A 71114-nucleotide genomic window follows, 5' to 3' on the forward strand; every position below is an offset into this window, starting at 1 on the left:
CTTCGGGCGGCGCCGGCTCACCCTCGTCACCAGGTAGCAGCCACTCCTGGACGACGAACAGTGGATGGAGAAGGCCATGGCGGACGAGGCCCTCCAAACACCGAGAGGTGATGCTAGATCTGCCCCACAACTCCATTAAAGCGATCGGGGAGAAAGGTGGGCGTGAGCTCGACGGCGGCTACAAGGCAGGTGCAAGCTTGACGGCGGCTACAACATGGATGCAAGCCGGTCGATTGGCGGCGGATGTTTCAGATGCAAAGGCAAGGGAGCAAAATAAGGAACCCTGGGGGCGAACCCCGTGGTTTTATAGGGGCGACAGACGCGAGAAGGGCAACCATCCGCCTCGATCTCCGGGCCTGCCACGCGCACCGCCGCATCACGTCGCGGGACACACGCCCGTAGTCCCTATCCTGTCCCACCAAAAATCACGGTGGACGGTTCGCCTTCCCCAGGCGAATCCGGACTCTCTACCCACCTGGGAAACGCTGGTCATGAAGACTTTTTTCTCTTTGGCCCACCTAGGACCTAGAAGCTCGGCGGCCGCCCCAACTGAGGACGGGTCCGCAAATGATCCAAAATCAAGGGCTCAAGTATTACTGGGATCTCGGTCCACGGTCAAGCCCCAGTTAGGTTAGCCCTGAATGAGATCCCCGCGAACGGGATACCACGACCCCCTCAAAAAAATATCCAGTTGATGAAAAACTAAGTCCTTCAGCCTTACCCACGAAGGGTCCGATACAACCCCCCGGGCGACCCTACTCGAATCACCCGGGGGCTCGGGGGCTACACCCATCGGGTGCGCTCGCGCGCACCCTCTAGCAAAGTAACTCCGACGAAATCAAAAACACCCTCCAGGCGGTTCTATCTGAATCACCTAGAGGCTCGGGGGCTACTGTCGGGGACCTAATACTGGGGTACCCTAGGAGGTGGAACCAATAACCATCGAACGTTAAAAACTTCTGGACGGACAAGGGCACCGCTACGTTCCTTGCCCGAATGACGGAAGTTTGGTTCCGTCTTGCCCGACGCCTTTAGGCCAGCCCCGCCTCGCCCGAGGGCTAAGGGCTAGTCTCCGCCTCTCCCAACGTCTTTAGGCCAGCCTCGCCTCGCCCGAGGGCTAAGGGCTGGCCTCCGTTCCGCCCGACGCCTTCGGGACAGCTTCGCCTCGCCCGAGGGCTGAAGGCTAGTCTCTTCCTCACCCGATGCCTTCGGGACAGCTCCGCCTCGCCCGAGGGTTGAGGGATAGACTCCGCCTTGCCCAACCCCTGGGGGGTGGGCTCGGTCACGCCCAAGGGATAAGGACTGGACTCTGTCTCACCCGACGACCGAGGACGAACCTCGCCCCGTTCGATGTCCAAAGACTAGTTTCATCTTATCTGATAACTTCTCCCCCGTTCCCTCATGATGATGGACGTTCGGGTCAACCACGGCTTCAAGGACCATACCCTGCACCCCGGCAGGAAAGGTACTGCCAGGGAGCGACTGGACGGGTGCTTTAGACCCTTCTGGGCGCCACAGAGCCCAAAAGGTATTGTAGGCGCGTGCTTCTCGCCCTGTAGAGTTGTAGGCGCCGCCTTCAGCTCTGGGACACGAAACCTGACGAAGATATATGACAACCGCTATGCTCCAGAAAAGGATTTGCTATCTCCACGAATGACGGATATTCCGTCACCACGCTATGGACCCAAGGGAGCGGCGCCCGCTTCCTGACCCCTCAGGTCCACCAAATCAGAAGACCTTGCCCACAGCGCTACTCTGGACCCCGACCCCGCATCCCTCCGACAGAGACTCATAGGAGCCAGAAGGCGTGCGGAGCAAGGCTGGGCAAGGTTCATAAGTCAAAACACTGTACTGCAGCCCATACCCTGCGCAGGGCAGTATTCTGCAAACATCCTGACATTCTACAGGGGCATCGACAGTATTGTAGGCGCTTATCATCCTTTCACACCCATCAGAATGGGTAACCGAGCTGGGTAGACGTGAGCCACAAGGCTAGGTGGAGTACGCATCCTAAGTCCTCACCCTTGTAAAGCCGTCCCCTTCATCTATAAAAGGGGATGCGCTTCCTCTAACAAAGGGAGCTCGAACGACAACACACACACACAGTCAAGCTGCTACCAAGCTCTTGGCCTCCTTTCGACCCTTCCATCAGAGACTTGGGACCTGTCCCTCTCTCGATCGTTTGTATCCCCTACTACGAACCATTCACGGTGCTAATAACACGAGCAGCAACAAACTGGACGTAGGGATATTCAGCCCAAACTAGTATAAATCTTGTGTCCTTTAGCGCACCATCCGAGCCTAACGCGCATTACTATAAATTTACTTGCCAGTGCTTGTACGAAACACCGACATGAGTTCTGGATGGATTTTTATGAAGCTCCCTTGGAACTAAATTTGGTACGCCGAGCGAGTCGAGTATTTTCCATCAGGCATCCATTTCCAGATAATGAAGTCTTGCACTTCCAGCTGCAGCTGAACATTCTGTAATCTGATCCAAGAGGGATACGAATTCTTCCATATGGGTGGCCGTTGTGATCCTACCCCGAAGTGCCCGAGTCCAGGCATGGTTGTGGAGTTCTTGCTGCACAGATCTGTTCTTCCTTCTTGCCAACTCAAAGAGATGAGGCGCTAGGTTCCTAGGAGCTTCTCAATCTACCCAGCTATGATGCTAGAATTTTGTTTTTATGCCATCCCCGACCGTGACAATGGTTGATGCGTTGAAGAGTAGTCTGTCAACCAGTTTGCAAGGGAGTTCAGATCCAGCCCACGGCATGGAGGGGTCCGTCCACTCATGCTATAGCCATCGCAATCGCAGTGCTCTCCCGAATTTGTCCAACTTAGGCACCCCTAGGCCTCCAAGGGCTTTTGGCTTGGAAACTGATGGCCAGCTGACAAGGCAGTGACCTCCATTTGCATTCTCCTCTCGATCCCTTCCATAGATAGGACCTTTGAATTTTGTCAATTTGCTTCTTGGCCCAAGCGGCGAGCGGGAAGACAGTCAGGTGGTACGTAGGCATGGAAGAGAGTACTAAAGTGACCAACGTTAGCCATCCTGCTTTGTTTAGAAGTTTGCCCTTCCAACCTGGCAATCTTTGGCCAATGCGTACTATGAGAGGCTAGACGTGCATTTTTATAATCTGCACTTTTGGAATGAATAACTTCTAGAATAACAGATCAATACAAATTCGTGTCTCATCATAGTAAATTGTGCTATGTACTTTAGAATAGGTGTGCATAATTCTAGACTTCAGTTTTTTCATCCATCGTGCAAAAGTATGTGATGATTTGAATTCGTATTCAGGCTCTCCAGCTTTTGGACTCTCTCAAATAGGAGCAGTATCTTTGTTCTTCATGTTATCCTTACCATTGCTCTCCAAGATTACCATAAACTGAGGAATAGCGCAACCACATGCAGATACATTATAACGTGCCTTACATTGTGCAGCCATTGAGTCTGACACAATTTGTTTTTAGTTCATGTTTACCACTGTTATTAACGTGTTCTGTTCTCTTTGGAATTCATATCTGCAGCTCTATAAGAAAATCATGCAGGAACACCTGAAAGTGCAGTTGACCATGTAGCCCATCAGAGATTTGCTCAACTTTGTTGCCACCTACAACAGGAGTACAGGAGAAAGTTGAGCGTGGAACCGTGGAACCATCGACAGTGCAGAACTTAAAACAAAAAAATCTTGTTGGAGAAAACTCCTAAGTGATGAATTTTCATTGGGAAATATTGACCATCTAAGATATATCATATATGACATTATGGAGATTGCAAAAGAAAGAGTTCATTTAAATCAGCAACATTTTACTAAACCAATCAAATTACCTGATACCTCCCAAGGCCACTATGTGATAGTAGGTAACAAATTTGCCCAATGAAGACTGCCATTTCCAATCCATGCTGTGTGATAGTATTAGTTAGGAACTTTTGACACTGCCAGACTCCAGCTTCAGAATTGACAGAATACTAAGAAGCAGAACTCTTTTGGTACAAGGCAAGCAACAACTCATATATATCAATGTGGCCATGTGATATTTACTTTTCAGTTTTTTTGTAGGTTCTCCATTCTGACTGTAATTTTCAATGAATAAACAAAGATTCTACGCTACCTTCAACGCAGCACATGGCTCTCTGAAAGTCTGCTACGCCAGCGACATGATTACAGAGTAACACTCAAGTCTGATGTTTTCTAGCTAATCTACTGTGCTATTTTTCAGAGAACAATTTCCATCTACTTTTTGTTATATTTAAAAAGTTAATAATAGTCTATTACAAGAGAAGCTACAGACACTACCTCGACATGAAGCACCAACTACTAAAAGAACAAGGTGGTCTAGGAATTCAAAACCTAGATTGTAACACCCTAAAATTTGCAATAATTTTGAAATAGGAGAAAATGATTTATTGTGCATTCATGCTGTCGCATTGGGGTTTTTGTGATGCTTGGTGTGATTCAAATTCAAAAATCCATTTGAATTTTTCTTTGGAAAAAGTTTTGAAAATAAAAAGAAAAGACAAAGCCTTCCTTCCTCACTCTCCCTCTCCTTTTGGCCCAACCGGCCTTGCTTCTCCGCCGGCCCAGCTGTAGCACCTGGTTTTAAGAACAAAACCAGATACACACCATATGTGAACCCAGGGAATCAAATCTCATATATAACTATAAATAAGGGTAATATCAATAGACAATGCTTAATATATAACACACTTAGTATAAAGAATATAACCTTAGATAGCAAACAGCGGAAAGACAACTTCGATCTTCGGGTGAAGACTCCAATCCATAGGGACAACTGACCGGTTGATCACAAGCCTAATTCATCCAAACTCTAACAATCTGGTACCCATCTGGGATTTTATCCAAATATTTGAAAAATATAAAGCAAGCGTAAGTACATGTCGTACTCAACAAATATAACATGGGGTTCATGAGGCTCAAAAGGCTGACACTGGTTTAACTGCGATTAGCTTTTAATTGTCACAATTTTAGCAATTGAGTAGCAACAAGTTTACCCACAAGCCCATAAACATATGATCAGATAAACATGAATAATGAATAGCATAAATAGTAATCATTAGTGAGCATCTTTATTATCAGTATCATCAGTGCTCATCATCTATTCCGTAAGGGTTCCAAGGCCGCTCGTGACCGTGAGCACGGCTGATATACCAGTTTTATCCTCTGCAGAGGTTGTACACTTTCACTGTGAGTCGTGATTTATCCTTTCGCCTGAGGTAGCTAATCTCTTGACCCACTTCCAAGGAAGGTTGGCAGGGTTCACTATGAAGCCTTTCAAAGGTTCATCTAATAAGTTAGGGCCGCTAGGTTTCTGTGGCCTGCGAATGTAGAGCTCCCCTTTTGGCAGGCACAATGACGCGTAGCCTATACACTGAAGGACAGAGGCCGCACTATATCCAACCCGGAACACACCCCTCTTGCACCATAAAGGTAACCACTAACAAGCTAGAAAAGGTCCTCATACTGAGCTAAAGCCATAGCCATATAGCCCTCACAATTGTACTGTAAGTCCCGGATGATCACTTACAGATAAGTCCTTAGGGAGAGTAATCTAGAGCACCATAAAAACAGCCCAATGCTCTAGCCCCTTGTTCTATGTTGCTAAAAAGCATCTTTTAATGTTTATTGCATATACCATTAGTCAAGATACAAGATCATGGTTTTAGTTGAGCACTAGCATCATACTACCTAATGCAATACCCCATAGGTATCAAGGCACAAGGTACAAAGTACTAGGAAATCCTTAGTGGCAGTCAAGGTAGACACATGCAATATGAATTAAATGATTAAAGGTGAATAGATAACAAGGAAGATCCCATGCTATACTTGCCTTAAAACACCGATCCTTCGGTAAGCTTTAATCTTCAACATTCTTCTTCTTTTTCTTGATCACCACGTATATCTCACCAACTGGACATAATCATAAAGCCCACACAAGCATCCATACAATCATACATGAAGCAAACAATAGATCTAAATTAGAACAATACACCAATCATAGAAAAATAAGTGAAAGGGTTCGAAACACGATTCTACGCATCGCTACGAACACACAATTGCGAGAAGCACTCTAATTGGAGCTACGGTTGGAAAGAAACGGCTACTAAAAGATTTACTTTAAAAAGAAAACTATAGGATTCATTTGTTTTAATAATTAAACATGTATAAGATATTTCAAAGAAACATCTAAATCGAATTGAGACAAGTTTATATTTGAATTAGAAAACTAAAGTAAAATTAATCATATTTTATTTATAAACCAGATGCATAATCATTGTTCAAATTAGAGTTAAAACAATGAAATTCCAGAAATAGTGTCATGATAAACATTGTTACTAACGCGTAGATCTCATTGCAATGAATCTAGCACAACTTGAATGGACTAGAACGGAGCTAAAACGCAGAAGATATGAAATAAATAAGATTTCTTTTAATAAAATAATAGATTAAATCTAATCACGAATTTTAAAAGTTGAAAACATACTTAACAGTAGTATGAACATGTAGATTATGAAATTACGAACCTAACGCAAGTTAAACGGGTCAAATCGGAGTTAAAACGGAGAAGTTATGGCTAAAACAAAATCAGTGGCAAATCTGTAAATAGCTGAAAACGTATTTTCAATCTAACCGAAACAAAATACGCTTTCAAAAGAAGAAAACGGACTTAGGGAAAATGTTTTTGACTACGGGTTCAATTATTAGAATACACAGGGGCTCTTTAGTAAAACGGCCACGCGAAGGGGTATGAGGAGATCTGGACCGTTAGATCGGGAATGGACGGCTGAGATTAGAAGACGGGGAGGGAGAGGAGATGACGGCGCCGGAACAATGACTGAGCGGCGGCGATTTCGTCAGCATTGGGGATTTCTTGTCGGAGAATTTGGGGAGAAGCGCGACGGGGCTAAATTAGACTCGGGGTTGGCTCTAGGAGCTATATAGGGCTAAGGCGAACTCGGCTATGCGATTTGTTGTAACTATTGGCGAGCAGAGCTAGCTAGCAGCGTGCCATGGTGGCGGCGGAGCGACGATGTAGTGGTGCAGGGTGACACAGAGCAGGAGAGAGGGAGTTAAGGGGTCTGTGGGTTCATGAAGTCCACGCAAACTGGGAGATCATCTTACCGTGACGGATGAACTGTTAATCGGCTCGGCAGCGTCTTCTTCTTCTCAGCGGAATCGGAGGGGCGGCACTAGGTTGCAGCGCGGCTGCAGTGGCTCGGTGAGAGTGGCTACGGCGCTGGAGGGCAGAGTAGGGAGGCGGCGTGTCTCGGCCGGCTATTTATGAGCCATGCAGCCTTAGGGCGCAAGCTTCCAAGGGGCAGGCATAATGGAGCCAGACATGGACACCGGCAAAGGAGTCCGGTCCATTACGAGTATAGGAGACGAACCTGACAGGGTGGCCCCACCTGTCGGTGCAAGAGAGAGGGAGGGAACGTGTGGCGCGGGCAGCTGGGCCACAACGTGGGCCGCTCGGTTACAAACCAGAGAGAAGAACGCCTGGGCCGACTCGGGATCGGGCCACTGGGAACGGGAACGGGCGACGCGGTGCTGCATGCGCTGGGCTACGGCTTGATAGGGCGCTGGCCCAAGCGAGAGAAAGAGATGGGAAAGGCCAAGCGGCCAGCTGGGCCGGCGGAGAGGCAAGGCCGGTGCGTGCGGCTGCTAAGGAGAAGGAAGCTGGGCATGAGCGGGAGAAGAAAAAGAGAAAATGAGCCAATGGCCTGCTAGGCTGAAATAGAGACAGAAGGAGAGAGGAGTAAAGAAACTCTTTTGGTCATTTTCCTTTTTCAATCCAAATGCAAATATGATCCTCATCAAATTCAAATAAAGTTTTGAATATACTTTTCAATTCAAATAAAAGCGAGCAATTTTGGTAGGTTTCCAAAAAATAAATCTTCACAACTTTTTAAATCCTTTTATTTTCTAATTCCCTTTTTCCTTCTTTTCTTTTACTTCAAAGCCATTTTTAATTTCATTTGCAAAAGCAATTTAACCCATTTTAAATTTTCAATCAAAATCACTCAATCAAATACATCAAATGCAAAGGCATGTATGCTCAAACATGTTGCTAAACCTTATGATGAATTTTAATTTAATGAAAGAATTTATTTTCCTATATTTCATGAGCACCAAAATACAGAATCAAACCATTTTAAACCTATTTTCAAAAGAGGCAAATTTTAGGGTGTTACACCAGCTGGCCGCTTGGACTTTCCCCCTCTCTTCCTCGCTCAGGCCAAAGCCCAGCACGCCACCGAAGGCCTAGCTGGCCGTTTCCCCACCCCGGCCCGCTACCATCTTTCTTCCCCAGCTTGGGCCTGCGCTTGCGCGTCTTTCTTCTCCGCAGCGGCCCAGCAAAGCGGCCGGCCCAGCTCCGCATGCCACACCGCGCCTCCTACCCCACTAACGTGCTGGGCCCTCCCATCATGTGCCTCTTCTTCATTTCGTGACCAGCTCGGACACCATCGCCGCTCTGTGTTCGGCTCCGCTACGCCGCGTGTGCCATGCTGCCCAAGCCCCCGAGCCTCTTAAATACCAAAGCCGCGCCCGCTGCTCTCCCTATTATGTTTTGGAACCAAGCCGTAGCCGCCCATGCTCTACATCAGCGCCGCCGTGAGTTTGGAGAGTCGTCGCCGCCTCGTTGAGTCCCGCGCCCACTCTGTCCCCTCTCCCCCGCCGGGGAAACCCTATGTGAGCCCGCCATCGCCCCCTCTCTCTCCCAGTGTCTCCAGTTCGTCAAACCGTGCTCTATAGGCCAAAAGCCGTGAGTGCCGCCCACTCCGGCAATGGCGCCGCTGCGGCTGACTATTTCGGCCGGCGAGCTCCCTCCTGATCCAATCACCACCATCCAACTCTAATCCAACGGCCCAAGATCAAGGATACCTCTTCACTGCAAATTTTGCAAAAAGGCCCATACAAGTATTTGGGTCTTAACCCACAGTCCAGAACGTCTTTTTAGATTTTGTTTTCTTCTTTTGAAAGCGTATTTTGTTTCAGTTAAATCTAAAATATGTTTTCAGCTATTTACAATTTTGCCACTAGATTTGTTTTAGCCATAAAATCTCCGTTTTAACTCCAATTTGATCCGTTCAACTTGCGTTGGGTTCATAATTCCATAATCTACATGTTTATACTACTGTTATGAAGGTTTTCAACTTTTAAAATTCAAGGTTAGATTTAATATATTATTTTACTAAAGGAAATCTTGTTTAATTCATAACTTCTTCGTTTTAGCTCCGATTTTTGTGATCTTCGCGTCTGTGTGATCATAGCGAGACATAGATTTGTTTTACAAATTTTTCATCTTGATTTCATGTTGATTGGTATACTATTCTAATCTATAGCTTTTGTTTGCTATGCATGATTGTATGGATGCCTGTGTGGTGCTGTTTGACCTCGAGTAGACTGTGAGTTTTGTGTTGGTGATCTGGAGCAACTCTTTGAAGATCAAGACCAGCAATGATACTTTGAATTAAGGCAAGTATAATATGAGGCTCCTTGTTACCTATTCACTTTAATGCAATCTTAATTCATATGCATATGTTAATGAATAGCTTGGAGTCAACCTACCTTGATATTGATTATCTTGTCCTTGATTTATTGATGGGTTTTTGCATGTGGGTAGTATGCTCAGTTTGCTCCAACTAATATTGATTAAGAAATACAATTAAAGATATATGCAACATGGTATTAAAAGATGCTTTTTAGCAACATGGAACCAAGGGGGCTAGAGCATTGGGCCTTTTCTTATGGTGCTCTAGTTTCTCTCCATAAGGACTCATCTTTAAGTGACAACCCAGGACTTATAGTACAGCCATGAGAACCACATGGCTCTGGTCTTAGTCCAGTACCTTGCTCTTTCTAGTTTGTAGCAGTTTACCGAAAGGGCAAGAGGGGCATACCAGGCTGGGTATGGGTCTCATCCCCAGGGTGTGTACTATACTGCGTGTATCAGTGCCACTTTTGGAGATGACTCCATAACACTTAGGAGATGGAATCCTTAGCGGTTGCTCCTTATTAGAACGACTGGAAAAAAGCTTCGTAGTGTACCCTGCCTGCTCACCTTGGAAGTGTTTTGGGAGTAATTAACCTAGGCATATGGGTAACACGACTCGTGGTGAAAGTGTACAACCTCTGTAGAGTGTAAAACTGATATATCAGCCGTGCTCATGAACACGAGCGGCCTGGACCCTTACTGAATAGTTGGTTACTCTGATGGTTTGGATTATGATTAAAATTGCTAATATCTCTAACTATTCATATTTGGGAGCCTAAGCATAACTTAGCAACTTAATATTAATAATAAAATATGACCAACTAAAAGTGCTTACCACAGTTCAGCCATGTCAAGCCTTTTGAGCCTGCATCCCCTCATGTTATGCTTGCTAAGCGGTAGTAGCTTACGCTTGTTTCAGTTTAATACTTTGGAAAAATCCCGGATGGGTACCAGATGGAGGTTCTTCAGTGGAGTTATCCAAGAGGTGTTAGGCTTGTGATCAACCAGTTGAGGATTCCTGTGGTGTTGGAGGCTTCGCCAGAAGATTAGAGTTATAGTATATACTGTAATGTGAGACTATGTCTTTTGTATCAAATATTTATGCGCTATGTAATAAAGGCATTGTCTTTGATATTACCCCTTCATTTGTAACTATATGTGTTAGTTAAATTCATGGGCACACATATGGTGTGTATCTGGTTTTATCCTTAAAACCAGGTGCTACATAGATCTACAAAATAAATGTCTTTTGAGTAAATGACTTTTTAAGCTTTGCAATGAAGAGGGGGTTTGCCAACAGTTATTGAGAAATAAATATGTCAAAGATAAAATGTTTTTCTGTGTGTGCCCAGTGGGGCTAGCCGGACTTCCGGACTTTCATGTACATATAAATTCTTTCCTTCCTTAATTGAGAGGTAGAGCTCCTGCCAGGTTTTTGGAAAAAAAATGTGCAGATTATATGAAATGCTGCCTGAAAACACCAATATGCTCCTTCATTGCCGTATAACTTCATATTTCCAACCATTTTAGAAGAGTTCCTATCTAAATGCAGCTCCTAGCAAAGCAAAGGTATTGAGCTGGTTAACTTCTTATAAAAATATTTTTTTTGAATTTGACTATGGCCCTGTTCGGCTGGCAGAATTTTGGCTGAAACTGGCTGGTTGTGTGAGAGAGAAATACTGTTTGGCTGGATGGATAAATAGTGCCGTGTGAGGGGAAACCAGCCGGCTGGCTGGTTTCTTAAGACCAGCGAACAGCCCCTATGTGTCATCCTGCTTTCGGCCTAGATCAACAGGAAGGAGAGAAACAATTGCATTTTCCAGCACACGACTTCGTCCCCAACCTGTCTGGTCAATTAAATCACTCAAGAAGCAGAGCAATGGATCTTGGCTGGCTACAAACACTTGGATTCCATACCTGCAATAGCTAGGTCTCGGGGGTTAAGGAGTCTTTCTTGAGTTTGGGTTTTTCCAGATTGAAGGATGGTAATCAAATTTGGTTCTGGGAAGATACCTGGTTGGGTAATTATCCATTAAAAACTCAATACCCAACACTGTATAATATTGCACATAGGAAACAAGCAAAGGTTGCAGTGGTTCTAAGTACAGCACCTCTTAATGTTTCTTTTAGGAGAGCATTAGTGGGTAACAAGCTGACAGAGTGGAACAGTTTAGTTACTAGAGTAGCTAATATTAATCGGCAACAAGGTCATGATGTGTTTGTTTGGCGCCTTCACAAGAATGGTATTTTCTCAGTAAGCTCTATGTATAAATTTCTAGTTAGTAACGGGATCAAAGTTTCACAGTTAATTTGGTGACTAAAGATTCCTTTGAAGATAAAAATCTTTCTTTGGTTCTTTAAAAGGGGGGTCATTCTCACAAAAGATAACTTGTCAAAGAGGAACTGGAATGGAGATATGACTTGCTGCTTCTATAGCAGTCAAGAAACCATCCAACATATCTTCTTTGAATGCACTTATGCTAGATTTTTGTGGAGGGCCGTTCATATGGTACTAGGAATTAAACCTCCTTTAAATGTCCACAACTTATTTGATGATTGGTATCCTGGGAAAGATAAAACTTTCAGGTCTCTTTTACTGACAGGTGCAGAAGCGATTTGTTGGTCTATCTGGCTAACAAGAAACGAAGTTGTTTTTGACAGAAGTCGACCAAAAACTATTTTGCAGGTTTTATTCAGGGGAACACATTGGCTCCGGTTCTGGACACACTTGCAACGATCCGAGATACAGAAGGAGCTTATTTTGGAGGCTTGCCACAAGGTGGAGAATGCGGCTATGCGTTTTTTCGCTTCCTATGGATGGTCTTTTACTTCTAGGATTGAGTTTTGAGTCTTTTCTGTTCTGTAAACTTAGGTGGTCATTTAGTGCCTTTTTGTAACACCTTGGTCTGATTCCTCTTTTTAGATGAAGCCAGAATTTCTTTCCATTATCTAAAAAAAACTAAACTCAATCAAAACACCTCTGACATCCTAACAGTTAAGTGTCTTACAGATAAAGCATCCAAAATGGAACTTCTGGGTATAAATAGCCACCACACAAGAACTACATGCGACTATTCAGGACCTTGTCTCTCCGGTTCAGTACGTAATTTTAAAACCACATCCTTTTATCTACTAGAGTGGCAAAAGGACAGAATTTAGGATCATATTTCAAAACTGAATACTGATATCTTGGTTAAAGATTCTTTGTTCTTTTTTTGTCACAATTATACAGTGCCAAATGTCCAAGTATAATGAAGATTTTCATTCGAAGAACTTCACAAGTGTTACTCATGACGACGATCACTATTGGTCTAACCGGGGACGTCCATGCTTGTGAAGCCACTCCCGTTAGCTGGCGTGCGTGAGAAGACTTGGCACCACCATTGCAGGTCCACCAAAGCGCCTCTTACCCGCATTGTTAGTCAGTGCATGGGCTCATTCATTGTGCTACATGAAAGCCCAATTAAAAATTCAGAAGGCCCATGTCCTGGCATCGATCTGGGAAATAATAGGAAGAAGACTTGCTCAAAAACGGAAGAAGAGGGGACAAGTTGTCTACTTGGCTTGGGTGAGCACTACAATTGACGACAGAGGGAGAGGCAGCTGCTCCTTTTTTTTCGAGTATCTCCTTTTTTGACAAGGAGAAAAAACACAATCTAAGGTTTTGAGATCTATGAAGAAACTCATACGGTTGCATGTAAACCCGGTAAAGTGTGTGTAATGTTATTCATCTTCTGTGGTTTTGCATGCCCAGTTATAGGTTTAAACTGATTTATTGTTGAATGTATTAGACTTTACTTTCTTCTAAAACCTTGCTAGGGCATCAACTTGGCACGAACAAGTTTCATCAACTTTTGTCACTGCTTGTTTTATTAGTATCTCAAGTTAACGACCTCGGATTGACATGATTCATTGTTGGCTAGGTTTGGGAGTTTCCAGTTTGTTTTAATGTTTTGTGATTAAGATAAAGTGTTAAATTTATTTTTAAATCCTCGCAAAAAATGTATAATTTACCTTTCACAATCATTCAACCCCTAATTGCCTAACTTTACTATGAAAGTAAAGAGGCCCCATCCAACTCAACCACACTAAGATTTGGTGTCATGGCTCAACATTGGTTTCATCCCTTTCATAAAAAGAACATTGGTTTCATCACGTGCTTCCAATACCAATCCGAAGGCCCTTACCCATTCAAAGGAAAACATCATGTGATGGAGGCAGGTAGGAGCAGTGACACCATGTGGAGGCTTCATCGGATTTATGGATTGGGATTTTGATTATTGGATTTATTAATTCAGTGCTTCCAGTTGGTTCATGCCTACAAGCTGAATGAATGTGTGCATCATAATGTATGGATTGAGGGGTTTTTATTATGCATGGGGGCTCCGAGAGTACGTGCATCGTTATCTTTCGAACAACATTCACTTGCTGTTGTGTGCATTTGCAGAGTGCATAAATTTCGCTGGCTCATTGTAGTGTTGTATGAGGCATGTTTCATTGATTCTTTTTTTGCTTTAGGAGTTGCTTCGATTTTATATTTGGGATAATGAAACTTGTGTTTTACTCTGCTACCTGCTCAAAAAGCCAAGATCTGGGAGCTTTGCTTGAAAACGCATACAGCCCTTGGAGGGTGGATGTCAAGGGAGAAGTCACGGTGTGACTCTTTCGACCAAAATTGCTGAATCTGTATCCCACTAGGCCCACAGAACTGTGTCTATTCTTCCACTCCTGCATGCCAAGCATTCAGCGAAAGGTGCAATCCTAATTAATGATTTAACCTCCAACACTTCAAAACTTCAAAAGTACTAGCAAGGAAAATGTTTTGATGATAGGCATGTAACAATTACCTGCCAGTTATCCTTGTTCTTCCCAAGCCTGAGGCATGAATGTCTGAGGCCTTAGACCTGTATCCACAAAATGTATGCCTGCTCTGTGCCACTGGTTCTGTAATCCGCCCTCTGTGTAGGCTGCTACAGATTGCACAGGGTTCCGCTCTCCGAAAATAGAACCTTCTGCAACTGAAAACATCGACAAGTTTGTTTAGAAATATTTTAAACTATCTAAAACATTAGAATGGTGGGAATTTTTGAAGGGCATCTATAATGCTAGCCAGTCAAATTTCTTGATACCTCCCAAGCGCACTACTCTGTGTAGATAGTACATCCTAAAAACTATGGAGTGCCAGGGATTTTTGAACATTATTGTAAGGTCGTCGGTTTTGACACTACTAACAAGTCCAGTGGCAGAATGAAAGCAACTAGCAATCTCTCTCTATTTATAGGTATGAAATGTCCATCCTGGCTAATGTTGTGTTACGAAACAGAGTCCTTCTGCACCACGTGGCTCCATTATTCAACTTTGCTACACTAGCAGAAATGATAAATGTGAACTTGTACAAGATCCATTTACATCTTCCAACTGCTCTTTTGTACTCAACTCCAGAAAGACAAAACATTTTGTGTGGCCCTGCGAAGCACGTTAATAATAGTATTTTCAAGCATGGTCAGCTTAGACTAACCATTTATAAAACAAGGACAGAGCACCAGAACTATATATTGATTACAGACTCTGCAGCAGGATAGTTTGCAAACACGACCGAAGCACGAGTTACGCTTGAAGTGTTTGTGCCGGCCAAGATCCATGGATCTGCCTCTTGAGTGATTTGATTGACCAGAGAGGTCGGCGACAAAGTGGTGTGCTGGGTCATGCATTGTGTTTTCCTAGAGCAGAGAAGGACGACACATCTTAGCCAAATTCAAACCTTCTATTTTTATAGGAAGTCAACAAGATCAATACCTTTGCTCCGCTTAGAGCTGCATTCAGATAAACACAAATTTATCTGGCAATACAAGGAGCATATTGTTGTTTTCAGGTGTGATTTCAAACAATTGTCTGTACGAATTATGGAATGCACTGAAAAACACTATATAATCTACACATTAGAATGAATAACTTCTAGGATAACAGATCAATGTGAATCCATGTCTCGTCACAGTAAATTATGCTATGTGCAAAACTATTCATTCTTTAGAATAGATGTGCATATTTCTAGACTTCATTTTTACCATCCATTATGCAATAGTATGTGATGAATTGAATTCGTGTTATGGCTCTCCAGCTTTTGGACTTTCTCAAATAGGAGTATCTTGGTTCTTCATGTTAGAGTTTAGAATATAATTAATTTAGTTATACATACCATTGCTCTCCAGGATGACCATAAATTGGGGAATAGTAGTAAAACACACGCAGATACATTATTACGTGCCTCACAGTCTTTATAACATAGCCAAGCCTAAACATGTCACTATAGTTGAAGTCCTTTGCGTTTCTCCACTAAATCTCTCTTGGCACAGGGATCTTACATGTCCTATAAGTTAGTAGCTTGGAACAATCTTTTACCATGCATTACTAACATACAATTGTCCCAAGAGCCAGAAGCATTCCAATGGAATTTACATCCAATGGATAATTCTTAGTGAAATCACACTACCAAACATTAATAAATGTTCATGTTCCAAATTTTAACAAAAGTTTATGGAAACTGAAGTCCCATTAGAAATCAAAATCTTTTTATGTTACTTATGAAGAAGATTTGTATTGACCAAGGATAATCTTGCTAGGCACAACTAGCAAGGTAGTAAAACGTGTTGCTTTTATCATAAAGATGAGATAATTAGGCACTTGTTTTTGGAATGGCCACATCGCTTGTTCTATTTGGTCGAGTATTCAAGTGGCTACTGGACTAACTAAACCCTGCAGTGTTTCTCACTTGTATGGTGGTTGGTTATGAGGATTTAGTAAAGAATTGAAACCACTACTTCTGCTTGGAGCGGCGGCTACTTGTTGGTCACTCTGGCTTAGTAGAAATGATATTGTCTATGAAAAGAAAAAACCATGTTCTTTGAGTGCAAGTATCTACCACTACTTCTGCATGGAGCTGCGGCTACTTGTTGGTCACTCTGGCTTAGTAGAAATGATATTGTCTTTGAAAAGAAAAAAACATGTTCTTTGAGGGCAAGTATCTATTCGGTCATCCACTAGCTATGTACTTGAGCTATTCTACGGAAGGTGGCTTCACCAGACTTGGTTATAGTGGTCTTGCAACAGTTTGCGAGGTGGCCAAGGATATTTTCTCCCAAGCACATGGGTGGCGATCTAGTCTACAAATTAATAGTCAAATGTGTCCGTCTCTTTTTAGTCTTAGTGGCTATGTGCCTCTTGTTAGGCAGAGGCCAGAAGTACGTTTTTAAGGCTTTGTATCATCTTTATGTAATGCTTTGAGAATTTAATAAAAGCTTCCTTTATTAAAAATACATTGTAACACCCAAAAATTTGCTCTTTCTAAAATAGGGTTAAAATGATTTGGTTTTGTATTTTTGTGCAAATGAAAAATATAGGAAAATAATATTTTCATTAAAATTAAAATTAAACATAAGAGGTAGAAACATTTTTGTGCATACACGCTGGTGCATTTGTATTTCTGTACTGAGTGGTTTTGACCAAAAATTGAACTGGGTTTAAAATCCATTTGGAAAATAGTTTTGAAAGCTCTGACAATAAAAATAAAAATGGAAAACTCCACTCTTCCGACTCCCCACCATAGGCCGACGGCCCAGATCGCCCGTGTGGCCCAGCTCCCAACGCCTCTCCCTCTCTGGCTATCTCTGTCTTCTGGGCCCGTGTCCCAGTCTCCATGACGACTGGACCCCAAGAGGCAGTGACTACCTCCCTTCTTCCACCTTGTGAACGTCTTGGACTCTCTTCTCTCTCGTTGCAAACAGCCGAGCCGCCTCCGATTTGCGCGAGATTTGGCGTGGAGCGCACGCCTAGTCGCCCCTACAAGAGCCGAAGCCCTGGCCGCATCCGTATTTTACATCTACGCTGCCTTCTGCGTGACTTTGGATCTTGCCGAGAAAGCAAGCACGCCGTCGTCGCCGTTGACGCCGCCTGCCGTTTCACCGCCATTCGTGACCTGCTGCCGAGCCCTGCTTCAAGGTGATGAAGCCTCAATACTCTCTTTCGGTCTCTGCGCTGTTTTCACCGAGGTCCGGCGAGCTCTGGTCGCCGCTGTACATGGTGCCACCGCCGTGAGCCATGCATGCGTCGTCGTGATTCAATTTGCTTGGATGACATCATCTCCAACGTCATGCTCTATTTGTGGCCGTTTTTCTTTAAAAAACAAATCCTGAAATACAATAGAAATACACAATCATGGTGAGCCGTCCAATCTATGATCTATGGCCCAGATTAAAACGTACCCCTTCGTTGTTCTTTTTGCTAAAGAGCCCTGTATTTTTGGCAAATTAACCCATGGTTCAAGGCGTAATCAGAGATTACATTTTCTTCTTTGAAAAGCGTAGTTTCGTCGGTTTAGATCCAAAATATGTTTTCACCTATTTACAATTTTGCCAATAATTTTGTTTTAGTCGTAACTTCTCCGTTTTAACTCCGATTTGACCCGTTCAATTTGCGTTAAGTTCGTAATTTCATAACCTACATGTTCATACTACTTTTAGATATGTTTTCAACTTTTAAAATTTGAGGTTAGATTTAATCTATTATTTTAATAAAGTAAATCTTGTTTATTTCATATTTTCTGCGTTTTAGCTCCGTTTTGACCCATTCAAGTTGCGTTAGATTCATAGCAATGAGATCTACGTGTTACTAACAGTGGTTACCATATTACTATTTCTAAAATTTTATGGTTTAAATCATATCTTGATTAATAATTATGCAACTAGGTTTTGTAAATAAAATATGATTTGTTTTACTTTAGTTTTATAATTCAAATCTAAAATTGACTTAATTCAATCTATATTATTTTAAAATATCTTATATATATGAATTTATATAGTTAAAATAAATGAAGCCGATAGTTTTCTTTTCCACGTATAAAGCAAATCTCTCGGTAGTTGTATCTTTTCAACTGTAGCTCCGATTAGAGTGCTTCTCGCGACTGTGTTCATAGCAATGCGTAGAATCGTGTTTCAAACTCTTTTACTTATTTTTCTATGATTGGTGTACTGTTTTGATTTAGTTCTATTGTTTGCTTCATGTATGATTGTATGGATACTTGTGTGGTGCTTTATGATTACGTCCAGTCGGTGAGATATACGTGGTGATCAAGAAGAAGAATGTTGAAGATTAAAGCTTACCGAAGGATCGGTGTTTTAAGACAAGTATAGCATGGGATCATCCTTGTTGTCCTACACACCTTTAATCATTTAATTCATGATGTATGTATCTACCTTGACTACCACTAGGGATTTTCTAGTACTTTGTTACCCTGTACCTTGATACCTTTGGGTTATTGCATTAGGTAGTTTGATGCTAGTGCTCAACCAAAACCATGATCTTGTAACTTGACTAATGGTATATGCAATAAATACTAAAAGATGTTTTTTAGCAACATGGAACAAGGGGGCTAGAGCATTGGGCTGTTTTTATGGTGCTCTAGATTCCTATCCCTAAGGACTTATCTGTAAGTGATCATCCAGCACTTACAGTATAACTATGAGGGCTATATGGCTCTGGCTTTAGCTCAGTATAAGGACTTTTTCTAGCTTGTTAGTGGTTACCTTTATGGCACAAGAGGGGCTCCGATTTGTATTATCTCGGCCTGCCAAGAGGGTGCACTTTGGTTTCTTAGTATTTTGTTAGTCACTCCTTAGAGGGGGGCTCATGCTGATTGATGGGGAAACCTTAGCGGCCCTAACTTGTTAGGCGAACCTTTGAAATGTTTCATAGTGAACCTTGTCGATCTTCCTTGGTAGTGGGTCAAGAGGCTCGTGACCTCGGGCGAAAGGGTAAATCACGACTCACAGTGAAAGTGTACAACCTCTACAAAGTGTAAAACTGGTATATCAGTCGTGCTCACGGTCACGAGCGGCCTTGGAACATTTACGGAATAGATGATGAACACTGATGAACATTGATGATAAAGATGCTCTCTAATGATTATTTGTTTATGCTATTCATTATTCATGTTTACGTGATCATGTGTTTATACGGGCTTGTGATAAACTTGTTGCTACTCAATTGCTAAAAGATGACTCATTAAAAGCTAATCGCAGTTGAACCAGTGTCATCCTTTTGAGCCTCATGAACCCCATGTTATATTTGTTGAGTACGACATGTACTTACGCTTGCTTTACTTTTCAAATATTTGGATAAAAATCCTAGATGGGTACCAGATTGCTAGAGTTTGGAGGAATTCGGCTTGCGATCAACCAGTCAGTTGTCCCTGTGGAAGTGGAGTCTTCACTTGAAGATCGGAGTTGTCTTTCCGCTGTCTATACTCTGAGGTTATAATCTTTATACTAATACGCTATGTATTGAAGCATTGTCTTTTGATATTACCCTTATTTATAGCTATATGTGAGATTTGACTTCCTGGGCTCACATATGGTGTGTATCTGGTTTTGTTCTTAAAACCGGGTGCTACATACATCTTGCATCCATTGAGTATGACACGATTTGTTTTTAGTTCATGTTTACCACTATTAAGAAGGTTTTCCGTTCTTTTGAATCATACCTTAGAAGAAATTCAAGCAGGAACACCTCAAAGTGGAGTTCACCATGTAGCACATCAAGGATTTGCTGAATAGTGTTGCAACCTACAATAGGACTACATGAGAAAGTTGAGCGTGGAACCATCGATAGATCGAGCGGAGCTTATAACAGAATCTTGTTGGAGAGAACTCATGAGTTTGTTGACGCCGAGTTGGGTCACCACACTGGTAAGGAGCTAGATCGCTCGATGTAGGGCCTAGCACAATACGCAAGACATGTCGCCGGAGGAGCCTCGTTAGGAGCATGATATGCAAGACACGCCGACGAGGTCTCTTAAAATCCAAAACCCCACAAGCCCGGGAAGGACCTTGTCTAGGCATGTGGTGGCTATGGGCTGCCCTAGCTGGCCTGGCCAATTTAGAGCTTCACCGTCATCAATCCACCGTCGATGTAGCGCCGATGAAGAGCGAGGAGAAGAAGATGGGAAGAGAGGTTGCAGATTGATTTTTATGATGATTGTGTGTGTTGGGCACCTCAATCTGTCATGGCCCTTATATTTATAAGGTGGGGGTGGCCTTATCCCTCAAGGAGTTGAAACCCCTTCCAAATCGTGTCAAAACGCATTTCAGATCCGTTCTGCACCTGCCAAAGTCGGCTAAGCCAACTTGGGTATTAATTAATCCGGATTCCAAACGAGACCATCCATATATATTTTTTGATCAGCTCGGCGACAGGAACGTAATGGTGCAGTCCATTCTTGCATTTGAGAAAGTTGGGAGTCAGCTAAGACGATTTCGGCTGGGTCAGCCCTCCGAAAGCTGTTTTCTTCACCTGGGCTCCAAATGCGATGATCTAAGTATGTTTTCTGGTCTTCTTGATGATAGAAGCATGACGGAGGAGTCCATTATACACACCAGACACTTTTGAGTTTCAACAGAGTTCATTTACATCAGCACCTTATTACTAAAACAGATCAAATTACCTGATACCTCCCAAGGCCACTATTACAGTGCAGATAGGTAACAAATTCGCTGGATGAATCAGTTATTAGGAACTATAGACATTCTAAGGTTGCATCTTCAGAATACAAAGTAGAACTCTATTGGTCCAAGGCAAGCAACAACTCATTTTTTTTTGGATAAAGGAAGAAAAGCAACAACTCCTATATATCAATGTGTCCGTCTAATATTTACTTTCCAGTTTTGTTGTAGGTTCTCCATTCTGAGTCTAATTTTCAATGAATAAACAATGATTGTAGACTACCTAAAATGCAGCACATGGCTCTCTGAAACTCTGCTACGCCAGCGAAGTGATTACAAAGTAACACAAAAGTTTCAAGCTACTCTACTGTGTACTATTTTTGGGAGAACAGTTTTCATCTGCTTTTTTATATGTATAAAAAGCTAATATTAGTCCATATACAAGAGAAGCTGCAGAGACCACCTCGACATGAATGTAACACCCCAAAATTTGATTCTTTGGAAATAGAGCTAAAATGATTTAATTTAGAATTTTTGTGCTCATGAAAATATAGAAAAATAAAAAATTTCATTAAATTAAATTCATCATAGGATGTAGCAACATTGTTGCGCATTCATGCTAGTGCATTTCATTTATTTCAATGAGTGGTTTGGATCCAAAATTCAAAATGATTTCAAATGCGTTTGAAATGATTTAAAAAGGCCTTGGAATAAAAGAAAAAGGAATTAAAAAGAAAAAAATCTCCCCTTCTCGGTTTTGGCCCGTAGGCCCAACTCCCACACCATCGCCTCACGCGGCCCAAGCACCAGGCCGAGCCTAGCTACACCTCCATCCCGTTGGCCCGCTTCCTCCCCTCCCTTTCTCCCTCTTTGGCCGCCCCGTCTTCACCCGCTACCCAGCAGCAGTGTCAGCCCAGCTCTCCACGCGCTGCCCCGGCCAAGACCGAAGGCCCGCGCATGATCCCTCCCTTTCTCTCCCTCTCTCGGTCTAACGTCCGGGACCCGTGCCTTCTCTCGCTGACAAGTTGGGCCCACCTGTCGGCACCGTCTTCCTCGCGTCGTGCTCGAGCAGGACTCGACCGAGGGAAGGAAATCTCCGCTGCCGCGCCCATATCTTCTAGGATTTTGGGCGTGCGCGCAACGCCAGGCCCCTATATAAGCCGCCGCCGTCCCAGCCATAGCTCGTCGCGCCGCACCCGAGCTCGAAACCCTAAAGCTGCTGCCACCGTTTGATTCGTCACTTCGCCGTCGACGAGGAGCCCCTGTCGCGCTTCGAAATACGGTAGGGAGGTCCCCAGTACCCACCCTCGTCCTGTCTCATTTTCTATCACCGCTACGCTACCGCCGTTGCTTCACCGGAGCCCCGAGCCGCTCGAGAGAGCTCCGCGCCGCCTTGGTGCCGTCGCGGCCCTCTCAGACCTCCTAGTCACGCTCACCGTCGCCCGCTCTCCCTTTCTATGCTAGCCCCGTGACCGATGAAGGCCAGAGTCGCCGATTCGATGAACTCCGATGAGGTCTAAACCCTGCCGGCCATGGCAGCTGTCGCAGCAGTCACTGTTGCGGCCGGCTGTCACTCTCTCTCCCTCTTCCATCTAATCTGAGTCGTTCATGTCAAATCCAGCGGCTGAGAACGGCCAATACCCCTTTGGCTGGAATTTTTGTTAAAGAGTCCCTCCCTTTTTCTGAATTCAAACCTGCAGTCCCTGCCCGAGTTTAAAATCTGATTTTGGATTTGTTTTAATTCAAATTAAGTTCCAACTATTTACAGTTTTGCCACTACCTTCTTTAGGCCATAACTTCTATGTTTAGCTCCGTTTTGACCCGTTCAAGTTGCGTTAGATTCGTAATGATGCAATCTACATGATAGTAACCATGCTTAACATGTTTTGTGCTTTAAAATTAAATATTAATCTGATCAATTTATATGCAATTAGTTTTCCAATTAAAAGCAACTTACATTTTCTACTTCGACCTTTTCAAGTAAAAATAAGATTAGATCTATTTTAGTTTTCCAAATCAAATATAATTTGAATTAATTAAATTTAGATATTTCTCTGAAATATCTTATACATGCTTTTATATAATGAAGTTCATAGCTTTCTTTTTTCTCTTAAGAAGTAAATCTTACGGTAGATGTTTCTTGTTCACCGCAACTCCGATTAGCATGCTTTTCACATCTATGTGTTCATAGCGATACGTAGTTTAGTTTTCAAGCAATTTCATCGATTGGTGTATTGTTCTAATCTAGTCATATTTGTATGTTATGCATGTTTGTGCTTGGATGCTTGTGGTGCATTATGATCTTGTCTAGTTGGTGAGCTATACGTGGTGAACCAGAAGCAATCCTTTGAAGCTTTGGACTAGAAGAAGGATATGAGTTTAAGGCAAGTATAGCATAGGATCATCCTTGTTGTCGTATTCACATTAATCACTTAATTTCATACTGCATGTGTTTCCTTGTTACCATTAAGGATTACCTAGCCTTGAACTTATACCTTGACACCTTTGAGTTAATGTATTGGGTAGTATGAAGCTAGTGCTCCACTTAAACCATGATCTTGTAACTTGACTAATGGTATATGTAATAAACATTAAAATATGTTTTTTAGCAACTTGGCTTAAGAGGGCTGGAGCATTGGGTTTTATGGTGCTCTAGATTCCTCTCCCTAAGGACTTATCTATAAGTGATCATTCGGGGCTTACAGTACAGCTGTGAGGGCCACATGGCTCTGGCTTTAGTCAAGTATGAGGACCTTTTCTAGCTTATTAGTGGTTACCCGAAAGGGCGCAAGAGGGGCTTGATGAATCGGGTATAGTGCGGCCTCTGTCCTCATGTGTATAGCCTACGCGGAATGTGCCATTTGAAAGGGGAGCTCTACATCTATTTGCCAATTGAAAACCTAGCGGCCCTACCTTGTTAGACGAACCTTTGAAAGACATCATAGTGAACCCTACCTGCTCACCTTGAAAGTGTTTTGGGAGTTATAAACCCGGGCATATGGGTAATCACGACTCAGTAAAAGTGTACAACCTGCAGAGTGTAAAACTGGTATATCAGTCATGCTCATGGTCACGAGCGGCCTTGAAACCCTTATGGAATAGATTATCACTATTAATTATTTGTTTATGCTATTCATTATTCATGTTTACCCGATCATGTGTTTATATGGGCTTGTGATAAACTTGTTGCTACTCTACTACTAAAATTTTGACTCAATAAAAGCTAATCGCAGTTAAACCTGTGTTAACCTTTTGAGTCTCATGAACCCCATGTTATATTTTTTGAGTACGACATGTACTTACGCTTTCCTTTACATTTTACTTGGATAAAAATCCCAGATGGGTACTAGATTGCTAGAGTTTGGAGGAGTTAGGCTTGTGATCAACCAGTCAGAGTGGAGTCTTTACCCAAAGATCAGAGTTGTCTTGCAGTTGTTTATTGTCTAAGGTTATATCATTTATACTAAGTACCTTATGTATTAAGCATTGTTTATTGATATTATCTCAATTTGTAGCCATATGTGTAATTTGACTTCCTGGACTCACATATGGTATGTATCTGATTTTGTTCATAAAACCAGGTACTACAATGAATCACCAACTAAACTAAAACATTGTCGCACCTGGTTTTAAGAACAAAACCAGATACACACCATATGTGAGCCCAGGAAGTCAAATCTCACATATAGCTACAAATAAGGATAATATCAAAAGACAATGCTTAAATACATAACGTATTTGTATAAAGAATATAACCTCAGAGTATAGACAGCAGAAAGACAACTCCGATCTTCAGGCGAAGACTCTAAATCCATAGGGACAACTGACTGGTTGATCACAAGCCTAATTCCTCCAAACTCTAACAATCTGGTACCCATCCAGGATTTTTATCCAAATAATTAAAAAAATAAAGCAAGCATAAGTACATGTCGTACTCAACAAATATAACGCGGGGTTCATGAGGCTCAAAAGGCTGACACTGGTTTAACTACGATTAGCTTTTAATGGTCACAATTTTAGCATAGGAGTAGCAACAAGTTTATTACAAGCCCATAAACACATGATCAGGTAAACATGAATAATGAATAACATAAACACTAATCATTAGTGGGCATCTTTATTATTAGTATCATCAGTGTTCATCATCTATTCCGTAAATGTTCCAAGGCCGCTCGTGACCATGAGCACGGCTGATATACCAGTTTTACACTCTGCAGAGGTTATACACTTTCACTGTAAGTCGTAATTTATCCTTTTGCCCGAGGCAGCTAATCTCTTGACCCACTTCGAAGGAAGGTCGGCAGGGTTCACTATGAAGTCTCTCAAAGGTTCGTCTAACAAGTTAGGGCCATTAGATTCACTCGGCAAACAGATATAGGAACCCCCCTACCGAATGGCACAATTCCATCACGGCTATACACATAAGAGTAGAGGTTGTCCTATACCTAATTCGTCAAGTCATTCTTACACCAATAAAGGTAACCACTAACAAGCTAGAAAAGGTCCTCATACTGAGCTAAAGCCAGAGCCATGTAGCCCTCACAGTTGTACTATAAGTCCTGGATAAATCACTTACAGATAAGTCCTTAGGGAGAGGAATATAGAGCACCATAAAAACAACCCAATGCTCTAGCCCCCTAATTCCATATTGCTAAAAAGCATCTTTTAGTGTTTATTGCATATTCCATTAGTCAAGTTACAAGATCATGGCTTTAGTTGAGCACTAGCATCATACTACACAATGCAATACCCCATAGGTAACAAGGTACAGGGTAACAAAGTGCTAGGAAATCCTTAGTGGCAGTCAAGGTAGACACATACAGTATGAATTAAATGATTAAAGGTGTATAGGACAACAAGAAAGATCCTATGCTATAGTTGCCTTAAAACACCGATCCTTCGGTAAGCTTTAATCTTCAACGTTCTTCTTCTTCTTCTTCTTGATCACCACGTATATCTCACCGACTGGACATAATCATAAAGCACCACACAAGCATCCATACAATCATACACGGAGCAAACAATAGATCTAAATTAGAACAATACACCAATCATAGAAAAATAAGTGAAAGAGTTTCAAATACGATTCTACGCATCGCTACGAACACACAGACGCAAGAGGCACACTAATCGGAGCTACGGTGAAAAAGATACATCTACTAAAAGATCTACTCATAAAACTATTAGCTTCATGTGTTTTAATTATATAAAAACATATATAAGATATTTTATAGATACTATAAATTGAATTAAGTCAAGTTTAGATTTGAATTATAAAACTAGAGTGAAACAAATCATATTTTATTTGTAAAATCCAGTTGCATAATTGTTATTCAAGATATGATTTAAACCATGAAATTCTAGTATTAGTGACATGGAAACCACTGTTACTAACGCGTAGATCTCGTCGCTATGAATCTAACGCAACTTGAATGAGCTAAAACGGAGTTAAATCATAGAAGATATGATTTAAACAATATTTCCTTTAATAAAATAATAGATTAAATCTAATCACGAATTTTAAAAGTTGAAAACACATCTAACAGTAGTATAAACATGTATATTATGAAATTATGAACCTAACGCAAGTTGAACGGGTCAAATCGGAGTTCAAACAGAGAAGTTATGGCTAAAACAAAATCAGTGGCAAATATGTAAATAACTGAAAACGTATTGTTGAAGTCAACCGAGAAAATACGCTTTTTAAAAGAGCAAGGCATAATCTATGGATTACGCAATGGACCGCGTGTTTAAAAACAGAAAACCAGAAGGACTCTTTTGCAATACAGCCACGCGAAGGGGTATCTTTGCTTTTGGGCCGTTGGATTTGATTTGGACAGCCGAGATGGAATCGGACGGTGGAAAAAAAACGTGGCCGTCGAAATAGTAGCCGGCGTAGTGGCGCGCCATGGCCGGCGACAGAGCATGGCGGCGAAGCAAAGAAACAGCCTTAGAGGCCATGGTTTTCGACGAGGAAGCCACGAGAGAGGAGAGGGGGTCGAGGCGAGCTCACCTAGGAATACCTCGGCGGCAGGGAAGGTGCAAGGTGGGCGCTTTGCTTGACTCGCGACAGCGAACGGCGGCGCTATATGGCGGCGCGGCTGCAGGTCGGCGAGCGAAGCTAGGCTAGAACGGCGGCGCAGATGGACGTGGAGGGGGACGTGGAGCTTTATAGGGGCGGAAGCAGCGTGGCGTGCACGGCAAGGAACGAGGCGTGGACGGCGCGGACATGAGCGGCAACGGCGGTGGTCTCCGGCTAGGTTACGTGACGGAGGTAGAAGAACGCCTGACGGATGGACCCGGCGCGTCAGTGGGCGGAGAGAGGTCACGCGGCGAGGGCGTCTGGCTAGGCCGGCCCTCGACTGGGCCGCTGCGGAGTGGACACGGACACACAGTGCGGTGCTTCGGGCTGAGCTGCGCGCTGGCCTGGGCCAAAGCCAAGGCGAGGAAAGGAGGGATGGGCCGCTGGCCTTTGGCTGGGCCGCGCGATGGAGAAAGTGGGAGAGGAGAACAGGCTTGCGGGGAAAAAATAAACTGGGCCAACAGGCCAAAAGGGAGAGAAAGGAGGAGAGGGGGTTTCTTTTTTTTTACCAAATCTTTTTCTAATTTGTTTTAAAAAGCAAATTCAAATGTAAACCAAATCAAATTTGAATAGGGTTTCAAATACACTTTTCAATTCAAACATAAATGAGAAATTTTGATAAGTTTTCAAAAATAAATTTTATAACTTTTTAAATTCTTTTATTTTCTAATTTTCTTTTCTTTTACTTCAAAGCCATTTTTAATTTCATTTACAAAAGAAATTTAAACCATTTTAAGTTTTAAATCAAAACCACTCAACCAAATAAACCAAATGCAAGGGCATGTATGCTCAAACATATTGCTAAGCCTTATAATAAATTTTAAATTAATGAAAATTTTTATTTTCCTATGTTTTCGTGATCCCAAAATTCCAAATTAAATCATTTTAGCTCTATTTCCAGAAGTTCAAAATTTAGGGTGTTACAAATATTACACCTCTGACATCCTAACAATTAAGTATCTTATATGTGTATTTCGTCAAACGATGTAGAGGCTGGAACCTCATTCCATTATCTAAAAAAATATAGATAAAGCATTCAAATTAAATGGAACTTTTGGAGTATATAAAACTATAAATAGCCACCATCCAAAAGAACTACATGTGACTATTCAGAACCTTGCCGATCTGGTTCTACCTAATTTTAAAACCACATCTGTTTACTTTTATCTACTGGAGTGCCAAAAGGACAAATTTTAGGATCATACTCCAACACCTGAATACTGATATCTTGGTTCAACATTTTCTGTTCTACTGTGCCAATGTTGTCTTTTTTGTTACCATCACGGCATTATATAGTGCCAAATGTCTGAGTATAATGAAGTCAATCGTAACTAATCTTAACACGGTACATATGATTGAAAAAAAAATTCTTCCTTGAGCAGCATACAGAACTGCTTAATCAGGATTCAAGAGAGAAGTATCTTTTTCTTGTACTGTTCAAGACCAAAATCTCAGCATCCTGTTATCATCAATCTCTTTTCTGCTCGAACATGGGAAAGCAAACACACACAAAAAAAAAATTAGTTTAGCAAATGCCAGACTCCAAAACCTTGGTAAACTCTGCAACATCTATTTTCCCGTCCTTGTTCGTGTCATACTTGGCGATCATCTGCTCGCACTCATCCATCCCTACACCTTCCCCTAGTCCTAGACTCTTGAGCACTCGCTGCAAATCCAACGCGTCGAAGTACCCATTGTTGTTGTGATCAAACACCAAGAATGCCTGCCGTACCTCCTGCAAGCTCGGCTCGTCGTCATCGAAAATCCGAGCTATAGAATCATTGCCAATGGCCATGTTGTTCTCTTGATCCAAATTAAAACCTATGTTTCTCATTACCGTCTTGATATCTTCTTGTATCAGCGCCTTCTCATCGTCTTGATCTTTATTCCTTCTCTCTATTTCTTCTTTGTCTGTGGTAATAACCGGTGTCTGTGTCACCTTCTCAGCAGATCTATGGTTGCAGTTGCAGTTGCAGTTGCAGTTGCAGTTGCAGTTGCAGGATTTGCATGAGCAGGGGAGGAGATTCTGCAACACTGAGACGGACCAAGCGAGGAATTTGAGGAAGAGGTTGATACCACATGCCTCTTGGAGAACCAAAAAATGGCATGCTGCAGCGCACGATGAATTCTCCATTGCTGTTGCCTCGTAAGCTTCTGGGCTCGATCTGAAAGTTCTTGTTCCTTTGGTGAGAATAGGCTGTTGTCAGAAAATGGAAGTAAAGGTCAGAAAATTGAATGGGAGAAGGGAAACGTAGCACGGGAGGTTATATAGGAAGCAAGGTCATCTTTTTTTTTCTTTAGAATCAAGTAAAGGTCATCTTGAGCTTTTGCTGGTTGTTGTCTCAGCAGAATTAATCTGAAACATCGAAGCAGATGACAAGATGTTTCCTCTTTGAAAATACGTGTGGACAGCAAGATGATGGTGATTGACAGATTCAAAGTCTTGGTCTTCGTATTTATTCTTTCTTGTAACCTTCGTCACGCTGATCATGGAAGCTTCCGGGAAAGTGAGGAGTGAACAACTCTCTGCTCTCTCTCTCTCTCTCTCTCTCTCTCATTCACTCACTTAAGTCTGATACATTTTTTTTTTCATTTTGAGAGTCCTTTAGAATAAGCACTGATGTTATGTTTGTTGTTCTAGTTTGAAGAGAAGGTTATTAGACGTGGGCTGTGCGTAGATGTTGCGGAAGACGCATGCAGTATGAACTGTTTTTTTCTTAGACAGCGATGGACCACAACGTTGTAGAAAAAATGCACAAATTTGCATTCTTCGGCTGCAAATAAATGTTGTTTCAGTTTCTTTTCATTTAGACGCAAACATTTTTTATTGGGCAAAAAAGTCAATTATATTTACCTTTGAACCCTTACCTCAGTCCTATGTACTCCTAGCTTTTGCTATGCACTTAGGTCCCGTTTTGCACAGCTCCCCTTCACCAGTGAAACTGTTAGTTTTTCTTTTCAGCTCTCGACGAGCATCTCTACCGATAGAATTGAAACTATTTTGATAAATCATTTGGCAAAACAGCTCTACATATATTGTTTATTAAAATATGATCTCACATAATACCACACAGGGGCCCGCAGAGCGAGTTGAAGCTAGGAGAAGTAGCTATTATCAGATTCACCCCACACCAACCTCTTGTGAGAGCACGTTTTAAGGAGCTCCACATGTAAAGCTATTTCAAAAATACCCGTTTGGCACAAATCAATTTCAGACAGCTCGTAAAGCTACTAGAGAAGTTGTGTCAAACGGGACCTTAGATATATACATATTAAGGTAAAGTGTTTAAAAAAACAAAAACATCTTATAACTTGGAACAAGGGAGTAGGAATTTCAACCATTACAGTTGTTTGCAACACATGCAGTCCAACCATTACAGTTGTTTGCAACACATGCAGTCCAATGAAACTACTGGAGAGGTCCCCCATTCATAGCAAGCTTACGTGAGCTGCCATCTTAATTACAATCAGGACAACAAACTTAGTATCATTGGTGATGTTCAAATAATTAGATTTTTATGTCTTTTCTTTTATATAGGTCAAGAAAAAAAAAACAAAATCCAAGCGTGGGCTGGTATGGAAATAAAAAAATTTGACCCAATAAGATCACCAGGCCAGGTTGGAACCGGTCCAAACCAGCAGGCAAGCCTGGGCTGGCAGTCCAATAGTTTATTTCAGGCCCTTGGTGATGTTCTTAATTAATGTATATATATTTTCCTTCCTCTGTCTATACTTTCCCAGATATCCTAATTGCAAATACGTGTATGAATATTCTTTTACATTTTTCACAGCAGAATCCATGTGGTGTTTGTCATCATGAAAAAAATAAAGAAAAAATCAAAACCGGCAAGCAGGTCTGTCCGTGTTTGAACTGCAATTAAAGAAAAGGAAGTACACTGAGTCTGAGGACCAACGATTGTCGAGAAATTTCAGGGAAACCGGTATTGGTTTATTAAGATGGACCTAGTCTGAGGACCTGAGAAACTGATCGAGATGGTATTTTGTCCCAAGAAGACTTCGTGACCTGAGAACAAGTGTAGAAAGGGCAAAAATTGACCTGATCTTTGCATTATTGAAACTTCTTTACGTCTGGGTGCATGCTTGTCGTCTTGGGTAGAGTAACAAATTGTAGGGCCGGGTCACCTTCTCATTCATTTTTTTCCCCTCGTGAGAGTGAGAGAGTCTGCCGAGTGCCGACTGCATGCCTTGTTACAACTTCAACGAAGAAAGCGCGTGTCAACTTGGCCAAGTCTGTCAACTCACCCTTTCTTTTTCAGAGAAATGACAACCTCATAGCACGGCAGGGAGACTGTCTCACTCTCACGTCTGAACGAAGTCTAAAACAATCCATGCATTGCTGGTTTTAGATGTACCATAAACAAGATGCTAGCTGGTGCCTTTAAGGCTGTGTGTGACTCATCAAACATGCAATTCAGTGGTAACCTCTACCACTGACATATACAGCACTTGTTTAAGCCTTAGTTCTTTCAGAACTTTCCACAAAAGTTCTACCAAAATGTCGCTGCAGATTTCACTGAAGACAACACTTACGTAGTTAGGTGCTAGGAATATGGAGAAGGCGCCTATGGAGAATGTCTTTTTGCTGAAGACAACACTTACGCTGTCAAGCTCCAATTGGGCAGAACAGAACTGGCTTGAGAGCTGCTAATATAAGGACTGTTTTTACTTGTTCAGAGATAAGGTAAAATAGGTTCAGTGGAGGGTCACAAGCTACCTATTTGAGTGCTGAATCCACTATGTGATTAAAGGAAATGGACCCTCTTTAGTTTGTTATTGCAGCCCACGCTAGCTGCTCTTGAAGATATAAATGAAAAGCCGGTACGTACTGGATTGGTGGATAGCTGAGCTGAGGCACAGTCCTCAAGTAGGTCGCAGCAGGAAATTCCCCCCCCAGCATCATCGATCTGCACCACGTCAGCATCCAATACGCAAGCAGCAACAGCATGCACTGCACTTGCACGCCAATAAGATCTCCTCTTGATCACAATGTACCTGTACTTTTTTTTTGGTTCTTTTGAGTCACGTACTGTAAAAAAAAAAGATGTCATTCTGAGTCACCTTTTACATGACATGAACCTTCTCATTCTGAATCACCTTTTGCCTGCATGCATGCCCATCGAGGAAATTCAGTCTGCTTGCGTTTGGAGGTTCAGTCATCAGAGGGCCCCCTGCCAATGCAAATGGAAATGCACAGGAAAGAAACAACGCAGCGCATGCGGATCAATTGGTCATTACTCCGTACATGTATTTTATTATGCTTTTCTAGTCTAGGTATAAAAAAGCTCATCCTTTGTGCTACTAATATATAACGAAGCACTTTTGGTGTGTGGAAAAAGCCGGATATATAGCGAAGATGGGCTACAGCTACTCACCACCACTGTGCCTGACGCCTGTGCGTGGATGGATGCTGCTTCAGAAGCCTCAATCGCGACCCACCTTGTTCATTCGTCCACAGCAAAGTCCCTATAAAAATAGCCGCCGAGCACGATCCAGTCATCCAGAGCTCCATGTGAACCCCATGATGCAGCCGAACAGTGATTGCCAGCAGGCTAGCGCAACGACCACACTAGTTTGAGTATTTCAAGAAAGCCTGTGCCTGGAGAGGATCGGAGAGAGCTCAGGTAGCTAGATGGCGAGGCTACGCTTGACTGTGGTCGCCCTGGCCTTGTGCTGCTGCTGCCTCATCCACGCGCCGACGACGACAGGTGCTGCCGTCGACGCCTCATTTCCTCGTCCTGGTAAGTGGTGACCCGCCGGCCCTTCTGAATGAATCCTCCTCCGTCCGTGTGCTCTGCTCGATCGTTGTGCTAAAGCAGTTCTCTGAAGATTTCTGTTTCTCCTCATGCATGCACCTTTCACTTCAATTTGAGCAGGACTGGAGGTGGTGCAGGAGGATACTAGAGTGGCAGTGGCTCCGCCATCGTCGTCGTGCGGCGCGGACGACGATCAGGTGGTCGGCTGGCTTCGCTTACCAATTGTCTCTCTCAATCTTCTGTTAGATCAATTGACCACAGCTGTTGTTTTGGGACTATCCGTGCTTGTAATCTGATGGCTTCAATTAGCTATAGGTTCCAGTACGTGTAGTTTCAGACTGAGTGACGCATGCAGATGCAGTGAGTGACATGATTCGTCTTGTCTTGTATCATTTCAGGCCGTCGTAGCCGGAGAGGCGGTGGCGGCCGGCGGGAGGACGAGGATGGATCTGGAGCTGGAGGACTACCCGGGGTCCGGCGCCAACGACCGCCACTCGCCCTGGGCCCAGCAGCGAAGGAACTGATGCATCCATGATAGACGACCTCTCTCTCTCTCTCTCTGATGATACGTCCACAGCCGCAGTTTTCTTCAGAGTTCCACTACTGTACGATCGATGACTATACTGTATTTGTATTTTGTACACGCTGTCGTTACATACATACCAATACCAGAGTCCAGGGGTACTTGTGTTGTGTGTGTCTCACTGTCACGTAGCATGCATGGCCGGCCGAGAGTCATCAACAGCAAGCGACGCGTCTGCTTGCTCAGCTACTTTATTTTGACTGCAATTTTCTTTTCTTTTCTTTTCTTTTTCTTTCATATAAAAATACAGATTTGTCAGGACGCGTCCTTGAAGCAGATGAGGCTGGCCGTATACTCGTACTGAAAATAGTTCTACCATGACTGACGTGAGAGGTCGCCTAAGCGCGCGTGTTGAATTATTAGCTGCCGGACTATCCGTGGAGCGAATACGGAAATTCGGATGGTCAAGAAAGCAGCCGGAATTCACTGTGCTGGGCTGAAAACCATTATTTATTCTCTTCTAAATTCCTTCAGATTCATCCAGATTCATCCAAATTCCTACAAGCGAACAGGGGATGCATGATTTCCGGTCCCTTTCGTTGATCGTTGTCTGTGTGATGGAGACGTTAGTTGTGGGTGCCCTTCGGAATGGGTTGTGAAAGCTGGATTACTGTGAAGGTTGGGGTTGGATTCAAACGGTCGTCTGGACTAGGGATACAAATCAGCTTGAAACCTAAGTATAATAAGGGCATGTTTGGATCCATGGGGCTCATAAATCCAAATAGAAGGGCTAAAAGTGGAGGGTTAAACTTTAGCCCACCCTTTTCCATTAGCCCCTCCAAGGTGGACTAAAGAGGGCTAAAAGTGGTCCCTTCATGGCAAAAGACGCATATTACCCCATCCATCCCCTTTTAGTCATGTACATGAGTATTAATTAGGGGCAAATGGGTCATAGTAAGGTACATAGCTAATCTTTAGCCTCTGGATCCAAACAGCCCCAGGGCTAGCCCCTTTATTCTATGGGCTAATCTTTAGCCCTAGACTAAAGTTTAGCCTCATGGATCCAAACAGGACTTAACCAGGCCTAAGGTGTCATACGCGTGGCATGCACCATCTTCTCGCTTTCCTCAAAACCCCTTGGAGGAGACTACAGTGGACTTGCTTCAAGACAATTTTCTTTGTGTGTGTGTGGAACTAGACAAATTAATTAATAGAAAAGTGCTTGTGAAGAAAACAATGCAAGATACCTAGACCTAAAGAACTTACAGCATCTCCACTAGATCGTTCATATTGTATCTCCTATGAGCTCTCTCCTTTATTTAGGAGAGATGATGCTTCTCCTAGGAGATCCCTTAAAAATTATAGGTATAGGGGATGAGATTGGAGATTTGTTGCACCTCCTCTATCGTCTAAAACAACAACAGTTACCAACTAAGCTTACAACCATAACCAACTAACGATAGTAGCCTCCTGGATCTCAACACGCGCCACGCAACACCATCTTGCCATAGCTCTACACCACTACTCCACTCAACAACGGATAAAACCTTGATTTTGCATGCCAGATTGCATACTCTTGACAACTTAAAATCAAAGAAGAGAAAGAAAAGAAAAAGAGAAAAATCCCTGAGTTTGCTTGGATAATATAATTTTAGGCTATGTTTGATTGGGGTGGGACTCTCGATGTTTGGTTCGAGGGCATAAGGGATGGAACAATCCCGAAAAGAGAACATACCTTTCAGATGTCTTGTCTTCTCATACCTAAAATCGGGTGGACCGCGTCGTCCTCTTGCAACGTTGTTGGTGTCCGTTTGCATGTATGAGTGGATGGCTTGCTCGTCTAGCCCCTCGATCACTCCTTACCCACGCGCGAGCACCTAGGCTGCTGCCGACTAGGGCCAACTCCGCCCCAACAGGCAAGGGCCCCTGCTCCGACCTTGTATTCTCCGAATGTGGTAGGCGCGGCACGGGGGCAAGCATGGTGTAGACTTGTAGTGCATGGCGGCCGATCCCCTAGCATGCTCGAGGTCGCACTCTTCGAACGAACGATGGCGGAACCCCTATAGCATGGGCAAGGTTGAACTCCTCAGGCGAGCGAGAGGATGAGGAGAAACAGATCGATACGTATAGAAGATGACATGTGGGCCCAAGTTAATTGTGATTTGTGACTAATAGTGTGGAAGGAGTGTCCCTCGTCCCATCTCACCAGGCGTTCGCTTCAAATTAAAGCCAAGTCATAGCGGTTGCTGCTGCGGTTTGATTATATCACTGTAAAACACTGTATATTATTGAACTAAAAAACCGCATCAGTTGCGGCTTTAATATGAAGTGAACACTCCTAAAAGGAAGTGGACACTCTAAAAAGGACCGTTCTATTAAAAAAACCAAGAATAGAACCGCCCCATCTATCCTGAAACCAAACACAACTTGTGCATGAATAATCAGATATATCACCGGCCTTTGCCGACAAAGGGGTAGGGAAACCATCTGTTATGCAGTTTTTTAGCCGTTTTTTACTGACCTGTTCATGCTAGTGATAATTGCACTGTTACAATACAGAATTCCAATTTGGTACACAGCTATTTTTCATGTTTTTTCCCCCTAGGCTGATCGATGCTGATGACTGGCAGCTAATAATTTCTGTCCTATAGAATCGCACACGTAGCAGTGCCCGATCGAAACATTGGTCTGAATGTCTGATGATCGGTTCTACGCCGAGACGGTTGTACATGTTTGTTAACTACGCACCGTCCGCCATTTGGTAGGCCAGCTTGTGTGCCTTTGCGTGCAAGAATTGGTTAAGCTAATACACCACAGCAGCTAGAAACAATAGTATTTCCGAATTCTTAGCTAGCTAGTCATGTGGTGCAGCTTGCACACGGGAAACCCAACACGAAAAATATATGTGACGATGTACAGCGTGGCCCACAGGACTTGTCGCCCTTATTTGTCTAGCCTACTAAACCCAACCACACACGGTTGGTATCATTTTTATGAGGTTATTATTAATATTATATGATTTCTTCGTTATAATAAATTGCAACATGATCGAACCTCATAAGGTTTACCTATATATGTACTAATAATTAACCTGCGACCACTCATACAAAATTTATCCCCAAACGCCAATCGATCCTACCGGCCGTGTCGAGCATTATAAGCATACAAAATACGGCACGATGGTATATGCGGCCATGTCGAGCTTTAGTGAAAATTTTCAATTATTATTATAAAATGGCGCCTCAGTCATGGCCTCAACGGACGCATAGATAGATAGAAGAAATGAAAAGAAAAGAGAAAAACAAAAGATTAGAAAAAAGCAGTGCCTAGCGTCCGGACGTCCGGATATGCCCCCGTCCCGTGCCTGCTCGCCCACCTCTAGTCTGTTGCGTCCGTCCGCAAGCACGTGAGGCCCGCCCGCGCTAGTGGGGACTGCCTCCGCATTCCTGCGTCTGACACAGAGCCGAGACAGTAGAAAGGAGAGGAGGGAGATATGCAACACTCGATCTAGTTTTGAAACATCCAGATGCAACAAATGGAACATACGTCTAGAGAAAAATGAAACATTTGAAACATGTGTCTGAGACACTTAAAAAGCACCTAAAACACTTGAAACCATTATAAACGTACTGCAATATCCAGATAAAACACTTGCATCATATGTGTGAAAACATATGCAATATTCAGATAAACGCACTTGCAATATAGGTCAGAAAAAAACAGATGAATCATTGAGAACATGAGCTTGCAACATACGTGTACAATCATTGCAACATGTGCAATATCCAGATCTACTTTTACAACATCCGTATGATACACTTGCAACATACATCTGAAACATTTAAAACGCTTGAAACAGACGCATGCAGCATATAGTTTCATCACAAACATTTAGTTGCTGCTAGGAGAATGGAGGCTTATCGACATGTGGAGTTCGCCGGCAGCAGCGGGCAGGCGGTGCTTGTCGGCAGTAGCTCGGTGGTGGCTATGTGACAGGGCAGGGCGGCAGCGGTTGCGCGCCGCCCCTGGCAGGGGCGGTAGCCGAGCGCCGCGACTCGCAAGCGGCTGTGCTCCTGGCAGGGCTGGCAACCGCGCCGCCGCGACTCGTAGGCAGCCGCACGCTGAAACCAGAAAGGGCAGCTGTGCGTAGCATCTGGTAGGGCTGCGCAGCTAGCAGTTGAGCGCCACATCCGGGAGGGGAGACGAGCGCCGCGTGCGGAAGAGAAGCGGAGCAGAGCGAGGCATGCGGGAGTTGTTTTTGTTTTTTAGATGAATGACGCATGCGGCAGTTAGTGGGGCGAGGCGTGCAACATACGTATGATACACTTGCAACATACCTCTGAAACATTTGAAACAATTGAAACAGATGCTTACAACATGCAGTTTCGTCACAAACATCTCCTTGCTGTTTGGGAGAATGGAGACTCATTGGCATGTGGAGTTCGCCGACGGCAGTGGGCTGGCGGTGCTTATATGTAGCAGCTCGGCAGTGGCTGCGCGACAGGGTAGCGAGGTAGCGGCCGCGCGCCGCGCCTGGCAGGGGCGGTAGCCGAGCGCCATGACTCGTAAGCGGCTACGCGCCTAGCAGGGTCGGCAACCGCTTCGCCGCGACTCGCAGGCAGACATCCCTGAAAGTAGGAGAGGGCAGTCGCGCCCCGCATCTGGTAGGGCTGGGTAGCTGGCAGCCGAGCGTCGCATTCGGGAGCGGAGCCGAGCGCCACGTGCGGGAGAGAAGAGCGAAGCGAAGCGACGCATGTGGGAGTTGATTTTGTTTTCTTAGACGAGCGACGCATACGGCAGTGAGTAAAGCAAGACGTCTAGCATTGTAGACATGGTAGCATTACGGTTAGAAAAAGAACTGCAGCGAGCTCCGAAAAGACTTGTTTGGTTGCACATAAATCCACCCAATACATTGAGGTGGATTTAAGCCGAAGCGGGTGCACGGCCGGCTGGAGGCTGGGACCCGGGCCCGGGAGCGCGCGTGCGTACGTGTGTGCTGACGGGATCACGGGGCGTGCACGGCCCGGCCACGGACTCGGAGGTCGTATCCTGACGCGCCGTCAACAGCAGGTAGCCTAGAAGCCGTGAGTCTGGCTGGCTGACGGCGAGGGGAGACCGGGCCGGGCGGGATCCGACCCGCGCCGGACGGAGGCTCCAGGCATCCGGGCCCACAGGGCCTGCAATCCAGACGCGCGACGCGTTTGACCGTTGCGCGAAGACGCTTTCTCCTCTCTATTTTTTTTCCAACCCTCCTCCAACTACTACAAGAAGAGGGTGAAGAAAAATAGAAATCGGTTGGGAGAAAGAAGGAACCGAAGAAGGAAAAAAAAGAGAGCTCAGAATTTCCAGTCTCCAAGCCGTGCCCGTGCGACGACGACCCGGCCGGAAGGAAGGGGGGAGAGAGAGAGGGAGGGAGGACCGCCGCTGCCGCCGCCGAGGTACGTCCCCCGTTCCCCTCCCCCGCTTTCCCGCCGCTAGATCCGCCGCCGCCGCCGCCTGGGTGGAGGCGGTGGTTCCCCGCGCCCGCGCCCGGCGGCGCTGCGCGGGGGGGCCGTCGTCCCCTTCATGTCCTCTCTCGCTGCCGCCTGTTCTCGCGTGGGGGATGGGCGGGGGTTCGCCTCGTTCTCGCCGCCCGCCGGCTCGGGCCGGGCGCGCCGCATCGTGGGATTCGCCTGTAGAGGTCCAGTTTCCGCTTGGGCTTGGGGAAGCTACGGACTTGGAGGCGGGGATGTTGCTAGGGTTCGGAGAGTCGGCTCTCGACTCCAGTAGTAGTCCAGTTTCAGTAAACGGGGGAGGGATAAGGGGGTTCTGCTGCTACCGTGCTCTTCGAAATGGAGGCTCTCCATTTTTAGGCACGGGTCACCAGCACTGCCCTGTATTGCATCTTTACATATGTCGATGCTATTCTCAACCACACTACCATCACGTTTATTATTGAGAAATACTAACATCTGAATTTCATTATTCTTACCGTTGCTAAACATATTTTCCTTTTAGGAGACCGATTTCTGAGAGCAGAGGCGATAACAAGGGCTGCAGAGGAGGGGATTTGGGATGGCCGGCGACGACCATGTGGTCGTTGATGTGGACGGCTTAGCGAAATCCAAGGAGAACGAGGTTTCCAAGAAGCCGTCTGAGGATGCGAACGGCCCGGCTGCGGCTGCTGCATCTCCGTCAGCTGTTGTTGACTTGGTCCAGGACGACGAGGAGGAGGGCGGTGGGGAGGAGGAGCCGCTCATCCAGGCTGCAGAGTGCCGCATATGCCAGGAGGAAGATAGCGTCAAGAATCTCGAGAAACCCTGTGCTTGCAGCGGCAGCCTCAAGGTTTACATCCTGTTAATTAAATTATTGCATGCTATTCTTATCTCCGCACAGCTTTAAGCTTTGCAGTTGTTTGTGAGGTGCACATACAACTAAGTTTTCGCTTTCTGGTTCTCATTCTGCATTAACATGTGTCTGTCATTGCCATTGACATGTTTTCTTGCTTAAAAAGCACAAAATAATCATATTGTGCCTTTCATAATGTCAGACACTCTTGTGGGAATATACAAGGTTAATCAAATCATCTATCCCCAATCGCTACTGCACCATATACTGTAATATTGCCTGTTTATGTCCTCTCTGTTGGGAGAGCTCTAAAGCATTTATTCACTTTAGCAAGTTTTCTATGTAGTATAAACTTGCACGACATTTCTACCACATTGCTAACAGGAATGAACCAGTTGATTCAGCTACTGTGGATCCATGTTATGCAATTAGGCATGTTATCACTACACAATTGCAACACAATGATTCCAGTTCAGTCTTGTAGCAGTAGCTGGCTGAATTTTATGGTCTATCAGTTTAAGTTTATCATAATCAATATGAATTTGCGATCTGGAGTCTGGACGGTTCTTTGGATAGAGCATAGTAATTAACGACTTCTGGACTGACTATCCTCGCTGCAATTTTTCATGTTCTTTGTATTTAGTCACTTTGCTCATTTTTTATTAATGATTTATTAATGGACATTTTTCAACTTCTACGACAAATATAGAAAGCGTTCAAATATTGTCAATGTAGAACTTTGTATTCTTATATATAATTTTACCTAGAAAAAAAGATCTTGGGATTTATTTTATACCTTTTTGTGATCTAAAAGTTTTTTTCTTTCTATTCATGCTGAGTGATATAGTTAAATATTTTCTTTTGCGTGAAACTCTGATGCAATCAAGAACTTATAGCTTTACTTTTCTTGTGCAGTATGCTCACAGAGCTTGCGTGCAACGCTGGTGCAATGAGAAAGGAGACACTACTTGTGAAATTTGCCATGAGGTCGGTTAAGTTGTTTTCAGGTTCATTCCACTGATACATGTTTCATTTTGGTTATAGTTTTTTTAGTGCTGATACAAAATTGGCTTAGTACATATGTTGATATATATATATATCTCTGTAATCTTTTTGCCCATGTTTCTTTACTTGAAGGGTTGTTCTCATGATCACCTCACTAGTATCATGCACTACAAACAACTAGAACTAAAATGGTCCAGGACCCGTGACCATGTGCTGTCACACCATGTGCAGTTGGTTTGCTTATCTACCTGGGTTTGTACTAGAAGGGTTGGTACCATGTGTGATTAGGCTTTAGTGGTTTAGACTAATGATTTAATTTGGATGGTGTTTTAAGAATCTGACTAATCATATGATAAGTCTGTGTGTGTTTGAAATGCTATTTATCTAGTTCACCAATTTTGGTTAAACGGATTTGTATGTTCAATATTCTTATTCTAGTATGAATCGCTTCTATTGATTCTAGCTATTTTTCAGCACCGCCCCCCCCCCCCCCCCCCCCCCCCCCCCCCACCCCCAACACACGCACACTTTTGTGGTTAACAACCTCTGAGATAATAAAAATATTCAAGGATTTTTTTTCTATTTACTGTTATTGAAAAATGTAAAATTTCCAGTGTGTTAGACTTGTGGAACATGCTTTGGCCCTTCCCTATGTGCATTTTAAATTTTAAAGTTTCCTTTCTTGTATACTGATTCCTTCCAGGCTTGATGATAACCTGTAGGAATACAAGCCTGGTTACACTGCGCCCCCTCGTGTTCAGCCAGATGAGACAACCATAGACATTGAGTAAGTTATTTTGGACATTTTGTGCCATTTTAATTTTAGTGAACAGAATTAGAACATATCTAAGCAGAAGTCATCACTTTGCAGCGGTGATTTGATTATGGATTTGCGTGACCCAAGAATTCTCGCTGTAGCAGCTGCCCAACGTCGTCTTCTTGAGGCAGAGTATGATGGTTATGCTAATACAGATGCTAGTGGTGCTGCATTCTGCCGTTCAGCTGCACTTATTGTAAGCACTGTCCATCAATTCATGTTCTTATTGCCCTTTATTAGCTGAACCGATGTGTGAATATTACTCCCCCCCCCCCCCCCCCCCCCCCCCCCCCCCCCCCCCACATTGTAAGTAGTTTTGGCTTTTCTGGGTACATGGCTCTTGCTATGCATCTAGATATACATGGTAAAAATTGTGTTATCTAAAAAAGCTAAAACCATTTGCAATTTGGAATGGAGGGAGTAGCTATTTCAGGACAGTTTTGTTTTTGGATTGAAGGACAATGCTTTTATATATTTTACGGTTGCCTCACAAGTCACAACTTGTTTGTGGATGGAAAAACAGTGCTTTTAGTTTGGTTAATTGCTTAGAGAATACGAAAATTGTTGTTGATTTTCACAGCAAGTCCTCTTCCGCTCTGCTCCTAGTCTGATCACCTTAGCTCTCCTCGAGTATTTACCGAATGTCAAGTAACAGATTTCGAGTATATCAAGGTAGACTACCTTAAAATGCTACTTGGTCTTGCAGTTAATGGCACTGTTGCTTCTAAGGCATGCATTGTCTATCTCAGACAACGAAGGAAATGATGATGATGCTTCTACCATGTTCTCGGTGAGTGTTGTAGTCTTTCATTTTTACTTGGAATGTTGGCGGTCCAGATAGTGCTTTGTGCTGACTCAATCCTTTGCAGCTTTTTCTGCTCCGAGCTGCTGGGTTTCTGCTGCCGTGCTACATCATGGCATGGATATTCAGTATTTTGCATCGCCGGCGGCAAAGACAGGTACCTGATTTGATGCAATTTTGAAGAGATCTGTTGGTCATGAAAAAGTTTGTTCCAAATCATCATTATAATAATATATTATATATGCATCCTTTTCAACCAATTGCAAACAAATATTTCTTTGGCATAGGAAGCTCAACATAGCATTGAACTGTTGGTGGTTAGATAAACCATTCTATAGCTACTGGTCCTAAACTTTTGTCGCTGATATGGCACACCATCTAAGTTATCCATGCTTCTTGTTCCTTTGTCTGCAGGAAGAGGCTGCACTGGCAGCAGCAGAGGTGGCCTTCATCCTACAGTCGGCCAGGGGCCGCGCCCTCCAGTTCACCATCGCTCCAGACTCCCCCGCCACCCCACAGCACGAGCCAGTGCCGCAGCAACAGCAATAGGGGGGCTAACAACACAACCCCAGTAGTTGCTCACAACTACTGACCGTACTTGTCTGGTTCGTTTGTTGATGATCTTGCATCATACTGACTCGCAAAGGTTAAGCCTGGGCTTCTGCCTCCCGTGGCCAATTTGGGTGCCAGTGTCACCCACAATTCGTTGCACCTGAATTTCTGTACTTTGTATTAGACCGAGTGTAAATCCAAGAATACCGAATTTAATGTAAATTCATTGTTGTTGCAGCTTTTCTCCTTATTGCGGCATGAATATTAACTGTTGTGTACTGTGATGTACAGTCTCTCATAATACTACCATTTACGCTGTGTTTAGTTGGAGGGAAAGTTGGAATTTGGGTACCGTAGTATTTTCGTTTTTATTTGGCAAATAGTGTTCAATCATAGACTAATTAGGCTCAAAATGTTTGTCTCGCGATTTCTAACCAAATTGTGTAATTAATTTTTTTTTTGTTTACATTTACTGCTCCATGCACATATCGCAACTGTAGCACTTTTTTGGAACTCTTTTTGGAACTGAACACGGGCTTATTTTCTATATATGGTGGACGTATCACTAGCTTATTTTGATAGATGTGGACGATGTGGTGTATGGAAATTGAAACCTGCAGTTGAATCCAATGTTTATTGTGGAACCTTAATCGGGTGTTTTGGTTTGAGGAATAATTTGATTCAAGATGAGGTGATGCATCATGCGTCTATTCGTTAAATTTTGTGAAATGACTTAGTTTCTCATATTAGTAATAATTATTAGCTTAGCTTAGCTGGAGAAAAATTAGATGGTAATGAATGAATTCATTCAATAAATTAAATAAAAAAGTGAATTGAAAAGATGTACTAGTTCATTTGTCAAACAAAACACCTTATGTGTTGTTGAAAGAACCGCTTGCCTAGCAGCCCAAGGCCTATAAATCAATGCTAAGGCTCTCTACTGAGCGTTCGGCCGGCCGAACGGGATGGCCCTGCCTGCCCCTGCGCCTCGCACGCCCCACCCGTACGCCTCGCGCTACTCTCACCTTGTGTCGCCCGCGTCGCACGTCGCTTACACCTCGCGCTGCGCTCCGCCACACCTCGCGCCTCCCGCCCGAACTCGCGCTGCGCACAGTTGAGGTCCAACCTCCACGCCGTGGCATCGAGCTCCATGCCGGGGTCAAGCTCCACGTCAACGAGCATCCATTGAGTGGACGCAAATAGATAAGTACATGTTGCAACCGTATGTTTCATGTGTTTTAGATATATGTTGCATACCGGCCCAATTCTCACTTGGGCGACGGAAAGCCACCGTGTAAGGGTGGGCGCGGGGGTTCGGGGGTTTTCTCGGCCGGATGAGAAGGTCCTTCTTCTTATTTGTAATGCTGCGGGGGCAGTCTTAACCCCCCCCCCCTCAGTCGAGTTTTTTTGTTTCATCTGAATGTTACAAAAGTAGATTTGGTGTTGCATATTTGCAATGACTATACACGTATGAAAGGTCCTAATATGGCTAGAGGGGGGTGAATAGCCTATTTAAAAATCTACAAATCAACTAGAGCAATTTGATTAGTATGATAAAAAGCTAAATGCAAACTTGCTCTAGCTCTACAAGGGTTGCAAGCCACATATCCCACAATTCTAGTTGCAATGATAGCTAGACACACAACTTGCTATGATACTACTCACTAAGAGCTCTCAATCTTTCTACTCTAAAGAGCTCCACTAAGCAAACTTAAATAGCAAAGCAAGCTCTCAAATCTAATTACACTAAAGAGCTTGCTACAACTAGTTTGCAAGAATATAAACGAGTGAGTAAGATGGTTATACCGCCATGTAGAGGAATGAATCAATCACAAGATGAATATGAAACCAATCACCGGGAGAATATAAAATGGCAAAAGACAACCGATTTTTCTCCCGAGGTTCATGTGCTTGCCAACACGCTAGTCCCCGTTGTGTCGACCAACACTTGGTGGTTCGGCGGCTAAGAGGTGTTTCACAAACCTCGTCCACACGATTGGACACCGCAAGAACCTACCCACAAGTGAGGTATCTCAATGACACGAGCAATTTACTAGAGTTACCTTTCGGCACTCCACCAGGGAAGGTACAACTCCCCTCACAATCACCGGAGACGGCCACGAACAATCACCAACTCGTGCCGATCCTCCATCGCTGCACCAAGCCGTCTAGGTGGTGGCAACCACCAAGAGTAACAAGCGAAATCCACAGCACAACACAAATATCAAGTGCCTCTAGATGCAATCACTCAAGTAATGCACTTGGATTCACTCCCAATCTCACAATGATGATGAATCAATGATGGAGATGAGTGGGAGGGCTTTGGCTAAGCTCACAAGGTTGCTATGTCAATGAAAATGTGCAAAAGAATGAGCTTGAGCCGGCCATGGGGCTTAAATAGAAGCCCACACAAAATAGAGCCGTTGTACCCCTTCACTAGGCACTGATCGGGGTGACCGGACGCTCCGGTTATATTGACCGGACGTTGGACCCAGCGTCCGGTCGCCCGATGCCAGCCACGTGTCATCCTGCGTTCAACAAGAGTTGTCTGATCTCAACGGTCATGACATGACCGGACACTCTGGCACAAGTGACCGGACGCTGAACACTCAGCGTCCGGCCATTTCCAATAAGCTCCCAGAGACGCATTTCTTCGACCGGACACATCTGGTCGCACTTGACCGGACACATCCAGCGTCCGGCCAGTTACCCTGACTTTTGTGCAGCTACGTCAGCTCTGACCGGACGCTGCCTTTCAGCGTCCGATCAGTCAGAGGCCCAGCATCCGGTCACATGACCGACGCCAAGTTTTCACTACCACGCCTGACCGGACGCGCCGGTCTCCCTAAGACCAGCGTCCGATCAGTTGTAAAACAACGAGACTGACCCTCTTTCATCTCTATCTCCTTTACCCTTGCTCAAATGTGCCAACCACCAAGTGTATCACCTTGTGCACATGTGTTAGCATATTTTCACAAATATTTTCAAGGGTGTTAGCACTCCACTAGATCCTAAATGCATATGCAATGAATTAGAGCATGTAGTGGCACTTTGATAACCGTATTTTGATACGAGTTTCACTCCTCTTAATAGTACGGCTATCTATCCTAAATGTGATCACACTCGCTAAGTGTCTTGATCACTAAAACAAAATGGTTCCTATATTTTATACCTTTGCCTTGAGCCTTTTGTTTTTCTCTTTCTTCTTTTCCATGTTCAAGCCTTTGATCATAACCATGCCATCACCATTGTCATGATCTTCATCATTGCTTCATTACTTGGAGTAGTGCTACCTATCTCATGATCACTTTGATAAACTAGGTTAGCACTTAGGGTTTCATCAATTAACCAAAACCAAACTAGAGCTTTCAACGTATATTGCAAAGTGTATGTTTTAGTTGATTCAAATGTATGTTACAAGTGTTTTATCTGGATGTTGCATTTGTTGCATTGGCTATACACGTATGTTGCAAGTGTATGTTTTAAATATTTCAGCTGTTTCAAACGTATGTTGCAAGTGTTTTATCTTGATGTTGCATATGTTGCAGTGCTCATATACATATTATGTTGCTTGAGCTGCTTTTCAGGCATGGAACAATGTTTCCCTCTCACAACATTTCAGCATAAGCCAAAATTCAGCATAAGCGAACAAGGTGACTATGTTGCGAACGTATGTTGTAAATGTTTCATCTGTTTTAGATGTATGTTGCAGCAAATACTTTTATGTTGCAAGTGTTTCATGAGCAGGCGCGGCAAGGGGTGCAGGTGAAGGTGGCCCTTGGGGACTACGTGCATGCGGGAAGCAAAGCGGGCGTGGAGCATGAAGCTGTATCTATAGACGTGGCAGCAGGCGCGGAGCACGAAGCTACATCCGTAGACGGGCAATAGGCGCGGAGCATCAAGCTACATCCATAGGCAGACAACAGGCGCGGAGTATGAGACTGCATACATAGACGCCTGAGGGTATCATTATTAAAAATGGACGGGTAGCAGCCGCGGACGTCGGGGCGCTTGTCCCTCCGATAAATCATCAATCTCCACAGAACGGCAGTATCAGCAGCAACAAAGCCTCACTGTCCGAGGGCGTGCCATTCTAAAACTGATGACCGACCTGAAGATTATATATTACATTACAATGCAATGCAAAACATAGGATGCATACCTGATCTCATTTTTCAACCAAAATTATAGAAAGAATATTACACTTACGACATAAGATAGTATAATCAAATTAATTATAAAATCTATTTTCGTAGAAACTCTAGGTGAAGATATATATATAAACATTAATATTCATTGTATCAAACTTAACACCGGTTTGACTTGTACTAATCCTTTACTGGACGGGAAGAGTATAGTACGTATTATGGCTGCAGATTTAGCCTCACGGGTCCCCACTAATATTGATATATACTCCCTCCATTCAAATTATAATTCGTTTGATTTTTTTTGACCTCAAATTTAACCGTCAATCTTACTTAAAGAATTTGTGTAAACATAGTTAAATTTAAGTTATTCTTAAAGAACTGTCGTTAATAAAGCAAGCCACCACAGAAGGAGTGATATTTAACACAAGTTTTTGAATAAGATGAATGGTCAGATTTGGGATAAAAAAAAATCAAACGAACTATAATTTGGAATGGATTTAGTCAGTAGTATAATTGATTGATTTTTGAAACAATAATGTACCGATCGAGATCCGAACCCTTGAAATAAATAAACAGTTGCGGATGTCGCGTAGCTGGAGTCAAATCTATCAACTGCTGGCACTCTGGCAGTGGCACGCACGACGCGTTCTTTTCGCGCGGTGAGCTTCACCGGGTGTGGAGTAGAAGAGCTAGGAGGTGCCACTGTACCAGGACCCGGACCCGCAGGATGCGATCTGGGTCGCCCCTCGCCCCTGTCGCTCGGCCCAGGCATGGCCACGTTTAAGTTAACGGCATGCCTGCATATATGTTGCGATCATGATACCGGCGCTTATTAAAATGAAAACCGATATAATACAAAGGGATATTAAATTAAAGGTACTCTCAGACCGTGGCGGATCTAAAAACGAGGCAATGAGGAAGCTGGGCATGTGCCCGAGTGAGGCTGGGCCTTCTGTATCAAAGCTTCTGTCGGTTGTTCAGTGAGGGAGAAAAATTAGAAGTAGTACAGTCACTTTATCCCCTCTCCCGTCGTCCTAAGTACACATATATCCCTCCTTGCAAAAAAAAAAAAAAGGTACATGTACACCCCTACTTTCATATATCTATCTATACCTAATTAATACTAAAAAAAACGAAAGTTACTTCTTCAAAATAAAAAAATCATTGCAGAACCCAGCCAAGCCCAAGCCCATGTGTGTCGTGATTTTGCACACGCACATGTGACTAGCCTTCCACATTTTTAACCTCTCAAGAGGCTTAGACAACAGATAGCAGCGTGCCCCCACGCCACGCGGCCCTGTCGCCGCTCGGCCCAGGCACGGCCACGCCGCCGTCTGGCGTCCGGCCGTCGGGGAGCCTCCGCCCTTGCGAGGCGGCCAGTAGGCGGGAGGCAGGGGGAGGGACGTGGCGTTGCTTCCTGGGATCGCGTGGTGGGTGGGACCGGCCGGGAGGCACGTGGTCACGTGGCGCTGCCAAGGTCGGGCATGCGCACCTGCCATCTCTCATCTCGTTTTTGCTCCACGTAGGGTACGGCGCGGCCGAGCGAATCGACTGTCGGCCATGCGTTGTCTTGGCCGCAAGGCACGCCGCACGTATACATCACACTTCCGCGTCTACATACATAGTACCAGAATGAAATCGGTATAACAAAAAAAGAAGAAGCACTTTCAGATATAAATTCATCAATCAATATACTAAAACCACGAATCCCATGGCTAATTTTTCTAAGCATTGGGACCGATGTTGTATTATTCTACTCCTCCTCTTAAATGCACAAAATTTATATGATGTACATAGAACGGTCCCAAAAGCGAAATGGATATTCCCTGCACGAAAAAGCTAAAAGCAATGTATTTTAGCAATTGGATCCTAGTCATGCGTGTAATTTTGTCAAAAATTCTCTAGCTTGTGAATTGAATATATATGAACCCTGAGTTTCCCTATTAATAAAAGCACCGGTTGCCCACACTTAAAAAAAAAGAAAAATTGGTGGATTGGACAGCACCGGCGACTTGACTCGAACGACTATGATGGGCTGTGTACGTATACACGTACCGTACATCTTTGTCACTAGTTATACATTGTAGCCGTCTGATGATTACCAAAAAAAAGAAAAATACAGAACCAGTAGTTACTGCTCCTGTCTATCTCTACACGGGAAAAAGGGCAACGAGGAAAAAAGGGAAACGACCCGGGTCCACAACCGCGCTACGCGTAACCGGCTAACCGACCGCTCTTCCGCGCGATAAGCGAGCCGGTGACCCAACCTCCTCCCCTCCCCTGTTTGTCTGCCTCCCCTCCTCTGCTCGCTCTCTCGCCGTTCGCCGTCGCCACCACCACCACCTCCTCCTCCTCCTCCCCCACCCGCCATAAAACCCAACCGCTCCCAACCCACTCCACATTCCCTCCTCTGGTAGACTGGTACATCGCACATACAACCGCCGCCCGCCGCCATCCCTTAGACTCTCTCCTCGCCCCACCCCTCCCTCCCCTCGGGCCCTCCGTCCGCGCGGAAGAACGGAATGGCGTCGTCCACGGCCCCGCTCGCCCCCGCGACCGCGCTGCTGGAGCGGCTGGGCCTCCGCGTCGCGCCCACCGACGCCGCCGCCGATGACCACCACCAGGCCGTCCCAGGGCTCCTCCCGCTGCGCTGCGCCGTGCAGCACTACGAGTGGGGCCGCCGCGGCGCCGACTCCCTCGTCGCGCGCCTCGCCGGCGAGGGCGGCGGGGATGGAGGACGGCCCTGCGCCGAGCTCTGGATGGGCACGCACCCGGCCGCGCCATCCTCGCTCGCGCCCGACGTCTCGCTCCGCGACTGGGTCGCGCGTAACCCCGACGCGCTCGGCCGCGACGTCGCCGCGCGATGGGGCGGCGACCTCCCCTTCCTCTTCAAGGTCCGTGACGTCGCCTCCGCAATTCCCCTTCCTTCTCCCGTGTCCCTTCAAAAAAAAGAACTTCTTTTCCCCCTGTCCGCGCGCTGACCGCTCCGTCTCCTTCGCAGGTGCTGTCGGTGGCGAAGGCGCTGTCGATCCAGGCGCACCCGGACCGGGAGCTCGCCGCGGCGCTGCACGCGCTGCGCCCGGCCACGTACCGCGATGCCAACCACAAGCCCGAGATGGCCGTCGCCGTCACCGAGTTCCACGCGCTCTGCGGCTTCGCCGCCACACAGGTACGTTGTACCCACGTACGGTCGCCACGACGAAGACGACGACGGCCGTTGTGCCCCCCGCATTTTCCTGCGCGCGACGTGCCGCTGGTTAACGGCCCAGAAAATTTCATTTTTTTTGGTTCCCAACCAATCCGCGGTGACGTTGACTTGGAGCTTTGGATGGCATCAGCTGATGCCACCGGCTGCTAAATTGGTTGGTTCGTTTGGCTTAGTTGCGTTCTTTAATCGAACGTGGCAGCAGGATCCCGCCGATGATTCCGGATAGTTAGGTGGGTGGAGTTGACTGACGGTCAGGTGGGGTGGGATCTCCTCGGCTGCTGCTAGCTGCTCATGGGTTTGGTCATTATGCCAATACTTAATCGCATTCATAAGTAGTAAATGAATTAATCAATTATGTGAATAATTAATCGCATTCTTGACAGGCAATTGAATTTGGTAGTAAGATATACCAGTAATTAATGGCATAGAACAATCGATTGGATCCTCTGAACATTTTTATTCTTGTTCTGAGTTAATGTCAGTCGGTCAGTAGAGGTTTATAAACAAGTTAGTATGCACATGCTGGTTAATCGCACGCCTTTCGTGAGGTTTTGAGCTTCTGACTGTGTGGCCTTAGTTCCACGACAAGTCATACTGTCCACTAAAGCTGTTCTAGATACACATGTCATACCCCGTGGCCAATGGTATCTTAGCTGGTGGGTCGTGATACGCAGCTCCTGTCCACATCACATCCAGCAGTGCTCATGAAAAGTGCTTGCTAGTTTGGTGGGTGGGAGGCGTTTGCAGGATGGCAAAAGAGCATAGTGTGGTGTCATTATCACTGACTTTTCTATGACACATTCCATAATGAACAAATTAGATCACCAAGTTCAGATTGATCCTTGAGATATTTTGAAGATGTTCCTTTTTTTTCCGACTAATAATAGGTTAGGCAGTAAGGGACAGTGAAGTGGTTACTGCATACTATATTCTGGGAGATATTCGGTTTACATGATCGTCATATTATGTCTCTTTTTGATAGCTGTGAATTCTGTTGTTTGAATCCATTGCATTCCATCCAGAAGGGAATACGAAGTGTTCAAGACATTCAAATTTTCAGCAGATCATCAGTGTGAGCTATGCATATTAGTTACTGACTTGTTGTTGTTGTTATTTATACTGATGTCCAGGAGCTCAAGGAAGTATTGAGGACTGTACCCGAGGTTCAGGAATTAGTTGGCAAAGAAGAATCTCGGAAGCTTTTGGGTGTCAAAGATCAAGATGGGGGGATCGGTGTGAGGTCGTATCTGAAATCAGCTTTCACCAAGTTAATGACAGCGAGTGACGAAGCAGTTTCTGAAGCAATCGCAAACCTTAGGACTCGCTTGAACAGTGAGAGCAAGGTAAAGATCTTTTCTGAACAATTCTTGCTGTATCCGTATTATGTCATCTGAGTTACTTGTGTAATCCCAGAGATTGATGGCAGTGATTTTCCTGATGTGGTGCTCTACTTTGATCCAGTTTATAACTTTTTTACATTCTTAGGGGGTTGAAAGATTTTTTTTAGCTATATAAGCAAATATGGTTGAACGTAGCCAACAAAGTAATATTTATGCTTACTGAATATATAGTCATTTAGTGGTGCGAATGAAACAATTTGTTGCTTGTAGTTCTGAACATAAAACTAATGGAAGTCCCAAGTATTCTTGAAAAACATGGAATCAATACAAATTGTGGAATATTATTAACCTTTTCATCCATCCTTGCTTGCTTTTGAGGACATCTTCTAGATATCTCTTATGAATTTTTTCCATTACATGCATGAAATAACTACAGAAATTAGAAGCCTGTGGAGGTAGAATAGTCCTTTCTGCTATGTTATCTTCATCCTCTTTACCAGGGGTCAATTACATCGTCTGTTCTGCTACTTCCATCTTGTTGTTTATGGCACTGCTCATCTGTTAGGCAGGGTGAGGGCATGACTTATATAAAGTGGAGAGAAATATAATGTTTGTTTGAAGAAATAATTCATGAAATTTGTTATGGCTAATCTAATACTGTCTAATTCATCCTGATGATGCTTCCATGTATTCAGGCTAGAAGTTTAACACAGAAGGAGCAACTTGTTTTGTCATTGGAGAAGCAGTACCCAGGAGATGTTGGTGTGCTGGCAGCGTTCTTCCTAAATTTTGTTAAGCTAAATCCTGGTGAAGCATTTTATGTTAGTGCCAACGAACCTCATGCGTATCTCTCAGGGGAGTGCATCGAATGTATGGCCACCTCAGACAACGTTGTCCGTGCAGGTCTAACTCCGAAATACAGAGATGTGCAAACTCTCTGCTCGATGTTGACTTATAATCAGGTCAGTTGTTTTACTCCCTCCATTTATTTACATTCTCCATTTGTTATCACTACCAGCTTATAATCCCCCATTATTGTTGATGATGAAATGTGATTGCTCAAAACATGGGGAGTTTGATTACAATCAGTCTTAGTTAAGATAGTCTAATGAATGATGTTCCTTTCGCATGTAACTTACATATCTTCCCTGAAACATGTTGCTGCAGAGGTAATAAGGTTTTGATTTTCTACATGCAGGCCTTCCCAGAAATTTTGCAAGGAATGCCTGTACAGCCTTATGTGACTCGTTACACCCCATCAACTGACGAATTTGAAGTTGACCGCTACTTGCTACCTCCTGGCAAATCAGTCACCATGTCTCCGGTGCCTGGTCCATCCATATTCATCGTCATGGCAGGAGAAGGAGAAATCCAGGCAGGCTTCATGACTGACAGCGCGAAGGCAAAGGAAGGTGACGTTTTCTTTGTGCCGGCTCACACCAAGGTCAAGCTCTACACTTCGTCCCCCAGGTCCATGCAGCTGTACAGGGCTGGGGTAAACAGCAGTTTCCTGAGTTGATGGATAACTGGTTTCTAGGGTTGGCATCTGTAGGTTAGGTACCAGCTACTCAAGAAATTTTCATGTTCTACACTTGTTCAAAAGTTAATTAATTAGGTGGGTTATCATAGTGTATAGGAAAGATGGAGAATAACTTCACTTCATATCCTCTTTATTTTTCTAAAATGTTGTATTACATTTTCAAATATCCAGTGACCTGCTGGGATCACAAATGGATATGTAATTGAGTTCAAAGTTGAATATACCTTTTGTGTCCGTGAAAAAAATGTAGGTTGGCTTATAGAAGTGTAGAAATGAATTAATTCTAGATGGCAAATACCATGGACCCCATTAAAGCCTCAATTGCATGAGCAGTCACGGCCTTGAATGATTGAGAAAAAGACCCATTGAGACTCTGTTTGAAGCTCAAGGCTAGAAAGGTGTGATGTATCCTGAAACAAATTCCTGTTGCTTCGTACCTGAAATAGGTGAAGAAACTTGGTATGCATTTGATAAACTAATTGTTGAGTAAGTTATTCCTCAGCATGCCTAGTCTACAAAGATGAGCATGAAACATCATTTGTATGCATCTGATAAGCACTGAATGGATGAACATGAAACAACATTTGTATGCATCTGATTAGAAGAAATACATTCTGTGAACATTGAGATTGATAGCTATATAGAAGAGTTTACAATTGAGGCCTGTAGTGTTCCAACTTTATAGTGTTCCAACTTTAGGGACAAAATTGTTCAGATAGAAATTTGAGATGTTGCAGGCTGAGAAACAGTTAGTGACAACATTGTTCAGATAGAAATTTGAGATGTTGAAGGAAACTGAGAAGAAAGTAGGTAATTCCAAAGAAAACTAAAAAGAAAGTAGAGTTTCTGAGGAAGCTGTGCCTTAAAGTAAAGGGTTTTTGTTGCTAAGGCTTTGGCGGTCATTGTTGAGCAAGTTCGTGATGTTATCACTATTCGTGTCTGCTTGAGTCATAGTTTTGCTTATTTTCAAATTGCCGGTGTTCTTGTAATGTAACCTTTCTCTCTGAGCTTGAGCTTGAACTTGATCAATGACAACAATTAATGGGGTGTTCAGTAAAAACTGTATTTTACCTTTACAAATTAAATGAGTGGTACTTGAGTGAAATTGACTTGTTGCGAAGTCCGATTCTCTGATCTTATGAAGCATCAATTGCATGACTCATTGCGAAATTGAATAAGTTAAAAAGAAAAAAAAAGATTGAGATTCTCTGTTTCACCCTCTGTTCTATAAAAGTGTGCTGTACACCTGTACCTAAAAACATATTTCTGTTGCCTTGTAAATGTCTTGATCAAAAGATACGTGAAGAAAAAGGCATGTATTTGAAGAACAAATTGCTGAAATTATTATTCCACATGTAAAATTTGAATGGAAGAAAATGATGCAACATCTGTATGCATCTGATCAGCAGAAGCACATTTTATGAACGTTATTGGTAGCTATATATAAAACAAATTCGCACACCCAACGTACCTCTGTTAATGGCCAAGAAAATTCTATTGCATTTTCTCCAATGTGTGGTGACGTTGACTTGACTTTGGACGGCATTGGCTAATGCCGTTGAATTTGTTGGTTTGTTTGGTGAGTCCGATGGGTCTGCTCATGGGTGTGGTCAGTTTCAGTATGCCAATAATTAATGGCATATATAAGTAGCAGTAGTAGTAAAATGAATGAATTAGTTATGCAATTAATTAATCCGAATCATCACAATAATAGCATTTGGTAGTTATATAGGAATATACCAGTAATTAATGGCATAGATACTCAGATTAACTGCTGAACGAACGATTGGATCCTCTGAACATTTTTATTCTTGTTCTGAGCTAGTGTCAGCAGAGGTTTATACCTACACAAGCCGGACATGCTCCTCGGACAGGAGCCCTGTCCACGTCACCTAAATTCTCCGGACATGCTCCTCGGACAGGAGCCCTGTCCACGTCACCTGAATTCTTCACCATCGTTGGATCGCAGCCACCGACGGCTAAGGTTGTTTTCATCTGATTCGACCGAGATCAGCTTCTGATTTTACTGCTTAGCTTCTACCTGTTCTCTTCTACCAGAATCGACTTGCTCTTGCTTCTCATTAGAATCTGTAAAAACTAAATATATACTCAGCTTCCCTTCTCTTCTCTTACCCAGAAACTTCTCGGGCCGTCCCGATCCATCCATCCCGAAAAAAAACCTCCCTCTCGCTCTCTTTCCCGTCTCCCGACGCCCACAGGGGCGGCGGCGTGGGGAGAGCGCGCCGCTCCCGCCCTCCTCCTCCGCCGTCTGCGCTGCCGCCCGCCTCCTCCGCCATCTCATCCTCCTCTCTCCCCTTACCTCCCTAGATGGTGGCGAGCATGAGGAGATGGCGCTGCTTCGAGCGGCGCCGCTTGAAGCGTCGTGGTAGCGGGTCGAGCCCGGCGGCTCCCTTCCTCTTCCTCATCCTCCGTGCGGCCTCCTGATGCTTCGTCCCGCTGCGCATGTGCTCCTTCGGCCGGTGAAAACTTAGGTACCATGCCTAACCCTAACCCCACCGTGCACTCTTTTCTCTTCTGCCCCCTTCCCTACAGTTCGATATTTGCGATTCTCTACTCTTTGATTCATGCCTCTTGTAGGGTTAGGATTTTTGAGCCAATTTTAGGTATGATATGTTCGTTCTAGGGTTACCAAGAGGAGTTCCCTGATGTTTAGAAACTGTGCTTTCTTACCTCTTCTAGGGTTAGGATTTGGGCTCAGCTTTAGATGTGCTCTTGCCGCTTCTAATGTTAGGATTTGAGCCCAGCTTTAGATATGACGTAGACATGTTTGTTCTAGGGTTACTAAGAGGGAGTTCCCTGGTAAATTTAGCATTGTTTTGCTCTTGCCCTCTTTTAGGTTTGGTCGTAAGATGGAGTGGTAAAGAATTTTATAGATCCATTCATATGCGCAACCTACAATGCTTAATTATTACTTTCTTTGCAGGTTTTATGTAGTTGGGATAAATTATTTTTCGTTTGGCTAAGATATGGTGCTCTGGTATGCTCTATGACTTCCATACGCTTTTGATCAATGGTATTACATTTATGTTTTTTTAATTTGGCATATGATTGATAGTCGAGAGTTTCAATTTATTTTTTTTAATATAACAAGACTACTACGCCTATTAAACAAGGTACAGACTTAAAAGAAGCTAGGTTCCTCTGTACAAATTGACCCACAGCCAAAATTTTGGGGCTAAAGGTAATCCATTTATAGTTTGCAATGAATTGAGGTTACCAGTTCTTACCTTACTTTTCTACAAGTTGTGCTTTTGGGTTGACCAAGGTGAACAAGCTATTGATGTTAGTTAACTAAAATTTGTTATGCAGATAAGGCAACATGGTTCCTTTTGTTTCTGCACTAATGCAGGTACGTGTTTCCTCATGTCTAAATTTGATTGCAGGAAAGGGATACACTTTACATGCTCCTCATAATATTGAAGTCCTTTTATGCTCTCAGCCATGTAACTGCATCTTATCTGCTGTAAGTCAGGGTCATTTCTTGTGGATGTGATTAAAAAGTCTTTTCTCCTTACTTTAGTGAATATTATGTGAAACGTCAAGGTCCATTCACAATGCATCCATAGGTTAATATTATTAGTAAGCATGCAGAGGCAAACTATTTGGACACATAATAATTGTCAGATCTTCGGTTTGGCAATCCGCTATTCATTCATTTGGCCAATTTCGATTTGGCAAAGCACTCAGTGGTCCCATAGGTTGCTGTGTTGCCAGATCAAAATTGGCAAGATCAGTTTGCCTTGGTTCACATAGTTTATTCAATTTGTTAGTGAATTGCCAATAGATCTGTCCTACACTTTGGTAGTCTACCCTTACCTTATTAGTTAGTTTTTTGGTATGGGTGCTAGCATGGCAGTCTGCATTCCTGATTTTGAACAAAATTTTCTGTTCTTTCTACAGTGTAGCTTCTTTGTGTACTAAGACAGATATTTGTACACACACATGAGTGGGAACCAACACAATAAAAAAACAGGTGATGAGGGGAACCAACACAACAAAGAAGCAGGTCACGAGGATAACGACAACTTAGAGTTGATTCCTACTTAGAGTTGTACACTGATTCTTTTTTTTTTGTAAGATTGACTCTATAGAGAAACATTTGATATCCCTTGCATGCTACCGTTAATGTTCCTATTAGTTCAGGCAAGGTAAATGCTGCTATTAGTTTCAGTTAATAAGTTTTGAGTTCATTCTTTTTTTTATGGTGGGGTGTAGCGGTTTCATGGGCATGTTAGCTGCTTCCCGTCTTTTAGGTAAGAAGAACAGCAATATTAGTCAAATCCTTTGATTTGGTTGCAACCGGTTTCTTTTCCCTTTGCCGTGACTAACTGCAGCTAAGAGGTTTGAACCTCTGCCTAGCAGTTTTTTTTTGTGTTTTGTACTTACAGTTTGGTTCAGCTTTCAAAAACTCTGTTCAGTAACTAAATAGAAGTAAAATATTCAGAGTACTGTGATGCAGTTGGGATGGTGCATCAGGATGCTTAAAATTGTGAAGATCACTTTCATGCAATAGTGAATACTCTATTATGTTTTTTTGAGTGTCAGTGTTTCAATAGTTTTGTGTCAATAGAGATTCTGCTTTATTACTATTAAATTGCCTATACTCAGTTTCACTATTCTCTGTCTGTCAGCAGTGCATCAAGCCGGTTTTCTTGATTAGCAGCGAGAACAAGTATTCAAGTGAGTAGGTTCAAAAAAAATGGAAGGAGCTATCTCGGCATGTTAGTTTTTCAGTACTTTTGATCTCTAATTCTTTGTGTACATATGTAAATAATTTTAGTAATTGACATCTAAGTTTTGTCAGTATGGTAGCTTTTGCAAGTTGTAACTGTATGATTTTTAAAATATCAAATTTAGATGGAGCTCATCACGTGAACTTGAACATCAGCGTGACCATAACAATGTATTTTCCATTAATGTTGATTATTCTATCTTTCATTTCATTTGTATCTCTTTTATTCAGATGAGTATTTACTTATTTTTTGCAAGATTTTCTCTCTGCCGCATATGTAAAGCTGATGGTGGAATTGTTGCTACACGTGAGGAGGTCGCATATTTGATTAGATCTGGCTGTCAATTGTTGTAATTTCATTCGCTTTTTATTGTTTTATTTTTCTGTAAAATCTGGGTGTAATTGCCTTCCTTTATCTACCAGATTTTGCTCTGCTTTCAGGAAAGTAGGCGTCATGTAATGATTGAAGATAAATCTGATTGATAGACTGAAATAAAATCATCCGGAAGATATGTAGTCGCTCCCTGATACTGCTGCACGGGCGCGCGAAGGCGCGCGCCCTGGTACTAGTTTATAAACAAGTAGCATGCACATGCTAGTTAATTGCACGTCTTTCGTGAGGTTCTCAACTTCTGACGATGTGGCCTTTAGTTCCCCGACAAGTTATGCTATCCACTAAAGCTGTTCTAGTGTTCTGGATATACCCTGTGGCCAATGGTACCTTAGCTGACGGGCCCTTGTACACACGTCCTGTCCAAATCACATCCAGCGGTGCTCTTGAAAAATGGTTGCTAGTCTGGTGTAATTATCATCGATTTTTCTACGCCACATTCCATTGAATAGTCCTTTGTGCTATGTTGTCTTTATCATCTTTCCCAGGGGTTAATTACATCATTTGTTCTGCTACTTCCATTTGTAGTTTGTGGCACTGCTCATCTCTAATGCAGGGTGAGGGCATGATTTATATAAAGTGGAGAGAAATATAATGTTTGAAGAAATAATTCATGAAATTTGTTCTGGCTAATCTAATACTACTGTCTAATTCATCCCGATGATGCTTCCATGTATTCAGGCTAAGTTTAGCAAAGAAGGAGCAACTTGTTTTGTCATTGGAGAAGCAGTACCCAGGAGATGTTGGTGTTCTGGCAGCGTTCTTCTTAAATTTTGTTAAGCTCAGTCCTGGTGAAGCACTTTATGTTAGTGCCAACGAACCTCATGCATATCTCCCAGGGGAGTGCATCGAATGTATGGCCACTTTAGACAACCGTGCAGGTCTAACTCCGAAATACAGAGATACGCAAACTCTCTGCTTGATGTTGACTTATAATCAGGTCAGTTGTTTTACTCCTTCCATTTGTTACATTCTCCATTTATTATCACTACCAGCTCATAATCCCCCATTATTGATCATTTGATGAGGAAATGCGATTGCTCAAAACATGTGGTGTTTGATTACAATCAGTCTTAGTTAAGATAGTCTAATGAATGATGTTGCTTTCGCATGTAACTTACATATCTTCCCTGAAACATGTTGCCACAGAGGTCATAAGGTTTTGATTTTCTACATGCGGGCCTTCCGGGAAATTAAGCAAGGAATGCCTGTACAGCCTTATGTGACTCGTTACGCCCCATCAACTGACGAATTTGAAGTTGACCGCTACTTGCTACCTCCTGGCAAATCAGTCACCATGTCTCCGGTGCCTGGTCCATCCATATTCATCGTCATGACAGGAGAAGGAGAAATCCAGGCAGGCTTCATGACTGACAGCGCAAAGGCAAAGGAAGGTGACGTTTTCTTTGTGCTGGCTCACACCAAGGTCAAGCTCTACACTTCGTCCCCCAGGTCCATGCAACTGTACAGGGCTGGGGTAAACAGCAGTTTCCTGAGTTGATGGAGAACTGGTTTCTAGGGTTGGCATCTGTAGGTTAGGTACCAGCTACACAAGAAATTTTCATGTTTGATAAATACTAGTTCAAAAGTTAGTTAATTAGGTGGGTTATCATAGTGTATAGGAAAGATGGAGAATAAGTTCATCACTTTATATCCTGTTTATTTTTCCAAAAATGTTGTATTACATTTTCAAATATCCAGTGACCTGTTGGATCACAAATGGATCTGTAATTGAGTTCAAAGTTGAATATACCTTTTGTGTTCATGAAAAAATGGAGGATGACTTATAGAATTGTGGAAATGAATTAATTCCAGACGTCAAATACCATGGACCCCATTGAAGCCTCAATTGCATGAACAATCACAACCTCGAATGATTGAGAAAAGGAGCCATTGAGACTATATGTTTCAAGCTCAAGGGCAGAAACGTGTGAAGTATCCTGAAACAAGTTTCTGTTGCTTCGTGCCTGAAATAATATGTGAAGAAACTAGGCATGCATTTGACGAACTATTTTGAGCAAGTTATTCCTCATCATGCCATTAGTATGCATTTGATTAGCACTGCATGGATGAACATGAAACAACATTTGTATGCATCTAATCAGAAGAAATACTTCCGTGAACATTGAGATTGATAGCTATATAGATGAGTTTACAGTTGAGACTACTAGTGTTCCAACTTTATATAGACCACAGTTAGGGGCAACACTGTTCAGATAGAAATTTGAGATGTGACAACATTGTTGAGATAGAAATTTGAGATGTTGAAGGAAACTGAGAAGAAAGTAAGGAATTTCAAAGAAAAATAAAAAGAAAGTAGGGATTTTTTTTTGGAAACTTCAGTAAGAAGAAAATGAAAGATTTGATAGCCATTGTTGAACAAGTTCATGATGTTATCACTATTCATGTCTGTAATGTAACCTTTCTCTCTATGCTTGAACATGATCAATAACAACAATCAATGGAGTGTTCAGTTAAAAAACTGTACTTTACCTTTGTAAATTAAATGAACTCTGTATTTGAGTTCAAAGCTAAATTTGTGTTCGTGAAAAGAAGAAGTTGACTCGTTGCAAAGTCCAATCCATTGATCCTTGACCAAGCAAAAATTGCATGACTATTGTGAACTTGAATGACTTGAAAAGAAAAAATTGATTGAGATTATCTGCTCACGCTCTGTTCTAGAAAAGTGTGCTATACCTAAAAACATATTTTTGTTGCTTTGTAAATGTCTTGATCAAAAGATAAGTGACGAAAAAGGCATGTATTTGATGAACAAGTTGCTGAAATTATTATTGCACATGCAAAATTTGCATGGAAGAAAATGATGCAACATCTGTATGCATCTGATCAGTAGAAGCACATTCTGTGAACATTGAGATTGGTAGCTATATATAAAACAAATTCGTGCCTGCAACGTACCGCTGTTAGTGGCCAAGAAAATTCTATTGCCTTTTCTCCAATGTGTGATGACGTTGACTTGGACTTTGGATGGCATGGCTGATGCCGACTGTTGAATTTGTTGGTTTGTTTGGCGAGTCCGATAGGTCTGCTCACGGGTGTGGTCAGTATGCCAATAATTAATGGCATATATAAGTAGTAGTAGTAAAATGAATGAATTAATTATGCGATTAATTAATCCCACTCATCACAAATAATTAATCCCACTCATCACCGATCCGGTCCGTCCTGCTTCTGTCACCGATCACGAGCTCAACCTCCTTTGTGTCTTTGGACTTAGTCACAGACCGAGGTGGCTCCTGAGTCGGGATCACCTGCTCCTCCGCTGGGGTCTTCTTGGAGTTAGCGATGCAAACCTCCATTATGGCTGAGAGGTCCATTGCTTCGGCGATGGCGATTTCTTCTCGTTCGCAGTCGTAGGCGGTGGAGACATTGGCGCGCAGGGTGAGAACGCCTTGCTCTGTCGGGATCTTCAACACCATGTAGACATAATGGGGCACGTCCATGAACTTGGCGAGAGCTGGTCGTCCAAGGATGGCGTGGTAGGCGGTGTCGAAGTCTGCCACGAAGAAGTTCACGTACTCAGTACGGAAGTGGTCGATGGTGCCAAACTGGACTAGCAAGGTGATCTGCCCCAAAGGTTGGGACGCTCTGCCAGGTACAATACCCAAAATGGAGAATCAACAGGGACGAGATCGTCCTTTGTGAGGCCTAACTCAGTTAAGGCTCCGGCGAAGAGGATATTGAGGGCACTCCCACCGTCGATGAGAACCTTCTTGAACCGCACGTTACGGATGGTTGGATCCAGCACGAGTGAGAAACGCCCAGGGTATGGGATATCCGCCCACTGGTCGGCCCTACTGAATGTGATAGGATGCTCCGACCAGTCCAGATATTTGGGATCGGCGACAATGTCGTACTCCGAAATAAAGAGACGTGCAAACTCTTTGCTCGATGTTGACATATAATCAGGTCAATTGTTTTACTCCCTCCATTTGTTTCCATTCTCCATTTATTATCACTACCAGCTTATATAGTCCCCTATTACTGGTCATTTTAGGATGAATGTGACTGCTCAAAACATGTGGAGTTTGATTACAATCAATCTAGTTAAGATAGTCTAATGAATGATGTTCCTTTTCACATGTAATTTACATATCTTCCTGAAACATCATGCCACATATCTAGAGTAATAAGGTTTTGATTTGTACATGCAGGTCTTTCCGGAAATCCTGCAAGGAATGCCTATATAGCCATATGTGACTCGCACTACTGGAATCTCTCTTTTTTCTGTGTGTGCGAAAACACACAGAAAAATGCGAATACCGTCAGAAAAATATTTTTCTGACGGTGTACCCTCAGAAAAATACCCACAGAAATATAATGACAGAAAAATCCAATTTTTCTGTGGGTTCACCGTCAGAAACAATTTTTCTATGGGTCTCACACGCACAGAAAAATTATGTTCGCCCAGATTAAAACTAATTTTTCTGTGTGTTAATCCACACAGAAAAAAGAAATAAACGCACAGAAAAACACATGTTTTTTTCTGTCGGTCTAGGTGAACTCACAGAAAAATTCATTTCGCCCAGATTAAAAAAAATATTTCTGTGTAGCCAGCCTCACAGGAAAAAAGAGTTAAACACACAAAAAAAATTATTTTAAAACAGTAGCAACAACATATTAAAATATATATTTTCCATACAGTCATCTACATGTTCAACATGAATACTACAATAAATTCACAAATATGGATATCGAAAAAGAAACCAAACTATTTTTTCTTGTTCAACCAGTGAAAAGTTCACAAAGGAAGTGGAGGGCAAATTCACTGCACCATGGGATTAGGGTTCCCAGCAGCAAGAATATCAAGCAAAGAGTTATGGGGCTCCAGCTCGTCGTGCCACAGGGGTAGCTTATCGCCAGGATAAAAGTTCCTCTTCACGCCATCGGCATTTATCTGCAGTGCAACCAAATTGAGTTTATTTTGAACTAAAAAAAGGTTTAAGCCAAGAGAGCACAAGCATAGGAAATTGCAGTAAGAGATAAGTATAGGCAAAACACAAACACAGATTGCAGGTCGTCACTGCATTCTTGCAGACTGAACATAATTTTTTTACAAGGTAAACCTCAAGAAAATGAAAACTGAGAAAATAGATAGAATTCACTGAGTGGATGTGGTAAGCAAGTGAATGAATCAAGTAACAGAAGAGTAAACAACATGGAGTCTAGCAGCATTGAGATAAGGCTACTACAGTATTATAGACCTGACACATTACAGAGCACACAGAGTATTGCATCATACATTTTCCTCTTACAGATAGATAACAGCCTGTCACACGAAAAGTATAGCGTACCTTTTGCAAAACAAAACTATCATGCACAAAAGAAACCACAGTAGACCTATAAGTAGACCCACCACCACTGCACCAAAAATCGCCACATTATCATATACCAGCTATGTTTCTAACGAAGAAGTCCTGCAAGCTATCAGGAATAAGACAAACTGATCCAATGATAATATCATTACAACAGCACACTAGAACCAATTCTGTTATCCATACACATAGCAATTCCAAAAAATGAAACCTGAATAAAGAATAACAAGACTGAACTGATCTACATGACATACAATCAAAGAATGAATAAGCCACTTAATATATTACTGCTACACAAGAGATTTGATGAATAATTTCAAAGCACATGATATTAGATACGGTTCTGAAAAAAGTGCTCTGAAACAGTGAACCGAAATAAAAAGAAAAAATAATTCACCGACTATCCACAGCCACTAGAAATCGTGAGAAGAGAGGAAAGGTGGGTGGGTAGATACTGAAACTCATGAGATTTTGCTACATGTGCAAGGGAAAATGTGTGCAATGCAGGCATCAGACAGGGAGCGAGTAGAGACAAAACAGAAACCTCTCCCTCTCTCTTTCTTGCACCAACAGCAAACTGGAACCAATTCGTTCCAGTTAAAATGTTTCCAGCGTGCAATACAGAAAAAATTAGAAAAGTTCAGGTGGACTATGAACCTTTGTTCTAATTCATTTTGGTACAATCATTTTTTTGAAACTACAATCCATTTTATTAATTGACAGAAGAATGTACAGCACCACACAAGAAGTTAAATGATCAAAAGTTACGATTTTCAGTTACAGCTGATTGAGTTTCACTCCGAAAGCTATCAAAAGCATCATGCTAGATATAAGTGCCAAAACCAACATAAGACAATCCATGACACCCAACTAGTTCAGGTGATTGCTACATTTTGTAAAAGAATGTACAGAAGATTGATTTTGTAGTTCAACAAGAGTTTAACATCAAATTCCGACACCAGGTGCTTATTGAAACATCCTCAATTTTCCTTGAAGGGAAAATCCATAGAATGAATTTTTAATATGATAAAACCAAGAACTGATTCCATCATATTATCATATTTCAGTCGATGTCACAGTCATACATCGTAAGATTACAAGAATACAAGATATTACATCACTGGGGAACACACCTATTACAGAGTTAATCTAACGGAAGACTATCGAGTGAAGGCTCCTCCTTCACGGGCATCATCAGAGTTGGCGTAGTGCAGCATAGATTCCATCTCCGAACCAAACTTGAGCGTAGGCACGAGACCTCCTAATCCTTCTAAAGTCAGCATCTCTGAGAAGCAGGAAATCTGCACACCGCCAGATGTGTGCAGGCCATGGTCAGCACCGATGAGCTTTAGTGGAAAAGATAAACAAGGGATCTGGCGATCCTAATATTTGGCTGTGGTTTGCATCCTTAGCGCATGAGAAGTAAATAACATTAGTAATATAATAATAATATCCAATTTTTAACACATTCACCACCACACCATCCATATCCATCCACCAACCATCCATCCCAAACCATCTCCACACCACCACACCATATCTCATCTCACACACTCAGGTCGACAGGCCAACTCCCTCTCAGCCTTGTCTCAACGGCCCGCAGCCCCCAAGGCTCACGACCGGAAAATACCCAACCCTAGAGGGAGGAAAGAGGGACTCATCTCACTATCTAGTTTAAGCGAAACCCGAAAGGTCCATAGCCGACACGTCAGCATATGTATCGATTGATCAACCATACACTCTGCAGAGGTTTCTCATACCCACAAGATAGCCATCCTCGACGGTGCCCCGTCTAGGCAGATTCCGGCCGCTTGCTAGCCTAGAACGATGCCACCCTACCTCTCAGCCCTGGAACATCCCAAGTCTAGTCTGGGATAGCTGATACTGTGAGTCGTAGACAGAGCCGGGGCCCTCCGGATGTCAAGAGCCGGGTCCACAAGGCCTCCTGAAGTCTCGGAAGGGTGTGGGGGAAAACCGCGCGCCCCGTACCTCCATGCACACGTTCGCCTAGCAGTAGTGGCATCGCTCTACCAAGTAGTCCGACCGTCCCGCACCATATAGGGCGAGTGGGATGTAAAGGATTCCCGGTGAATCTGAGTACTAGTAAGTCCTTAGGGATTGACCAAGCCAGAATGTCTTCATCAGGGTTTCCATTTTACGTGCCACCACAGCACCTCTACCCCGGGCTCCACCTCTCCGAGGTTCACACCCAAGGCCACATCCAATTACCATGTACCCGCCATAGGTATTCCATATCCAAGTGCCTAGGTAGCACCACATGGCAAGACTCGCCCCCGGCTCGTCGTTGTTCTAGCTCGGTCGACACAACCCTCACTCTCTACGCACCCAAGACACACGCAGCACGCTCACACACCACCAAGTCCGGCACCCATAGCCAATCCATTCCCAGGGGGTTCACCACCAGCATCACATCCCCGATATAATGCGAAGTGGAGTTAATAATAAGTATAGTGGTGTAATATGCAAGCAAGCAGGCAAGTAAGCATATATAAGCGAGCGAATGCGTAAAGCAGGGTGACGTGGTAGAGTGGGTTGCATCAGGGTAATAATGGCTCAGGTAGTAGCATGCATCAAAGTACTAGCAAAGAAATAATTATAAAGCGCTAGCAGTTCTAGATATTATGCAATGTCTAATAGGATTCTCTAAAAGAGGGTGCTGCCATGACACCTGCGATGTAGAGGTGGTAGTGGTACAATTCTCCATTCGTTGGTGTTCCATTAGCGGGGTCACCTCCTCCTGCGTTGACTCCATTCCGCAGTCCTTGTCGTCGTCCACGTTCTCTTGGTCCGATCGTCAGCTACTCCGCGAAGCGACATGCAAGGGAAGAGAGCACTCAACACTCAAAAAGACGATGAGACGTAGGAAAATTCAATAACACCAGCGAGACAATAAGAGATACATGGCTTAGCCCTCTCGGTGGTTGTCCGATTTCCTCAGGCCAAAGAATCACGAGTGGTGGTATGCTGAGCACAAGCTTAAGTCATGGCCAAGCCAGTATGGCTTTATGATAAACGGTTTAAGCCAGAGCTTATCCAGAGCAAACACCACGGCTCACGATCTTTTGATCCGGTGTCATTGAATTGACGGGGATTGGAAGCCGGGCCCCAAGAAGGAAGAACGACGGGGTTCGGCTCTTATAGCCTTATCCCGCAAGTCACAATTGGACACGAGTAGCAAACAAGAACGATTAACACTATTGTGACTTGGCTCCAACGTACTTCGGCTCGCCCGCTATGGTAGAAAGCGGTAGCGCAAAGAGATTGGACATCAACGGTTCCCCTCGATCCACATGACACAATAACGTCGGGAGCCGAGAAGAGGGTCGCTCAACATGGCAAAAGATGCGGGGGTTAGCTAGGCACATCCATGTCATGTTCTCAGACTCATCTTCGGGAAAGATGGTTTTAGATGGTCGATCAGGTCGACACGCACGGGTCCAAGGTACGACATAGACCATAGCTTCGCTAACCCAAAGGGGATAGTCCGGTCTTTGATCCAATCATCATGGGCAAGACGGAATCGAATAGAGCGGCTAACGGTGCATCCAGAGCAAGAACCACAAGGGACAAGGTCTACTTCTTCCAACACTTGCGCCACAACGAACGACGGGGCATTGGAAGGAAGCAACAAACACCAAGTGCGCAAACCACTCGTAGGGTACCTGACTTAGGTGCACTGGCACTAAGACATCTTTCTAATTCATAGTGGTGCGGTTGTCACCGCGGGAATCAAAGAAATGCGATGGTCATACAAGGTACAAGCATACGGGGGTTTGAGCACGAAAGAACCAAAAGAGAAGAACACGAGATTCGCCTTCCTTTGATCCACTCGCCCTAGAAGCCGATGAGAATCAAAGGAATGGAATCAAGAGCGCAATAAACACCAAACAAGCAAGGGGCTCAATCCACATCTTACTGGATTGACGAGGATTGAGAACCAAAGAGAGAGAAGGATGTAATCTGTACTCTTTCGACCAACTTGTCATGGAACGAACGAAGGTTGGAGAGAAGAGATACAGTCCCACGTTCCAAACCAACTCATAGGGCATCACGATCGTGCAACTAAATGGCACAATGCTATTCCCTTGGTTTGGTTTGCAGCGGTGCGGTTGTCATCGCTTAGATCAGAATGAATGCTATGGTCAAGGTGGTGCAATCATATAAGGTGGCTAGGATAGACACGGTGAAAAGAGGTAGAGCCCGATGGTCATGGCGAGGCACCTCACGGCCATGAGCTTAACCTACACGAGTTGACATCCGTCTTCTACAATCATCATATCCCGACTCATCCACTAAGTTAGGCCACAAAGGGCTCATTGCGTGCAGGTGATATCCGCACCAATGTTCAGTCCACAATGGCCAAGTCCTAGGGCCGAATCGGATTACTATTAATTGTAGTACGTCGGAGACAACTAAAAGCGAGGGTGCGAGTTACGCTCGCCATTACGACCACGGTGGGGCGAACCCACTACCGAAATGGTTGAACGAGGTACGATCCCTCGACCGGCTTGAAGGCACGGTCCTTAGGCAAACAAACATAACATAAGAACAAGAATCCCGACAACCCAACATAAGAGCTAAGACATGACCACATGAATGGAGTAGCACATCTTCGTAGCAACGAGGGAACCTACATAAGGGCATGGCATATGTGGATTTAGATAGGCATAGATCGTGAATGACAGGTGGTCGGAGTGATCACCGAAGTGGTCGGAGAGCTTGCCGATGTGGTCGGTGAGATCGCCGACGTCGTCGGTGGGATCGCCGAAGTGGTCGGAGAGGTCGCCGAGGTGGTCGGAAAGGTTGCCGAGGTGGTCAGAGAGATTGCCGAGGTGGTCGGAAAGGTTGCCGACGTGGTCGGTGAGATTGCCGAAGTGGTCGGTGAGGTCGCGGAGGTGGTCGGAGTGGTCGCCAAAGTCCCCGACGCTGGCGCGGTCTCATCTTCGGCATGACGTCAGCATGGCGTCGTCAGAGCTAACCTATGGCTGACAGGTGGGCCCTCGGCACTGATCACTGACATGTGGGGTCGGTCAACAGTCAATGCTGACCGGTCAACGGTCATCCGGTTTGGGTCTCGACTGGGCCTTAGCGGGCCTGGACAGGGCCGGATTTGGGCCGGGTCGGCCCGGACACGTGTCGGCTGGTTAGGCGGTCCGCGTGGCGGCGCTGGGCTCCTACTAGGCTCGGGTCCATGAGCGTGGCTCACGGTGCACCGTCAGGCAGGGTCCAGTGGACCGAAGGCTTGGTTCATGGTGGTCCAGGTCCATTTCCTTCTCCCTCGGTCCATGGCTCACGTGAAACCGGTGCACCACGCTGCTGCTCCTCCTTTCCTCTTGCTCCTCTGTTTCCCGATGGAGTCCCCTGCCGGCGGTGAGCTGACGCCCCTAGGCGACTTGGTGGCTCGGAGACACAGACATAGGGTGCTAAGAGTTCGTGGGGGCAGTGGCGAGTACTCCGGTGGGCTAGAAGACGGCAGCTGGGGCTCCAGGTGGCCGGCGACAGCGACGTGGCGGATCACAGCGGCGGCCGCGGTGCGTCGCAGGGCAAGGCGAGGGCTTCCTCCCCATCCGGTGAGTCGGTAGGGTGCGCTGGGTCACGGTGAAGCTCGACGGCGCATCCTCGTGACACGAGGTGGCCGAAGATGGCCGGAACGGCTGCGGCAGGGCAGCGGCATGGAGTGTGCGGTGGTCTGGCGAGGCGGACGCAGACGATGGCTTCTGAGGCTCATTGACCAAAGGGGCGAGCACAGGATACGTTCAACGAAGAGGCGAGGCTGGCAGAAAGGGTCTCCGTGTCTCTACCGTCGAGGAGCGGGTGGAACGGTTCCGCCATGGCTGTACTCCGGCCACGGCGAACACACTCAGTGCACGTGTGGGACAGAGGCGTTCCCAAGCGCGTTGGGCTCGGTAAGGCGTCACTCAGGCTGTGTCCGTGCATGCGTGCGTGTGTGGGATGTGGTGGAACCGTGGGCTTGGCCTCACGTCTCCCCTTGCTGTGGGGAACGTGATAGCACGAGCATGGCGACTCCGTGCACTGCGGACATGGGAGGAGGCCGGGGAAGCTCACCAGAGGTGCTGGTGAGGTTAGGCTGGTGGTGCGGTGGCGATTCGGTGCCATGTCGAGTTGACGCAGTGCCGTGCCGAACAGCAATGGAGAAGAAGGCATGCTTCATCTTCGTCTTCGGTGGCCACGACGGCTTGGTGGCGTCGGGGCTCATGGCGCTAATCATGGGCTTAGTGGTGTGGCCTTCGTCGTCATGGCCGCCAGCGTCATGGACGCGTCCGTGCTTGGTGACGAGGTGGCTCCCTGAGGTGGCGATCGTAGTCGGCGCTATGGGCCACGGTTCCGGGAACGGCTGCCCGGGGAGCGTAGCATGCGCGGGCGACGTCGCGGGGCGTGCAGAGGGATGGCGGCGGCTTGGAGGAAGAAGAGGGGCGGCCGGTTGCGGCGTTTATATAGGGCGAGCGGCTAGGGCTCCAGGCACCGTGGACGGCGATCCTCGGCTTCCTTGCAGAGAAGGGGCACACGACGTGCATCATGCGGCGTGGAACGCGGGGCGATGTCGGGCGCCCACATGCGGTCTGGTGGCGGCGGCTGGGAGCGGCTGCTTGCTAGGGCATGGGCGCTGCGCTGCGGCTGCTGGGCTTTCGGCTGGGAGGCCGGCCGGACATGCTGCGCCGGTTGGGCCAAGAGAAGGGGTGAGGCCATGCAGTGGATAAAGAGGGAGGGGATGGCCTGGTTGGGCTGGTGCTTCGTCTTGGGCCGAAAGGCTTTTCTATATCTTTCTCCTATTTCTTGTCCTTTTCTATTTCTATTTCCAACCTATTTCCTTCCATGGTTCCTATATTGTATACATGTGTCGCCAACTTGTACACCTCCTAGTGGGGTCCACTAGAGGTCAACTAGGGGTAGCGGGGTCCATGTCAAGGGTTGGCAATTCACGAGCATTGAGTTGATAAAGATAGTTGGTTGATTATAGAATTTAGGTCAAGGGGCTCATGAGAGATTCCAGAAGGAGTCAAAAGGATTCGCTACGGACTTGTGCTCTCCAACTCAAAACCCTAAACCAAATAAGGAACTCTAGCAAGCTCCTACAAGCAACACTATATGTATGCAACAATTTATTTATAAATTGTTCTTTGTTTGACCTAGCATCTACATGCTTCACACATTGCAGGGAAAATTTTAAAAAGTTCGTATTTTTGGCTTCTCCAAAAACCCGGGTTGTTACACTTATCAATGAGGAAAGTAAAAGAATGTTTTAACAGTCTGTGCTGGAATGCTATGGAACATACCTTGTTCTGATAAGCTAGCAACCTAATCAAGTTGGCTGCAACCTCTTGGGTAAAAAACACACGGAAGGTATCAAAGGGTGAGCCGGCGTTAGAAATCATTGTTGAAAAAGATGATGATGTATAATATTCTGAGGTGTTGTATAATACTTAAGTTGGAGAGCAAAATATTCAGAAAGGCAGCTCATG

General features: G+C 44.2%; 5 protein-coding genes across 6 annotated transcripts; 4 read left to right on the forward strand and 1 right to left on the reverse strand.

Moving 5' to 3' along the window:
- Positions 1-28446: 28446 nt before the first annotated feature.
- LOC136485321 (probable calcium-binding protein CML46) lies at positions 28447-29297 on the reverse strand. Its single transcript, XM_066482229.1, has one exon. The coding sequence runs from the start codon at positions 29228-29230 to the stop codon at positions 28622-28624; it is 609 nt and encodes a 202-aa protein (XP_066338326.1). The 5' UTR covers positions 29231-29297; the 3' UTR covers positions 28447-28621.
- Positions 29298-32537: 3240 nt separating this feature from the next.
- On the forward strand, positions 32538-33544 carry LOC136485322 (uncharacterized). The gene is made up of 3 exons (XM_066482230.1): positions 32538-32855; positions 32991-33067; positions 33269-33544. The coding sequence occupies exons 1-3, from the start codon at positions 32747-32749 to the stop codon at positions 33392-33394; spliced, it is 312 nt and encodes a 103-aa protein (XP_066338327.1). The 5' UTR covers positions 32538-32746; the 3' UTR covers positions 33395-33544.
- Positions 33545-38673: 5129 nt separating this feature from the next.
- Positions 38674-43232, forward strand: LOC136485323 (uncharacterized). 2 transcript variants are annotated; one of them, XM_066482231.1, is made up of 8 exons: positions 38674-38831; positions 39391-39717; positions 40636-40707; positions 41448-41512; positions 41597-41738; positions 42249-42332; positions 42412-42501; positions 42759-43232. In XM_066482231.1, exons 2-8 carry the CDS (start codon positions 39448-39450, stop codon positions 42891-42893), a joined length of 858 nt encoding a protein of 285 aa, XP_066338328.1. In that variant the 5' UTR covers positions 38674-38831; positions 39391-39447; the 3' UTR covers positions 42894-43232. The 2 variants fall into 2 exon arrangements, with proteins under 2 accessions (XP_066338328.1, XP_066338329.1); XM_066482232.1 differs by lacking the exon at positions 38674-38831 and adding an exon at positions 38933-39245.
- A 6115-nt stretch (positions 43233-49347) lies between these two features.
- LOC136485324 (mannose-6-phosphate isomerase 1-like) lies at positions 49348-53725 on the forward strand. The gene is made up of 5 exons (XM_066482233.1): positions 49348-49938; positions 50046-50213; positions 51383-51595; positions 52288-52554; positions 52791-53725. Exons 1-5 carry the CDS (start codon positions 49567-49569, stop codon positions 53109-53111), a joined length of 1341 nt encoding a protein of 446 aa, XP_066338330.1. The 5' UTR covers positions 49348-49566; the 3' UTR covers positions 53112-53725.
- Positions 53726-56472: 2747 nt separating this feature from the next.
- On the forward strand, positions 56473-59777 carry LOC136489290 (mannose-6-phosphate isomerase 2-like). Its single transcript, XM_066485974.1, has 5 exons — positions 56473-56502; positions 58117-58192; positions 58309-58330; positions 58958-59216; positions 59436-59777. Exons 1-5 carry the CDS (start codon positions 56473-56475, stop codon positions 59775-59777), a joined length of 729 nt encoding a protein of 242 aa, XP_066342071.1.
- Positions 59778-71114: the final 11337 nt, after the last annotated feature.

The sequence above is a fragment of the Miscanthus floridulus genome, chromosome 10 (assembly GCF_019320115.1).
Source record: "Miscanthus floridulus cultivar M001 chromosome 10, ASM1932011v1, whole genome shotgun sequence".
Taxonomy (NCBI): Eukaryota; Viridiplantae; Streptophyta; class Magnoliopsida; order Poales; family Poaceae; genus Miscanthus; species Miscanthus floridulus.

Coding starts and splice junctions, on each gene's coding strand:
- LOC136489290 (XM_066485974.1), top strand. CDS start 56,473: ATGGTTCCTTTTGTTTCTGCACTAATGCAG. Junction 58,331..58,957: donor TTTGCTCTGCTTTCAGGAAA/GTAGGCGTCATG, acceptor CCATGTATTCAG/GCTAAGTTTAGCAAAGAAGG. Junction 59,217..59,435: donor TGATGTTGACTTATAATCAG/GTCAGTTGTTTT, acceptor AGAGGTCATAAG/GTTTTGATTTTCTACATGCG.
- LOC136485322 (XM_066482230.1), top strand. CDS start 32,747: ATGGCGAGGCTACGCTTGACTGTGGTCGCCCTGGCCTTGTGCTGCTGC. Junction 32,856..32,990: donor CGCCTCATTTCCTCGTCCTG/GTAAGTGGTGAC, acceptor CAATTTGAGCAG/GACTGGAGGTGGTGCAGGAG. Junction 33,068..33,268: donor GCGGCGCGGACGACGATCAG/GTGGTCGGCTGG, acceptor GTATCATTTCAG/GCCGTCGTAGCCGGAGAGGC.
- LOC136485324 (XM_066482233.1), top strand. CDS start 49,567: ATGGCGTCGTCCACGGCCCCGCTCGCCCCCGCGACCGCGCTGCTGGAG. Junction 50,214..51,382: donor GCGGCTTCGCCGCCACACAG/GTACGTTGTACC, acceptor ACTGATGTCCAG/GAGCTCAAGGAAGTATTGAG. Junction 52,555..52,790: donor CGATGTTGACTTATAATCAG/GTCAGTTGTTTT, acceptor TTCTACATGCAG/GCCTTCCCAGAAATTTTGCA.
- LOC136485321 (XM_066482229.1), bottom strand. CDS start 29,230: ATGGAGAATTCATCGTGCGCTGCAGCATGCCATTTTTTGGTTCTCCAA.
- LOC136485323 (XM_066482231.1), top strand. CDS start 39,448: ATGGCCGGCGACGACCATGTGGTCGTTGATGTGGACGGCTTAGCGAAA. Junction 39,718..40,635: donor CTTGCAGCGGCAGCCTCAAG/GTTTACATCCTG, acceptor TTTCTTGTGCAG/TATGCTCACAGAGCTTGCGT. Junction 40,708..41,447: donor CTTGTGAAATTTGCCATGAG/GTCGGTTAAGTT, acceptor GATAACCTGTAG/GAATACAAGCCTGGTTACAC.